The sequence below is a fragment of the Arvicanthis niloticus genome, chromosome 5, assembly GCF_011762505.2.
Source record: "Arvicanthis niloticus isolate mArvNil1 chromosome 5, mArvNil1.pat.X, whole genome shotgun sequence".
Lineage (NCBI taxonomy): Eukaryota > Metazoa > Chordata > Mammalia > Rodentia > Muridae > Arvicanthis > Arvicanthis niloticus.
This window is the reverse complement of record NC_047662.1, coordinates 37,092,522-37,163,528: the sequence shown is the minus strand read 5'-3', so window position 1 is coordinate 37,163,528 and position 71,007 is coordinate 37,092,522. Positions and strand designations below refer to the sequence as shown.

General features: G+C 46.5%; 2 protein-coding genes across 5 annotated transcripts; both read right to left on the bottom strand.

Moving 5' to 3' along the window:
• Positions 1 to 14,552: 14,552 nt before the first annotated feature.
• On the bottom strand, positions 14,553 to 35,083 carry Faah (fatty acid amide hydrolase). The gene is made up of 15 exons (XM_034503616.2): positions 34,583 to 35,083; positions 25,797 to 25,910; positions 22,906 to 23,040; positions 22,585 to 22,718; positions 22,279 to 22,485; positions 22,017 to 22,057; positions 21,661 to 21,785; positions 20,464 to 20,589; positions 19,162 to 19,259; positions 17,822 to 17,921; positions 17,549 to 17,589; positions 16,772 to 16,811; positions 16,230 to 16,338; positions 15,597 to 15,742; positions 14,553 to 15,387 (listed from the first exon to the last, which is right to left on the bottom strand). Exons 1-15 carry the CDS (start codon positions 34,775 to 34,777, stop codon positions 15,259 to 15,261), a joined length of 1,740 nt encoding a protein of 579 aa, XP_034359507.1. The 5' UTR covers positions 34,778 to 35,083; the 3' UTR covers positions 14,553 to 15,258.
• A 15,711-nt stretch (positions 35,084 to 50,794) lies between these two features.
• Nsun4 (NOP2/Sun RNA methyltransferase 4) lies at positions 50,795 to 70,743 on the bottom strand. Of its 4 annotated transcripts, XM_076934403.1 has the most exons (7): positions 70,599 to 70,743; positions 69,663 to 69,804; positions 64,475 to 64,809; positions 59,244 to 59,398; positions 56,061 to 56,221; positions 53,515 to 53,639; positions 50,795 to 52,096 (listed from the first exon to the last, which is right to left on the bottom strand). In XM_076934403.1, the coding sequence occupies exons 2-7, from the start codon at positions 69,753 to 69,755 to the stop codon at positions 51,820 to 51,822; spliced, it is 1,146 nt and encodes a 381-aa protein (XP_076790518.1). In that variant the 5' UTR covers positions 69,756 to 69,804; positions 70,599 to 70,743; the 3' UTR covers positions 50,795 to 51,819. The 4 variants fall into 4 exon arrangements, with proteins under 4 accessions (XP_076790518.1, XP_034357560.2, XP_034357562.1 ...); XM_034501669.2 differs by lacking the exon at positions 70,599 to 70,743 and having other exon boundaries at positions 69,663 to 70,083; XM_034501671.2 differs by lacking the exons at positions 69,663 to 69,804; positions 70,599 to 70,743 and adding an exon at positions 66,622 to 69,476 and having other exon boundaries at positions 51,477 to 52,096.
• Positions 70,744 to 71,007: the final 264 nt, after the last annotated feature.

The following is a 71,007-nucleotide window of genomic DNA, read 5'->3' as shown; positions in this document are numbered from 1 at the left end:
GCTGTCACTATTGTGAAGGGAGGGAGGGTGAGGGATGGGTGGGCCAGAGACTCTGGGGAGAGCTAGGAGAATGTGTTCTTAAGGTCAGGGGAGAAGTGCGGTTTGGGTTTGGAGTTAGGTTTCATCCTGCAAAGAGCAGTGTCTTTGAGATCAGCACCTGTGTGGGAGACTCAGGAATGTCCCAGGCACTGCCCTATCTGTCCCAGCCTGTTTCAAGTTGTCTATGCAGAAGACACCACTTGAGGTGGGGGAAGCAGAGAGCTTGTAAGAGTAAACGGATATGCTAAAGGAAACAAGCCAAACACAAACTTCTCATACTTTCTATTTCATTTATATGAAACTCTAGAAACTTCTGTCCATGGTGACAGGATAAGTGGCCGCCAAGAGCAGAAGCAGAGTGAACTGCAAAGAGGCATGATGGAAATTGGGAGGGGGCACGCTATGGTTCAGCTGTGAGCTGCCCTCCATAAGTTCCTGTATTTGTCCACTTCATTCCCAGCTGGTGGCGCTGTTCGGGAAGGCCCGCCGTTAGTGGGTGGAGCCTTGATGGAGGAAGTGGATTGTTGATGGGGAGCAGGTTTTATACCCTGGCCTCCTTCACTGATCTCCCTGCTTCTGGACTACTAATCAACACGAATAGGCTGCTACCACGCCCTCCTACCATGATAGAACGTGTACCTTCAAAACTGCAAGCTAAGATATCCCTTCTTTCCTGAAGTTGCTTTGGCCAGGTGTTTTGTCACAGCAAGAAGAGAAATGATGCCGGGCGGTGGTGGCGCATGCCTGTAACCCCAGCACTTGGGAGGCAAAGGCAGGTGGATTTCTGAGTTCGAGGCCAGCCTAGTCTACAAAGTGAGTTCCAGGACAGCCAGGACTACACAGAGAAACCCTGTCTCGAAAAACCAAAAATAAAAAAAAATAAAAATAAAAGAGAGAGAAATGACTAATATATGATAGAAATAAATATTCTATAAATTCTAAAGTTTATCTTATATGTTTATTATGGAAGCAATTATCCAGTCAAAATTAATCAAGTTATATTCAAATGGTGAACTTTATTATTTGTAAATTGTCGTTTCCTTAAAAATAATTTTTAAAGTAAGTAGAAGCTAGAAATGACTGCTATAGGAACCGGAGGGCTCCCCACCACCACCCCAAGCCACAGGCTTCTTTCCTTAACCTGAGAAACATCTCATTAGTGCTCAGACGCTTGTGTCTCAATTCAAGCTGCACCTAACTCATGCCAGAGCTAGCCCAGTCAGTGGCAAAGCCAAGCCCAACACAGACCCTCCCAGCCTCACTTCTCACCTGATTCCAGCCCCGTCCCAACTCCAACCTTACTCCCAGCATTCAGAATTCTGTTTCGGCCCTTAACCATAATCCCAATTCAAACAAGCCAGCTCCAGCCAAAATGTAACATTAGCTTCGAGCCCAAGCTTTCCCTCTACCTAACTCCATTGTATTCTGTAGTCCCAGCCATAAACCACCTCAATATTAGTTAAATCTGTAACCTTAATCCTGGTGTCAGGCATGATCTCAAAACCTAGTTAAGCTAGGTACAGTCGCATGTACCTAGCTACTTCTGAACCTGAGGTAAGAGTATCACTTCAGCCCTGGACTTTGAGGCCAGCTTGAGACCCTTACTAAGATGAAAACAACCTAATTGCAAAGTCTAAACTTCTCCCTGAGTGGGTACCAACTCTAACCATGTGATCCTTAATTCCTATCCACCAAGGACAACTCTGTGAGCAGGAGACTTGCTCATTGTGCTCTACAAATCTACAAATCTGGAGACCTAGAGAGGAAATGACCTTAATAAGAGAACCCAACTTTAGAAATCCAGGGAGATCACAAGGCTGCCTGAGACGGGGATGCAGGAAAGACAGTACTGCTTAGCTCATTAACCTGGAGACCCTGCAAGCCCAACTGGTTTGTGGTGCATGTGACGGTCAACTGTGTTTGTCAACTTGACAGAATCTAGACACCAAAACAAAGAGCTTCCGGATGTGCCGATGAGGGATCATCTCTGTTAGGCTGATTGAGGTGGGAAGACCCATGTAACTGGGGGCCACCATTCCTTGGGTTGGGATACTTGACTGAATAAATAGGAGAAACTGAGCAGAGCCACAGCATTTATGACTCTGTGTCTTCACTGTGGATGGCAATGTGACCAGCTGCCTCAAGCTGCTGCAACCGTGACTCCCCCATCATGGTGGACTGAATTCTCAAGCTGTGAGCCAAAATAAATGCTAGCACAAGATCAAATAGCAGGTGTGCCCCTGTAACCTTAGCATTCAGGAGGCTGAAGCAGGATGGTTGCTGTGAATCTAAGACTAGCCTGAGCTGGTCAAGTACCAGGCTAGCCAAGACTACATTGTATAGTCAGTGTGTGATGAAGCAGCAATTCTCAAAGGGAACAAATCATGTAATGGGGGCTGGGGAGTGGGAGGGAAATGGGGATGGAGCTGGGTGCGGGAGCACAGCTCCTTACAACCATTTTATCCAGACCACAGAAACCAAGCTAAGGAGTTATGGGAGTCCTGCATCTTCTCTGCTCAGGAGGGAGATTTGCTACTTTCTTTACAGGTAGGCTCAGTCTCCCCACCTCTGCTTTATCCGGCTTCTCCTGGTAATTTAGGTGGACACAGTGATCCCAGCAGCACAACTCTGCTATAGTAGCCTTTCTTCCAAAGAAGCCCAACCTAGCACCTTCTCTCCAATCTGTTCTCTCCCCCCACCTCCAGGGCTGGGCAAGCCTATCCAGTGTTCTGCATCCTAGAAGCAGCCTGGTGGAGAGCCAATGGGCCCTGGGTGTGCTAGTAAATGGCTGTGTAAAGCTATCTGATTCCTAGTGACCAATGTGAAAGGAGAAACCTGAACTGAGAATGGGACTGAGGTTCCCTGGTCCTCAAGAGCAGCCGCCTACGGTAATGCCTCCCAGGGTCAAGTCACAGAAGCTGGTGTAGCTATGGTCCAAGGGGTTGGGGCTCCACCCTGAGCTGGCAGCAGAACTTGGCCATATTGCTTATTTAATACTGATTTGAGAGGAATGAAGGATGAACATTATGGGAGTCCTAGAGTCCTGCATCATGATTTAAGAGAGCAGCTGACAATCTGGACAATCTGGCAGGATCAGAGTCTCTGAAGAAAGACTTTGAGAGGCCATTGCATGAAGCTCTAATGGTGAAAGCTAAGTTGCAATTGGATATGTAAGACATTGGAGATACCTGGACCAGGAACCATGTATCAAAGATAACTACAGGCATAAAACAAGAATCTGTGTGTACAGCAGACAGCTGACCTGGAGGACAGGGATTTCTCCTTCCTGCCTAGGCGAGGGTCCTGCCTGACTCACCTCCTCTAAATAGCAACACAGGATGCTCTTTGGATTCGACTCTCTGGTCTATCAGCTTCTGGGCCAGCATTTCCTGGAGCAGATCCTGAAGATTTGAAGTGGGGTGAGCAGATAGCAAGGACCTACTGTTTCAGGCCCTCTGAACACTCTATACACCACACAACATGATTGGACAGAGCTGTACTCATGCCTGCATGCTTAGTACATGTTCCTATGCTTGTCTACAACACCAAAAACATACCTAGTCTGTCTCCAAGGCAACATGAAAGCCCCCCAGGCTTCTCTAATCATTAGAGTTTAGAGGATCCTTCTCAGTCCCTTGGAATGTTGGCATTCCTCAGAGTGTGGTCTTCTCTCTTCCACCAGCCCACACTTACTAGAGAACATAAGCAGTCGTTCCTGTTCCTCTAACCCTGGCCTCCGACTCTAGACTTCCTCACCCAACCATCTACTCAAAGATGGCCCAAGGTGTATTATATTTCTAATAAGCTTGTTCTTCAAACTTCCAACTGATGTCATGTCACCAAAGCGACAGCCTTAGAACCGTCCTGGACCTTTCCCTCATATCCAAGTTCTGATAATAGCATCATAATGATAATCACATGTAAGGTGATTATAACATGTATCACAACGCCCAGTGTGTGCTAGTCTCTGCCCCTAATATTTCACCTATAATAGATCACAATCCTCCTTGCAGTAGCCCTGCTGGTATGGAACATTGTTTTCTCATTTTGCAGTGAAGGCACTTGAGACACATGACAGAAGATCCAAAACCAGGCAGCCCAGTTCCAAGGATCTTAGTCTTGCCTTATATATTCTTTCTCATTGCTGCAGCAAACTCTCTGAAGAAGCCATCTAAGATTCCTCACATGGCCTCCATAGGCTCAAGGGCGTTTCATGTGTTTTCTAACTTCCAAAGTCCCAGTACAGCTATAGGATTCCAATATTGCTTAAAAATCCAAAGTCCCTTATGAAACTCAAGGCAAACTATTAATTGCAAGGCCTCTCAAGATCAAAAACCAAGTTACATACTTCAAGTATACAATGACACTTGTTGGGTTTCAAACCCAGGACAAGGTATATTTTATATCCCAAAGCTGACCTGGCCTCCATGTTCTCCCAGCATCCCTCAGTCCCTACCTGGCATACCCCACTCCCAACTCTGAACTTTCCAGCACAGGGGTGGGGCTGACCTTCCCCCAAAGGCTCTTTCTTATATAATCTAGACAGTCCCACTCTTTATTTTTCTCTCTTTCTCTCTTTTTTCTCTCTCTCCCTGTGCTTGCTCTCTCTTTCTCTCCCTCTCTTTCTCCCTCCCTCTCTTCTCCCCTCCCCCCTCTCATGCTTGCTCTCTTTCTCTCCCTCTCCCTATTTCTCTCTCTCTCTCTCTCTCTCTCTCTCTCTCTCTTTCTCTCTCTCTCTCTCTCTGTATGTGTGTGTGTGTGTGTATGTGTGTGTGTGTGTGTGTGTGTGTGTGCTTGCTCTTTCTCTCTTTCTCCTTCCTCTCCCTTCTCTCCCTCCCATTAGTCAACTTCCCTGACCTCAGTCCTTGGGGCCAGTGAACTTGCCAGAAAGAAGCTTCCCAATAAACCTGCACTTACATACTCTAATCTGACTTGAATTGACTCATTTCACGAGTGGAGAAGTTAACTTATCAGCACTAAGTAAACATTACCATCCCAAAGGAGAGGAACAGGAAGATAGTAAAGTAAGGCTGTCCCAAAACAAGATCAAAATGCAACCAGGCAAACTCCAAACCCTGCATTCCATGTCCAGAATCGGGGGCTCATGACAGCATCATCTGGGCTCCAAAAGGTTTAAAGAACCCCTCCCTGACAGCTGGGCTGCTTGTGACACACATGGCCTCTTTCTTGGGTTGGCTCCATTCATTGCCTGTGACTTCCCTCAGCAGATGTTCCATGCTTTCAACATTTACAAGCCTGGGGTCTGCACTGAGGTTTCAGCTTCGTGCTCACTGGGGATCTTCACAGAGGGAACTGGACTGTTACACATTGCCTACCCTTAGCACCTTTCTGGAAGCTTGACGCAAGCCTCCATAACCTCATAACTCTTCAATTTTGTATGCTTGCAAAATCAGCAGTATGTGGACATCGGCACAAAGTTCTGTTGCCTGCCCGTGATTACACTCTGGTTCGTTGGATAGCGATCGCTAATCGCTGTGACAAGAGCCTACAGCTGAACCAGAGAAAATGCTTTCCTTAGGTTGTGAATTTTAAGCAAGGGAGTCACTTTCAGGCACTGTCTTCCCAAAGGGATGGCCTCCAGTTTTCTACCCCTGAGCCTTCCATGGGTGGGGTCTTACCCTAAAGGCACAATCCCTATTGTCCCAGTGCAAAGTATACAGTTTCTCCTTTACCGTACTAATTTCTTTAACAACTAAAGTGACTTTGCCAAAACTTTGCTCACAACTTTAACTATGTGAATATTCCATTGCTTACCAAATGGTACATTTTAGGGTCTTCGTTTTCTTTATAAACCTGTCTAGAAGTAATTAATAAAAACCATACCATAACCTGGATTCTAGGCTGTCTTAACACTTCCCACTAAACAATTTAGTCCATTACTTTTGAATTCCTTCTCATGAAAAATGTTTATTGCTTTTATTTATTTCTGTGCATGGGAGTACGAATGCCACTAACACTTGTGGGAGTCAGAGGACATCTTGTTAGAGTCAGTTGTTTCCTTCTATCATATGGGTTCAAAGTATCAAATTCAGTTTGACAGGCTTGAGGGCAAGTGTCTTTACCTGCTCCACCATCTTGCTGTCGATCATAGATTTTCAGATCACAGGCAGAAGGTAGACAAGTACCTTGCCAGAACATAAGATGAATGGCTTCTAGTCCAATTCTTTTTTTTTTTTTAATTTATTTATTTATTTTGTGTAAGTACACTGTAGCTGTCTTCAGACACCCATATGAGGGCATCAGATCTCATTATGGATGGTTGTGAGCCACCATGTGGTTGCTGGGATTTGAACTCATGACCTCTGGAAGAGCAGTCAGTGCTCTTAACCACTGAGCCATCTCACCAGCCCTCTAGTCCAATTCTTAATAAAAATCTTTGTTCCCCCTAAGACCCCATAAGCATATTCTTTATTTTCCATATTCAGAAGCATGGTCTTCTACACTCCCACTAGGACTGTCCCACCAGACCACACACTAGGTTTATAGCATTCTCAGGCTTTCCTAGCCTACAACCTCAAATTTTTCCACACTCTACAGACCAGACTCAAAGGCTTATGAACCAAATGGTCACAGCACAACCCCACTTCGCAGCACCAATTTTCTTTGTGAATTTTCTTGTGTCTGTGAAAAAAAAAAAACCACCTGATAAAATATTTAAGGTAAAAAGCAAGGGTGGAAGGATTTACTTGGGTCTTGGCTTGACAGGGTCTGGTCCATCATGGCAAGAAGACATGGTAGCAGGAGCAGCGTGGGGCAGCAGGAGTGTGGAGTGGCTGGTTGTGAAAGACCCCCGAGAGGGGAGACCCACACTCTAGTCTCGGAATATCACAGCCACCCAATAACTCGCAAGACACCATTCTCAATGCAAACAGCAAGAGGCCCTATTTCGGGAATCAGCCGGCTGAGGTCAAGACTCATAGCAAGGAGTGTCAACGTCGAGACCAGGGGGAGAAGGGTATTTAAAGGAAAAAAACACAAACCAGGGGGAGTGAGGGGGAATACCAGTGGAAAGCACCAGCCCATTACTCAGTCAGTCATGTGGGGACACCCTGTACATGTTTTTCTCAGGAATTTAATCTTGCTCGACTATCTACTTTGTGGTTAGCCAGTTCTTAGAACCTAGAGCTCGTGAACCAGCTGACCTGCATTCTTGGTTCCGCCTTTTTATGGTCAGCTAAGTTCCTGGAACATAGCTGGCCTGGCTCCACTTTATCTGCTAGGGGTCTTAGGTTCCATTCTATTGGCTAGGGGTCTCAAAAAGTTTCTATTCCTTTCAAACACATTTCCAAAGTTGCCCTCTGACTTCTACATACATCCTGTGGCACACAGTTGCCCACATACACATACATTTACATACATAATAAAGTGAAATTGCAAAAGGAACAAATCTATATAACTCTAGATTCACATTTAGTTCTTACAGTTGCACTGCACCAGCAGTCAGAAAACAGGGTGAAAAATTCAGGCCAGAACCGGGAATGGGCTATCCCAGATGGGCTGTCCTCCATTCAGCAATTCCAATAGCAAAATCCTACCTCCTAAAAGTTCTACAACCTTCCAAAAGGGCACCACTAGCTGGAGACCACGTGTTCAAATAGATGAGCATAGCACCTTGTGCATTCCCCATGAAGGCTCTGCCTCCTTCCTACTCCCTCCCTCCGTTTTCCTTGCTCTTGTCTACCATGCCCATCTCTGGTTCTATTAGCCTGCTCAATGGCTGTGCCAACAGCTAAAATGCCATAGTACTTCTGACTCATTTGGCTCTTCCTGGGCCTCACCACCACCATTCCCATCCTGGACCCTCCCCTAGGACTACACTCTCTCTTCCTTGGGCCGATCTCCTGCTTCAGCCCCTACAGAGTGCTGGGATTGCAGGTGTACACCTCAATACCCTGTTTCTGGTTTCTAAAGGCCTGAGCTCTGTAAGCCACTTGGTCTTGGAGTTTGGAGCTATAATCCTCTGGTTCTATCTTGGGCATTGTAGTGGTTTGAAGGAAGGAGTGGCACTATTAGGAGGTGTGGCCTTGCAGGAGTGGGTGTGGCTTGTTAGAGGAAGTGTATCACTAAGGGTGGGCTATGAGATTTCAGAAGCTCAAGCTAGACCCAGTGTCATTCTCTCTTCCTACTGCTTACTGATTCAGATGTAGAACTTTCAGCTCCTTCTCCAGCACCATGTCTGCCTATGTGCTGTCATGCTTCCCACTGTGATAACAAACTAAACCTCTGAATTTGTAAGCTAGCCCCAACTGTTTTCTTTTATAAGAGTAGCTGTGGTCATCACAGTGTTTCTTCACAGCAATGGAACCCTAAGACAGGCATTTACTGAAGGAGCTTCTCTTTGCCTTCTCACAGGATCTATCTGGACAAAACAAAACAAAAGGATTGCTAAAAGGTTGATTGGTAACAAAGGGGTTAATTCTTTTGTCCAAAAAGAATCATGAAGATGTAGAAGCTTGGGGTTTAACCCAGGCCATTTGTCGCCTAATGGCTACCACTACAGCTCTTGAGGGAGGCCTTTTTGATGAAGCCCTTATTAGGTATCGGGCTCAAGTTCTCCTCCCTGGCCATCTGTCTCAAGGACTTCCTCCTCTAAACAGCTCTCTGTTCACCTTCCAAATTGCTCAGCTTGCCATGCCTCTGCTTAGAGATCCACAACCTGTGTTCCCCAAGAATCTCACTAGACCCAGATAAGAATCTCTGTGGGCTGGGCTACCATTCAGCTAGAATATACCTCTTCAGCTGTGCCAATGGCTAAAATATGACTTCTCATAGTTCATCAGGTAAAGAGCTAAACCCAGCAGGAATGTTCTAGAAACTCTCTCTAGGCACAACTCTTGAATCCTTAAGGAACTATCAAAGGCTAGTCTGTACCTATTCCCAGCTTGCTCCCCAGGCTAGGAAGCCCTGGCAAACCCTGACAGAAACTGTCCCAGTACTCCCTGGTCCACAGGTTCACCACCAACACCAGTGCCTTTGTCACTCATGCCCCACTCCCTGTTCCCACAGAAGTACCTGGACAGGAGGCACATCCATAGCCAAGTATCTAGCGTGTTGGCCTGGACCCCTATACAAGGCTCCCCTATAGTTATTGTGTGGTAGCTTCTGAGACTTTGGCTCTAGGAGAACAATGGTAAGGTAGGGAAAGCAGGTCAGGGAGTGCATGGGGCTACTACAGGAACCTGATGAAACTGCCCTTCCGATAGCAGGGTAGACACTCCATAAATGGGCAATCAATAAAATCTTGCCAATAAGTCTCCTTAAAAAAAGCTTACAAAACCCATCCCAGAGTTAGGTATGCCAGCATACACCTATGATCTTAGCACTTGGGATGTAAAGGAAGATTTGGAATTCAAGGTTGTCTTTGGCTACTTAGAGAGTTCGAGTACAGCCTGAGCTACATGAAAGTCTATCTCAAAACAAAATGAGAACAACAAAAACCTTCACCACTAAAATCCACCACTCATGAACATTAGCTTTCTGTTTAAAATAAAAATTAAAACTCTTCAGGACTTGCGTACACTGTTAACATCTGTTAATTTTATAAATACTGTAATGATGGGCTCCAGGGTTAAGAGCACTCGTTGCTCTTACAGAGGACACAGTCTGATTCTCAGCACCAGCACGGTAGATCGTAATGACTCATTACTCCATGTGGAGGTTTGAATGTGGTTGGCCCAGCCCAGGGAGTAGCACTATTAGGAGGTGTAGCCTTGTTGGAGTATGTGTCACTGTGGGGGTGAACTTTGAGAGAGCCTCCTCTAGCTGCCTTGAAGTCAGTTTTCTCCTGTTTGCCTTTGGAACAAGATGTAGAACTTTCAGTTCCTCCAGCATGCCTGCCTGGATGCTGCCAGCTGCCAGCCTTGATGATTCTGGACTAAATCTCTAAACCTGTAAGGCAGCCCCAATTAAATGTCCTTTATAGGAGTTGCCTTGGTCATGGTGTCTCTTTACAGCAATGGAAACCCTAACTAAGACACTCCAATTTCAGGAGAGCTGATGTCCTCTTCTGACCTCTGTAGGCACTAGGTATGCAAGTGGTGCACAGGCATGCATGCAAACAAAACACTTACACACATAAGATACATTTTAAAACACTGTAGTGAACACTCCCCCACTAGAGAGACAGTCAATAAAGGCACAGAGGAATTTTTTGTTTTGTTTTGTTTTTCGAGACAGGGTTTCTCTGTGTAGCCCAGGCTGTCCTGGAACTCACTCTGTAGACCTTCTGAGTTCAAGGATGGCCTTGAACTCAGAAATCCACCTGCCTCTGCCTCCCAAGTGCTGGGATTAAAGGCGTGCACCACCACTCACCGGCTGGAATTCTTTAAAATATTAGTGTCTAACTTGGAATTTCAGTACAGGGAAATGGAGACACAGAGGCCACATTGCCACTTTATATAACCTCTCAGGGAGTCAACACCATTTATTATAACACACTATCAAAACTGCTCAGACTTAGCTGACATCACAGATGCCTGACTGTGCAAATGCTAAGCTATATGGGGAGAGCCAGAAACCTATCAGCATAATAGCTATTGGTTGAGCAAAAAACAGAGGGAGGAATCATCCCAAAGGAAAGATCATGGGTCTCAAAGAGAAAGACTCAAGCTAGACATGACGGTGTGTCCCCAGCTAGGGATTTGAGAAGGCAAAGGGATTGGTTGAACCAAGACCAAAAGAGTTTGAGACCAGCCTGGGGGAGAGAGCAGGTTTTCTACTGCACACACCACTGGCCAGAATGACTATGGGATTCTCTTCTCTCATCCCCCATTTTGCCACAGAAGTGCTGGGATTACAGAATGTGCTATGGTACTCAGCTTTACAACTGATTCCAACTCAGGTTCTTACACTATGTATACAAGTATACATAGTATTCATACTTATACTTGTATGGCAGGTGTTTTTACCTGCTTTCATCTTTATAATGAATATGGAGGCCAGAACAAAGAAAGACCCAGAGAAATCTCCTGGGCAGATTGACCAGAGTCCTGAGAAATTTTGCAACACTGAGCTGAATTGAGGTTGTTTGAGGCTTTGACTTTCCTCCTTTCCTGGGACATCAAGCTGCATATTTGAGGTCTTAAGGGCACTCCCATTGGAGGATGATCAGACTGGGAGCCATTAGGGCAGACCTTTGTGGCTTTGCTGTAGAAAGAACAAGGTGCTGAGGGCCAAGAAGCTTGCAGGTATGAGCCTAGAGATAGAATACCTCTTCCAAACCCCTCCTCTCCTCCAGCCAACCAGACACACATCCCAGTGGTTAACCAGCTGTTAGCGGCACACTCCCATGCCTATATGCACACCAACCAGGTATCAAATCCCACATGGAATCAGCTTTTCCCAATTATCAGACATTTTATACATTTGGCAAACATTCAGATTAACCTCAGTTATACATGTCAAGATATACACATTTCAAGAAGTAACACAACAAACTGCTGTGTCAGAGACTTTTCCTGGGCAGACACAACTCATACATATCTACTCACCCCAAGAGAGAGCTCACAGTAGACTAAAATAACAATTTCACTGAAGTCCAACTTTGTGGACCAGTGAGTTTTTTATCAGGGTTACTACAGGAGTGTGGGTGAAGGGTTACAGGAACAGGAATGATGCAAAAGCAGCTGTGTCACTGAGAAGCCCACCCAACACAGGTGATGGGTGACTCACAAAAGCTGCAACCCTGGAGCTCTGTACAACCTGCAGGAAGCTTTACAAGTCTGAGAGGACTCTCGTCAGTCCTCTCCTGAGCAGCTGTTTACTGCTTCAATAACTCTGGAGAAGGGGGCCTCACAAATCTCTCAAGTCATAGCTTGTCTAGACTCCACAGAGTCTGTTTACCTCCCAAGTTTCCATGAGCCCCTCTGCTCCCTTCCACGGGGAATGTTTCAATCAGAGGAAACTGCTGTATAGTACACTCAGGTGCACGTACCACTGCACACACAGGTGCAAGTGCACGCAGCCATTCACACGCACGCATGCATGCGCGCGCGCGCGCACGCACACACACACACACACACACACACACACACACACACGCTCTACCATAGCACAGGGAAGCTCCAGCAGAAGGCACAGGCGGCATTCACAGTAATGGTTCCTAGGCCTCCGCTGTCCACAGATGGGGCATCAGCAGTCCAGGAGTCCTCTCCATCATGTGGATTCGCCACAGCAGCCCCATTAGCCAGACTTCCTGCTCATCAGTCTGGGAGGGATTGCTGCTCTCTGGGGGTGGATTGATTTATCCAACTAATTAGTCCCAATTAATATTAATACACATTCTCAGCAACTGCGGCAGCTCAGGCAGAGAAGCTGCCCATTGGGGCCATCAATCACCAAGAGGGGACAGCAGAGGACACTCTGGATCTTCAGTACACGGGACTCCATACCTCTGACACTATCTTCAACCCCTATCCCCATTGGTTTCGGAGAGGGAGTGTGCTACTCAAACTGAGGACTCCAAACTGGGGAGCCCAAAGCCCAGAAAGGGCCATCACATGCTCTAGGCCACACAGCAGATCCAACGCTATGTCTCATTGCTCCTTTTCTGTGCCTTCTCTCCTCCACCCTAGGAAGGATTATGATATGATGCACCCAGAGCCTATTTTCATCTGTCAATCAATCCCGGCCAGCCAGCTGCAACAGCTGTCCAGTTGCTTCCAAGTCTCTACAGGATGCTCAGCAGACATTTTCAGAATGAAACTGGGTGAATGTGGACAGGAGAGTATGTGGACTAGGTTCTTGTCTGAGTGGAGATGAAGGACAAAATCATAGGAGATGGACAGACTCCTCAGGTCTATCCCACAACTGCCCTGGGAAAATGACCCAAGAAAGTAAGGACTGAGGCAGTCAGCTAGGATCTAGGGATCCAGCCTCCCTATTTGCTGGGTCTCACAGTAAAGAAAGGGTCTGTGGGAAGAGAGGGGAAGCTGTAAGAGCCTGGAGCAGGACATAGGGGACTCGAATTAGGAACCCTGATGTTTCAATATAGTCTGTTTCAGGAGGTAGCACAGTCATCCATAAGCTAGTCAGTGTGACTATGACCAAGAAAATCGTCACTACCCTCAACACCTGGAAGTCTGGAGACACAGGAGTCAAGTTTGTGGCTAACACTGTTGGATCTGAGCCTCAAGTCACTTGGAAGCTCAAATTTGGGACTACCAAATCACCTTCAAGGCAGCTCCAGAGCTTGTCCTGGTCCATCCTTCTACCTCTTAGTATCTTAAGCTGTTCCATTTCAAACAGTCTGGTGATGCTCTTGGGCCCCTCTGGAAGGCCATGTGACAGCTGCACCATACCCTGGGCACCTGGACCTTGCTCTCTCACCCTTCCTCGGGCTGTAAGCCCCCATTACCACGCCAACCTTTTTATTTATTCACTCTTATCAGCAGAAATTATTTTATTTATGGGCTTATTTGCATGCCTCCCTCTAGAAAATGAGTTCCCTAGAAGCAAGGACCTCGGCAGCCTTTTGTAAAGTGTCTGGCAAACAGCAGGCACTCAATTCAGTGGTGGCAGGTAGAGTTCTCCATTCTCCCCCCCCCCCCTTCACCTGTCTTTAACCCATTACACTAGCAGCGCTTAAGTCATCTCCACCCTTCTTGAAATACCTGTTCCTTGGCTCCCACTGACTATGTGCTTTCCAACTTACATGTCACTTCACACTCCCTGACATAGCTACTCTTGCACACATTACCTGCAAGCCAGGTAACCTACTTGATGTCATCATACCCAGGGACTTCTGCTTTATAGCATTTGGGACACGTGGTGTAATTACACAGTTGCTGGTAGAATGAAAAACCACACAAGCAGGGGCCGTTTCTGTTTGATCACCCTGAGTATACTGTGGGAGGAATTCAATGTGCTTATGGGCTGGATGGAAGAAAAGGCAGAGGGGCTGGGGGTTGCGGGAAGTTGATGCATGCAGTTTTCGAGGCCAGGAGAAAACTCTAGGTTGATCACAGACAAGGAGATATTTGTCCTTGTGGTCATGAATCAAAGCAAAGAAAGTGGGTTAGACAAAGGTAGCAGGTCAGAAAAAGCTGGGAAATTCCCTATCATGGATGACATAAGAAAATAATCAGAAGGTGCCAAAATGGATTCACTAGGAATAGATCTGCCACCCCTCCAACAAGCCTGCATTGGCTATCCATCAAGTGTCAGGTACCATGCTGGGTGCCAGGCATACAATAAAAAATCTTACAGAGCCCAGACTACAAGTGGTCTCACTCACTTAAGGTATCCTAAGTCACCACTATGATCTACATGGAGGAGACGTTGGAAGCCAATACTGGCAAGCAAACAAAACATAGACCAGAGACATATTTGGCTGGGAAGCTCAAATTGATGACACTGCTGTCTCTAAGTGTTCCCTGGCATGTATCCAGGGTGACATACTCCCTCCTCCATCCAGTGTTCTGATTTGTGGATAGATAAGTAGAAAATGGGTTACAGAGATGACCCTAAAAGATATCTGTCTCATCAGGCCAGGCTGTAGTGGCACATGCCTTTAATCCCAGCACCCAGGCAGGTGGCTTTGAGAGCTGAAAGCCAGCCTGATCCGCAGAATGAGGTCCTGGACAGCCAGGGCTACTCAGAGAAACCTTGTCTCCACAACAAATAGAGAAGTGAAAAGGGCATGTCAGCAGAGTGTCAGCAGAGTCAGCAGAGAAGTGGACTGAGGAGGGGTGGTCTGGGGCAGTGTTCATCAAAGCTGGGGCCATTTGGAACAAGAAAGGGAGGGCAGGAGGCAAGTACCAAGGACATGTCCCTGTGTCTACCTTTTGGTGATGGCCTAGGGAGGTTTTGGAGCAGGGGAGTGACATGATTACAGCCAGCTCTGAAGTGTCAGCACAGCTCTCTCGGCAGGCTCTGCTTCCCAGGGCCCTAATAGAAATACCAGAAAATACAGAAACACATTGTTTTTTTGACTGTTGGTGATCCTCGGCCATGTCATTCCTGCTGGCTGTCATATAAAGTAGGGGTCAGGATGGAAGGTAGACCAGAAAGGGAAGCAAGGCCCAGACTTGGTGGTGGAAGGTGTGTCCTGTGCTTCTACAGGAGTCCAGGGAAGAGCAGGTGGACACTTCTTCCCTGTGCTGGGCGTTTCCTCATGGGTGGTAGTATCCTGAATAGATGGGGCTGTAGTGCAGAGCACACAGGCCTTCAGTTCTCTAGAGCTGGGCAGATGAATGACCCTCAAGATGGCCGCTTTTCAGGTGTCATCAACCGTTCCACCTCCCGCATGAACCGAAGACACAGTTCTTCCTGCCAGGGCAGAGCCACGCACTGCACAGCCACAGGCAGGCCGACACTCTTCTTCATGGCCTGCATGGGTGGGATACCAACGTCAGGATGGGTGACATGAAGTGAGACCACACCACAGGGCCAAGGCACATGCGCTCCGCTGGGGAAGGCAAGGAGCAGGCATGGGGTTTGTGTTAACAAAGGCTGGCAAAGCCTGTAAGAGTTAGGACTCTGTCCACTACAGCAGCTGGGTCTGGGGAGCAGAGAGCTAGGGGATAGGCAGGCTTTACCTTCTTCAGAATAATGTCCCAGATATCCCCAAAGTAGCCTCTGTAGTGTTCCATCTGGGCATCGTCCTCAGCAGTCACAGTGGTGACAGGCACCACCCCCGCAGGGAAGTCCAGGCAGTTGTAGAGAACAGTGTAGCTGATAGCCCCTGGAAAAAAACACACTGGCTGTGGCAAGCCCTGCTAAGTCATCCTTATCTCACACATAAAATGGCACCCTGCTCCCACAGCTGGAACAAGTCCCTCTCCCAGGCCTGAGGTCTGTGGTAAAGCACAGAAGACAGCAAGGCTCACTGTTGCTCATTCTGTGCCTTTATCCATGCAGTTTCCCTGACCTGGAATGTTGGTCCTGTTTTCTTGAATTACACCTAGATTCAAATACCATCTCCTCAAACTGCAGACTCTGCAAGGGGACCTCCTACGTACACAGTGCTCAGGTAGAGAACGCATTCTCTCCTCATGTCTTCCACCTCTTTAGCCAACAGTTAGTGAGGCCCAAGAGAGCAAGATGCTCCTCCATGGATGTTGTGTTCCCTCAGAACTTCTCCTCTTCTACCCATAGCTCCATAAGGCACAGGGTTGAACTCAGAAGGGGACGGGGAATGAGGGTATTAGAAGAGAGGCAGTAGGCCTCACCTGTGGCTCTGCCTGGTGTGTTCAAATCCAGAGCAGGACCCAGCATGGGGGTCAGCAGCACATCCAAGTTCGATGCTTTCCACTGGGCAATCACGGACTGGCGATACATCTGAAGGGACACGAGCACACTGGGGGAGGTGCTCCGACAGAGCCCAGGCACCCCATGGTGACCAATGGATACTGAGGTAGCTCTGGCCCTAACACTTGCTATTGCATCTGAGCTGAGCCAACAGATGAAAAGAGCTGCCTCTTGAGGATACTGCTTCCACCACAGACAAAGTATTTTCTGCAAAGCAGAGCCACTTACTAGCATGGACATAGATAGTCCTAGAGGAACCAAGAGGGACTTAGGACAGGAGCCTAGTCTGACCCAGACTCTAAGGACAGACACCAGACAAATGAACATCACAGAAGGGCCCAAGCCACAGTCACTGGGGAGGGAGGAGAAGACAGTCACTCCAGGGCCCCAGTGGGAGTAGCGAAGAGAAGATTGCTGGTAGACACCCTGCTCCCTCCCCTGTGCCCCAGGGCTCAGACCTTACCTCAATCTCATGCTGCAGTTCCCACAGCTTTTCAGCCGACCTGGGCAGACAGAGGAAGATCATCACCAGCACAGCCAGTTATCAGCATCAGCAACACCATACACCCTACTCTTCGAGATCTCACTTCGAGATCTCACTCAACCCCAGGGGAGCTCTGAGGGAGGGAATCAAGGCCCTGCTGTCCAGATGGGAAAATCCAGGATTTCAAGGGACTCAGGCTGGATCAGTTAGTGACTTCATAGCTAAACCAGCACTAGACCAGGCCTGATTCTTCATGATTCTTGAGGTACAAGACAGGATAGGGCAGGCTGTCAAAAGTCCTTAATATCTGGAGGTAAGAGGACTATGTCCACAGACATCATGCTGAGAATGGTATGGGTCTTGTCCTGCTCTTGAAGACCAGCCACAAAGGGTCAGGTAGGACCAGGTCCAGACCAGCTCAGTTCAGTTTCCTAATAGCTTTTTGCATTTCCTTGGTACCCACAATCCCCACGCCACCGCAGTTTAGGCTACCTCCTTTCTGGCCCTTTCCCCATGCTTCCCTCTATGGTGCCAGTCCTGCTCTGAACTCCGGCCCTCATCCTCAGGTGATCCAGATAAAGCTTAACACAGCTTCAGAGTCCCGCGTGACGGTCATGAGTCAACCTCCCTGCCTGGAACACCTCAACCTTAGCATCTATTTCTCCCAGAGATTTTTCTGTCAAAACCACTTGAACTCAGACTAGACCAGCTGAGGAAATGCAGGGGCAGACATTAGGATACAGGAAAAGTTCTCACCGAGGACACATACTGTTGAGAAAGGTTGCCAGCCGAGGAAACTGCACCAGAACAGACACAGAGTCAGTGACTGGTGACCTATGCCACTTCCTCCATGCCCTCCCACCTCCCAGGCCCAGGAGGTTTTGACAAACAGGTTTGTTAAAAAGTGGAAAGTAGAATAGTCAGGGCAGAAGAAATGGGGAGACCAAGGGAGAGAGGGAGGGCCAGAGACCATGAGGTAGCATAAATGGGGGCCCAGAGCCTGTGTCCTTGCGTGCCTGCTACTCTCACCAGAGGCTTCAGCAGGAAACTCAACAGTCTTTTAAACCACCTGGGCAGCTTCAGAACTAAGATCAGGTCCCCCAGGCAGGGATCCACAAAGTCACCTTTGCTGGAAGACAAAAGGGGTAGTTAAGATGGGGTAGTTAAGATAGGGTAGCCCTGTCACTCAGTGGTACTGTCCACCGTACCCAACTCCAGGAGTGCTGATATCTAGGTCCCTCCTTGGCCTCTTTCCAAAGCACACCACAGTTTCTCCTGCTCACTGGGGTGCCTGGACTCTGCCCCCCAGTAGAGACTAGATAGAGGAACTATCTCCCTCAGCATTTTCTATTTAGCACTGATGCCAGCCAACATCTCTGAATGGGGCTGGAGATAGGCTCCCCAAAAACCTATAGTGAGACCAAAGAGCAGGTTCATTGCCTGAGCCAGCCCAGCTATGTCTCCAGAGGTACTGTCTCAGGCCGCTCCTCTGTAAACAGCTGGGAGGTACTAGCTGCTCTCTACCAAGCCTCTTTTTTAAAAAAAAATTATTTATTATTTATCTATATATCTATTTATTTATTATTTATTTACTTGAGGGTTTTTTTTTTTTTGTGATAGGGTTTCTCTGTCTAGCCCTGGCAATCCTAGACTCGCTTAGTAGACCAGGCTGCCCTCAAACTCACAGAGATTTGCCTGCCTCTGCCTCCCAAGTATTGGGCAAGCCTCTTAAATAAATTTGTTCCACACACTCACTCAGAAAAAAGGAAAACTGAAGCCTGAAAAGAAAGACTTGGCTCAGGAAAGGCTGTTGTCCAGACCCAACACCCTTCCCTAACAAACCACAGGGAAGCCTCTGCACGCCTGCACACCTGCACACCACAGGGCTCTTAGCTCAGAGGGGGTTATGGATTTACCATCCAGCCTCCCCTTGCATCTTATGTCACCTTTTCAAAGTCTCTGTGGTGTGGTATCTCCAGGTTCAACTTGCATAGCTAAAAGGACAGCAAGGTCCCCACCCAAATCTTCTATGTGTGCAGCTAGGCCTGTCCTGGGGATGGGCACAGGGCCTAGCTGCTCTCCCTGGGGCTGTACGTTTTTAATTTTTAATTTTATTATTTTATGTGTATAGGTGTTTGTCTGCACGTATTTCCGTGCTTCACGTGTGTGCCTGGTGCCTGGTGGAGATGAGGAAGGGCATCAGATCCCCTGGAACTGGGTTAACAGTCAGTTGTGAGCTACCATGTGGGTGCTGAGAATCAAACCTGGATCATCTGAAGAGCATCCAGTGCTTGTGACCACTGAGCACGGCCCCCGCCCCCTGCATTGTTCCAATTCCACCCTAGATCCTGAAGCCCAACAGCACTCACAAGTTTTGGAGAAAAGTGCGGCCACCATCACTGAACAGCCCGCCTGCCGACAGGACCTCCAGGGCGTAGGGGATGTTGTTTGGTAGGAAGGGAACCAGCTGTAGAGATTGAAGGGGGGAGCCCACAGATATTACAGCTGTAGAGATTGAAGGGGGGAGCCCACAGATATTACAGCTGCAGAGACTGAAGGGGGAGCCCACAGATATTACAGCTACAGAGATTGAAGGGGGGAGCCCACAGATATTACAGCTGCAGAGATTGAAGGGGGAGCCCACAGATATTACAGCTGCAGAGACTGTAGGGGGAGCCCACAGATATTACAGCTGCAGAGATTGAAGGGGGAGCCCACAGATATTACAGCTGTAGAGATTGAAGGGGGGAGCCCACAGATATTACAGCTGCAGAGACTGAAGGGGGAGCCCACAGATATTACAGCTACAGAGATTGAAGGGGGAGCCCACAGATATTACAGCTGCAGAGATTGAAGGGGGAGCCCACAGATATTACAGCTGCAGAGACTGTAGGGGGAGCCCACAGATATTACAGCTGCAGAGACTGAAGGGGGAGCCCACAGATATTACAGCTACAGAGATTGAAGGGGGGAGCCCACAGATATTACAGCTGCAGAGATTGAAGGGGGAGCCCACAGATATTACAGCTGCAGAGACTGTAGGGGGAGCCCACAGATATTACAGCTGCAGAGACTGAAGGGGGAGCCCACAGATATTACAGCTGCAGAGATTGAAGGGGGAGCCCACAGATATTACAGCTGCAGAGATTGAAGGGGGGAGCCCACAGATATTACAGCTGCAGAGAATGAAGGGGGAGCCCACAGATATTACAGCTGCAGAGACTGAAGGGGGAGCCCACAGATATTACAGCTGCAGAGATTGAAGGGGGAGCCCACAGATGTTACGAGGCCTTCGGTCCCCATAACTCACATGCTGCCGCAGCAGCCCTGAGGATGCTCGGTGCCATATGATCACAAAGCTACAAAGTCAGTTTTATTGACCTATGACCTCATGAAAAGTCTGGATCCACACATGAAATTGTCTCAGAATGAACAAACCAAGCCCACTGGCCTGTCAAGTCCCCAGGAATCTCCAGAAAGCTGTCTGTCACTGAGGCATGCACTCACACATCGTCCACCAACTCTTCACGCCAGTACTCCCACCTCAGCCATCTTTCGACTGATCTCACATAGCCAAAATTCTCAGCCCAACTGACTAAGTAACAAAGAATGAAGGGACCCAGGAGGGACTGGCCATGAAAGACTCTCCTGAAGAAGAGGAGATGCCATACCGTGTGGCCAGCAGCCTCGAGACTCTGCTTGGTCTCTACCACAGCCCTCCTCATGGCCGGGCTGGGCATGGTGTAGTTGTCCGTTTCATAGTATCCCACACGCAGGGGTCTAGAACTTCTGTAGACCTAGAAGCAAACACAGGAAGCCGGGTTGGGGCAGGAATGAGGGGATTCCCAGTAGTCATAAGAGGAAACAGGGGCTATCCAATGACAGAAGTCCAACCATGCATTCTGTCTTGGAAGTGGAGGTTCTGCTGCTTGCCCCCACTCCTGTGAGAAACTCTTCCGGACCTCTTCACCTCTCTCCCCTCTCAGAAGGGGACCGGGCTACCACTGTTTGAACCCGTTTGCTACGGAGAAAAGCCTACTCCACACAGACCTTCCCAACCACCCTAACTCCTAAAAATAACTATGCCACTCTACTACACGGGGACCCTTCAAGGCAGCCTCACTGAGAAAAGCAAGAGGCCTGCACGGGAGAAGGAAATGCAGGAATTCTGGAGAGTGGAGCTTGTCACCCATAGTTGACACGAATGATACACTGTTTATCTGTGTGCATTCTGGGACTACTCCCAAAAGCTTTGTACATAGATACAGATAACCTCTGTGATTTCCTGATTCCATGATTCTGTATCAGCTCACCAGTGGGAAGCAGTCAAGCACATGAGGACACCAGCTCACCAGGGAGCCAGCTCACCAGACTCTGAACCCCTCACCTTAAACTCCTCCTCTTTCTGTATTTCCATCCCAGACGATGACATCATGGTCCTGACCTAATCCTAGCCCAACTCCTGGTTGAAAGATCCAGGTACTAGGGAGGCTTCAGGGAGTAAGCAGTTCAGTTCTGTCTGATCAATGGCCTATCTTGGTCATACTTAGGCAGCCAGCACTCCACACTCTCCTCACCTGAATCAGCCCACTTGCCAGGTAGCCTGTTTTCTGGGGAGATGGGCAGAAATAAATGCTGCTTCCTAAAGACAAACTCAACACAGGACCACAATTTCTTTCCTAGGAGTTACCGAGGTTTAAGTTGTCTGTAACTAGTGGTCCTCTGCAGCATAGGGGAAAAGCCTAAGGGGTTTCAAATGCAGGCACTGGTGCCACCTGGTGGCCAGAGGTGTAGTAGCAGCTGCCATCCTGCCCACGCCACCAGGGTGCTAGAGTTCCCTCCCCTTGCCCATTCCCATCCCCACTCACCTCCTCTCTGAAGGGCAATGGAGGGATGGTAGCATCCAAGCGGAACAAGTCCTCACACAGTAGGGCTTTCAGGCATAATGCCAGGCTCTCCACATCCCGGGCCATGGGGCCAACAGAAAGCTGCACTGTAGGGAAGGGAAGGAAGCGGTGTCACTTGGCCACCCCAATGAGTTCTAGGTCTGAGTAAGGACTGGTCTATGGCTCCAGAGTGAGCAAGAAAGGGCAGTAAGGATTGACACCTACAGTGGCTTGGCAATCAGCGAACACCCACGGGAAAAACAGGGACAAAGGCAACTCAAGACGTCCACCCACACACACACCCTCCAGGGCACCGAGAGTATCATAGACCTACTCACCTGCTGTCTGTCCATAGACACAGCCCTTCAGGCCGCTCTTGCTGGTCAGAAACACAAGACATTGGAAACAAGCGCTGGCTACCCTATACTCACGAGCCCAGCCATGCCTCTAACCTCTCAGCACTGGAAGCAAAACCATGCACAGCTGGTAGTAACTAATGCCCGCCCCCCACACCCTCACCCAAGGCTGGTTAGTGAATCCCTCCTGCAGCCAAGGTCATGCTTTCCTTAGGAGTCCAAGACCTCCCTGTCCCCAGCATACCTGAGGCGGTTCCCAGTAGGCTTGAGGCCACAGATGCCGCAGAAGGAAGAAGGGAACCGGATGCTGCCACCAATGTCAGTGCCTAAACCCAGAGGGGAACCTCCAGATCCAATGAGAGCCCCCTCGCCCCCTGAGGAACCTCCTGGGCTCTTGGAGGACTTCCATGGGTTCATGGTCTGGCCAAAGAGGGGGTTACTGCAGTCAAAGCTGGAGGAAGCAGGAAAAGGTCAGCCCAGGTCACGTCAACAACTGTCCTTTGTCTACTCCCACCTCACTGGTTAGACCAAGCCCTCCCGAGGGAGCAACCTTAGCATGGACTGGGGGACGTTGGTATGCACAAAGGGCACGGCTCCCTGCAGCTTGAGCACCTGCACCAGCACACAGTCAGACTCCGATGGCATCCCCTCATTCAAACTCAAGCCCAGTGTGGAGTCGTGGCCCTTGGGGAAAGAAGACACCAACAATGCCACAGGACCTTTCAGCAGCCCAGGGACACATCCACCACCACCACACTGGCCAGACAGAAGCCCCAAGGACTCTGGACCACAAACGTCCTTTAAGGCCCCCAGAGCTGGGTGCAGGCAGACACAGAGGCAGTGTGGAAGGCTGAGACCAAACAGGGTGTACCTTGTAGCTGAAGCATTCCTTGAGGCTCACGGGGACGCCATAGAGCAGGCCCTGCCGTGGGGCCTGGGACAGCTGAGTCTCACAGTCAGTCAGATAGGAGGTCACACAGTTGGTCCCTTTGTTCACTTCCCAGGCCTAGGGAAAGGGAAATGGACACAAGGAAGCCAGCTTCCTCTCTTTTTCAAATGCCTCCTTCTACACTTCCTATAAGGGGAAGGGTAACCAGAAACATGGCTCAGAGGCCTCACCAGCTTCACCCAGGCTCTCTTCGAGACTCAGGGCCAGGCAGGCCAGGCAAGGCTGTCCTCAGAAGTGCTCAGCAGAGGGTAGCTAGGAAGATGACCACTGGCCACTGCCCCCATACTTCCAAGCCATATCTCTGGCCAGGGAGATAGACAGGAGGCCTCCATTTCCACTCCAGGTCATGTTGGGAGTCAGCTGCTGCATAATGAGGCTAGACCAGACTCTGACACTCCTTTCTCTGTCCAGTGCCAGGCTCACCCCTGGCCAAGCCAAGCCTCCCATTTCCTTGGGACTCTTGAGTCACACAGATGACTGACCTCAATAGAGAAATAAGGGTTGTTGTTGTTGTTTTATTTAAAAAAAAAAAAAAAAAAGAGCCAAGAATATGTTTGATAGACCCAAGTATGGTGAAGTGGAAGGGGGTGTCTCTGCAGGCCCATGCTGAGGTATCCCTTCCCCCTGAGGTACCAGCCTATAGTGTACCTATATAGTGTAGAATATAGTATATTCAGGGTAACATAATAGGATATAGTGTAGAAAAGAATGTATTTAGAGCATGCAAGGGGAATTGGGAAGGAGAGAGAGAGAAAGAGAGCAAGCCAGGAACACATGGGATTGCAGGAGGGAGGGGAGAGAGGGAGAAAGGGGTTAGGTAGGGAAGGGGCAGAGAGAGTAAGAGAGCAAGGAGGGGGCAGACAGCACCTTTTATAGTAAGCCAGACATACCTGGCTCTTGTCAGGTAACTGTGGGGCAGAGCCTAGAAGGAATGGACCCCAAGAATTCATAAAATGATAGTAGACATCTAGAACTTCCAGCCACGGGCCCAGGGCCCCAGAAGCAGAGGAGGGGACACCCAGGTTCAGCCTAAGGATACCCCCCTGATCCTGGGAGACAACTGGAGAAAAGAGTAGATTGTGTGGCCACATTCAAAACTGCAGACATCAGTCACCAAGCTACCCAGGGCCACAAGGGAGGGACCCATGTGCAATTAAAATGCTGTTGTGAACTGGAAGTGCAGGGGCCTTTTCAGGGCCTCAGTGGAGTCCCTGTGTTTCTGTGATGGCACTGGTTGCTTATCCCTTCTAACAGTATCATAACACACCTCCCTCTGGCACTGACACTTACTTGGGGTCACCGTCACACTCAGAATGTGCCAGAATGCACAGACTGTCTTTCTTACTCCTTTTTCTTACATATATTCCCTGAGCACTTCTTTTTTTTTAATCTTTTTTTGTATGATTTATTTATTTTATGTATGTGAGTACACTGTCACTGTCTTCAGACACACCAGAGAGGGCATCAGATCCCATTACAGATGGTTGTGAGCCACCATGTGGTTGCTGGGAATTGAACTCAGGACCTCTGCAAGAGCAGCCAGTGCTCTTACCCTCTGAGCCATCTCTCCAGCCCCCTGAGCACTTCTTATGTGAAAGACAATGTGTTTGGCATGAAGGCTTAAAAGGGAAACAATTTCCATCAGGGCTGGAGAGATAGCTTTGTGACTTAGAGTTCTTTCTAAGAACTGTTCTTCCAGAGGACCCTAGTTTGGTTTCCAGTATCCACGTCAGGCGGCTCACAGCCACCTGTAACTCAGGCTCCACAGGACCCAGTGCTCTCTTTTGGACTCCAAGAGCATCCACACGCATGTCTGTACCCACTCACACAAACACACATCCACACGCACACCTGTACCCACTCACACAAACACACATCCACACGCACACCTGTACCCACTCACACAAACATGCATCCACACGCACGCCTGTACCCACTCACATAAACACGCATCCACACGCACGCCTGTACCCACTCACACAAACACGCATCCACACGCACGCCTGTACCCACTCACACAAACACGCATCCACACGCACGCCTGTACCCACTCACACAAACACGCATCCACACGCACGCCTGTACCCACTCACACAGACAAACACGCATCCACACGCACGCCTGTACCCACTCACACAGACAAACACACAGATTTTTAAAATTTTAAAGAATTAAAGAACAATCCCTATCCATGAGACCCAGGAGAACCTGCAGATGGACAGAGTTGAGCCTTGCCAGTGAGTAGAGAGGGAAGACAAGGGGACGGGGGGGGGGGGGGTGAGGAAGGGGGCAAACCTAGCTGGGGCAGACACAGGAGAGGTTTTGCTGGTCAGCGTGGAGAAAGATAATCCTGGGACAAGGCACCAGCACAAAGCAAGGCAGACCCTGAGTTCAAACTTCTCCCATCTCCCAAGGTCTTGGATGGCTGGGGATGAAGATAGGACCTGAAGGGCACCTGCCAGGATGCTGGCTGCTTACAGAGGAACAGAGCAGTGAAGACCAGGATGGATAAAGGTGGGTGGAGAACAGGGAGAGACAGAAGGAAACAAAACAGACTTGGTGACCAGAGGTGGAGGCGGGAGAGGGAAATCTGGGCTGAAAGCCATGTTTCTAGCTAAGACAACATGCTCAGTGTCGTCCCCCCCCCCCCCCCCCCCCACACACACACACACACACGCAGGCTCCTTCCCTCCCTGGTAGTCTCTGGCACTGAAGTTCTACCATGACCCAGAGCAGGGCAACTCCAGGCCAGGTTTTTCCCTCAGCCTGGGTGTGGGGGGGGGGGGGGAGCTTAGGACAAGCCTAGAGCTTACCTTTCCCAGGTAGGTAAAGAGCACAGCCTCTGGGGTCAGCTCCCCATTCTGTAACTTCTGTACCAGTTGAAGCAAGGGCAGGGCCAGCAAAGCCTCTGAGTCCAGGTCAGGGTTCTGTGGGTAATACATTACATCAATCTTGCACGTGCATCTTTCGTTTTTCTTCCCCTCCCCATTAATTTATTTATTCACTTCACATAGGATCTAAGATCTAACTCCCTCTCCTCCCAATCCCCCCACCTCGTGCAGCCCCTCCTCCCTTTCCCCATCCCCTTGTGAGTCTGCCATTCAGGCCTCACAGTAAACAGGCAGATGCTAGCTGTCACCTGCTAAGGTCCCTGACAGAAGGTACTACCTGCAGCTCTGACACCAGAAACCAGATCCTACCCTAGGTAGGCTTTTGACATGCCAGGCTAGTGCAAATGTAGCCTCTGGACAACTGCTGAAGACGAACATGGTGAGGGGTGGGCGTTGGTTGCACCCAGCACCCCTGCCTCCAGCCTGCCAGGCACAGTGCTGAATCGGGTTTGTTGCTTTGGGTCCCCGCCCCCACTCACATGGTTATTTTTCATTTTCTTCTATTTCTGACAGTTACATAATGCATTGGGATCATATCCCCACCCCCCATTACCTTCTCTCATTTCCGATCTCCCTCCCCCTTGCCCCACCGCACTCCCATGCACACACACACCCCCCTATTGACCTCCTTCTTCCTAACTATCCCTGCTCCCACTTTCTTCATGGTATTTTCTTGGTTGGTTGGTTGGTTGGTTGGTTTTCTGTTTGTGTAATGGTGGTGGAGGCAGTGTGTATGTCCAAGTCATGTACAGCTGCTGTGTGCTCACCACTGTAGCAGCCATGACAGACCTAGCCAGAAGACTGCACAGTGCTCCTCCCCACTGTGTGCTCACCACTGTAGCAGCCATGACAGACCTAGCCAGAAGACTGCACAGTGTTCCTCCCCACTTGGGTTTATTTTATTTGTTTGCTTGAGACAGGTTCTTGCTATGTAGACCAGGCTAGCTTCAAGTTCACAAATCTGCCTGCCTCTCCCAAGTGCTAGGAATAAACCTGGCTGTATTTGTTTTTTAGAGAAGGTCTTCCTTATGACCAGGCTAGCCTTGAGCTTTCAAGATCTTCCTGCCCCACCCCTCAAAGGAGATAGAATTACTGGCTTAAACACCAAGTCTATGACCTTCTATGTCTTAATTAACTTTTTTGGGGGGGGCGGAGGGGTGTTCAAGACAAGGTTTCTCTGGGTAGCCCTGGCTGTCCTGGAACTCTCTCTATAGACCTGGCTGGCCCATCTGCCTCTGCCTCCTGAGTCACCACTAAGGGTGTGTGCCATCACCACCAGGCATCTTGATTGACTCTTACCAACATTTCCATTGCACAGATCTATAGAGGCTGAAACTAAAATAAAAGAAGTGCTGTGTTTAGGACCAGAAAGGTACAGAGTGGGGCTGAAGGGATGGCTCAGTGGCGAAGAACATTCACGCTTGCAAAGGACCTGGGGTTGGTCTACATGATGGCTCACGAGCATCTATAAGTCCAGCTCTAGGAGATCTGATGCCTTCTGTTGACCTCTGCAGGCACCAGGCATGTATGCGGTGCTCATATACATATGCAAGCAAAACACTCATAGACATGAAATAAATCCTTTTTAAAAGAAAGGTAGACAGTGATGTCCTACCCACCTAGCACATGACACCCACTGCATACAAGCCCTGGCAGGGAAGTGCAACCACAAGAAAGGCCCCAGTAAGATTTGAGGTGCCCAAAGGGAGATAATGGGCACACCCATTTCTAGACAGGTTATGAAGAGCCTGCTCGGTAACTGTACCACAGCAGTAAACAAAAAGCTATGCCCACATGAGCTTATGTGAGGCAGGGACAGAGCTGAGAAGTAATAAGTACCTGTGCTGATGTGCTGATTAGGGTTTTTTTTTTTTTTTTGAGACAGGGTTTCTCTGTGTAGCCCTGGCTGTCCTGGAACTCACTCTGTAGACCAGGCTGGCCTCAAACTCAGAAATCTGCCTGCCTCTGCCTCCCAAGTGCTGGGATTAAAGGTGTGTGACACCACTGCCCGGCTTTCTCTTTCTTTCTTTCTTTCTTTCTTTCTTTCTTTCTTTCTTTCTTTCTTTCTTTCTTTCTTTTTTTCTTTTCCAGCTTGACACAAGCTAGTCATCTAAGAAAACAGAACCTCAGCTGAGGAATTACCTCTTCCATCAGACTAGCATGTCTGTGGGGCACTGTCTTAATTAATGACTGTAGGCAGTGCCAACCCTGGACAGGTGGTTCTTAGTGCTGTAAGAAAGCCAGCTGAGCAAGCCACGGAAAGCAAACTAGTCAACTGTGTTCCCCACGATCTCTGCTTCAGTTCTTGCCTGGAGTTCCCGCTTTGCCTTCCCCCAGTGATGGACTGACTATAACCTATAAGCTGAAATAAACCCAACTTACTTCAGGTCATGCTGTTTACCACAGCATCAGGAAACACAAACTGTTACACAATCAAATACAAATTTTATATAGTGACGGACTGGTAAAAACAGGGTTTGGTGGGGGGTGGAAGAACTTCTAAGAAAGGAAGTTCTAAGCCACACCCATGTGCCAGGTCCCTGAGGCCAGCTCTACCCGCAAACATCCTCCTGGGTCCTCCTCAAGGGTATTAGACCAATTAGTGAATACTGAATCACTATTCAGCCGACCCCTCCTGCTTCTGCCATCTCCAGATCCACCCAGTACTTAAGCACATCTTCCTCCAGGGTTTGCTGAGGTCTTCAAAGGTATCAGACCACAAGCCACTGCCTTCCGTTTCTCCTGGGTAGAGATACCCCTCCCTTCATTACTCATTCTTTTGATCATTTGGCAAACAAGTGCAAAGTACTGTAAGACAAGGCAAGGTCCCTGCATTCAGAGAGTAAACAAGCCACAGGTAGACAGCTTGTGGAAATGAGAGGGTGCCATGGATGGGTGGGCAGGTCTCCCTGAAGAGGTGACATTTTAGCTACGATCTCAAGGGTGACAAGGGGAGAGACACAGGCTCCCCTGGCACCCATACTCCCTCTCAGCAGCCCGAGAAGGCTTGCTCCCTAGCTACCTCTCCCTTCAGGTGCTCCACCTCCCTCCCACTTCTTCCTGATCCTCCACCAAGCTCCACACAAGGGAATTCACAGATGTTCACTCCTGTCCTTCTGCAATCAGCATCTCCCACACTTTCAATATGGTTCCACCTCAGGATGTCCCAGGACTCTCAGCCAGGCAAGTGCACATCCATGTTAACATGACCAGTGAAAAAGTACTCATCCTCGCTCTTTTCTCCTCTCCATTGCAACCAACCAGTCGTCAACCCCTTCAAGCAACTCTGGAAATTGCCCATCCTCCTGCCCTCTGCCAAGACCCTCAGCCAGTGTCATCCTTTCCTCCCCACGCTGGCCTCGTGATCCATCCTTCCCAATAGATCTATACAAGAGCAAAGTCCAAAGATTTTCCACAAAGTATCTCGGGGCTGGAGTATCTTAGCCTCTTGCTGAGGACCTGGGTTTGACTTCCAGTATCCAGAGCCTGTATCTCCAGATACTCTGGCCTCCGTGGGCGACTACATTCATGTGCATATGCCCCACACAGATACATATGCATAACTAAAAATAATAAGAAAACAATGATGGGAGGTGGAGACAGGGAGAGCCCTGGACCTTGCTGGCCAGCTAGAGCTAGTCTTGCAGAATTGGTGATTTCCAGGTCCAAGGAGAGACTGTCTCAAAAAGCAAGGTGGACAGTGATAGAGGAAACATCTGATATGTGGCCTCCACATACAGGAACACATGGACACACAACTACACATGGAAACACAAACACGTGCACACCACACAGACACACCAAAGTATATCAGAAGTGAACATCTGCCCACTCTGCCGGGACCCAGTTCTGAAAAGAAAACCAAAGTTGACCATTTCTGATGAACAAAACAAAATAATATGTAAAGTCACGCGATTGCATTTGTGAAAACCCACAACATTGCTGTGCATGCTCATGTTCTCTCACAAAGCAATCACACTGCACAGAGCACTGCCTCTTGCCTCTCCTTTCCCACAATGAGCATAAACTGTACTTCGTATTTTCTCCAGACGTGGAAGCTTATGCTTGTAATCCCAGCACTTGGGAGGTGGAGGAAGGAGGATTGCCATGGATCTGATGCCAGCCTGGGCTACATAGTGAGCTGTTGCAAACACACACACACAAACACACACACACAAATTTTTACTACAAAAATAAAATAAAATAAAATAAGAGTCTAAGAATACAGCTGCTCTGTTTCCTGCTGTTCACAAAGGACTGGCCTTGATCCCGAGCGTCACATAATACCAGGCATGGTAGATGGCAGTGGTGGCACATGCCTTTAATCCCAGCACTCGGTGAGGCAGAGGCAGAGGGATCTCTGAGTTTAAGGCCAGCCTGGTCTAAGTGCCAGGACCATCAGGGCTACATGGAGAAACACTGTCTCAAATAAACAAACACCAGACATGGTTGAGGGCAAAGGATCAGAAATTTAAGGTCATTCTTAATATATATATATGTGTGTGTGTGTTCAAACTCAGCCTGGAAAACATTGTTTTGTTTTAAAAATGCCTGAAGCCGGGCAGTGGTGGCGCACTCCTTTAATCCCAGCACTTGGGAGGCAGAGGCAGGCGGATTTCTGAGTTCGAGGCCAGCCTGGTCTACAGAGCGAGTTCCAGGATAGCCAAGGCTATAGCATATATACAGAGAAACCCTGTCTCGAAAAAATAAAGCCTGAAAATAGACCAAAGAAAGTCAAAATCAGCACAGTAGGGCAATTACTCCTGGCAGCTTGCCTGCCACTCCTCCCTTCACACCTCAAAGTCATCAACACCCCCTCTGGTGGTCTGGATAGGAAGTCTGTGGTCACAGATTTGAATGTTTGGTCACAGGGGAGTGGCACTCTTAGATGGTGTGGCCCTGTCAAGGTAGGTGTGGCTTTGTTGGAGGAAGTATGTCACTGAGGGGTGGGCTTTGAGGTTTCAGGTGCTCAGGCTAGGCCCAGTGTCTCCCTCTTCCTGATGCCTGCCCATCCAGATGTAGAACTCTCAGCTACTTCTCCAGCAACTTGTCTGCCATGACATGACGATGATAATGGTCTAACCCTCTGAATCTGTAAGTCAACCCCAATTAAATTCTTTCCTTTATAAGAGTTGCCAGTGGTGGTGGCACACGCCTTTAGTCCCAGTACTCAGGAGGCAGAAGCAGGCAAATCTTTGAGTTCTAAGCCAGCCCAGAGTGAGCTCCAGGACAGCTAGGGCTACACAGAGAAACACTGTCTCTAAGACAAAACACAATAATAAAACAGTTGCCACAGTGCATAGCACGGTCTCTTCGCAGCAACAGTAACCCTAAGACAACATTCCCACACAAGCTTCCCCTCTTCCCAATGCCTTCCCTGTTGACAACAGTAACCCTAAGACAACATTCTCACACATACTTCCCTTCTTCCCAATGCCTTCCCTGTTGACAGCAGGTGACACGCTTACTAACAGCTGTTTTTAAATCTTCAGTTAGCATCAGGCAATTGAGACATCATCCCTCTCCCAGTAATGGTGAAGATATTCTCAATGGTGGAACCATACTTTCAATTCAGCAATAGGATCATTTCAAAGAAGCATGCCAGGAAGGCTTGGAAAAGGCCAGGAGACAGAGCCACAGTAGATCTGGTGAAGGGAGAGTCATTTGTAAGATCAGTGAACTTTCCCAAGAGAATGCAGGAGACAGACCAGCAAAACCACATGTTCAAAGGCCCTGGGGCAGGAATCATGTTTTATGACATCTCTTCCAGCTAATAGCCTATTTCTTTTGGTTCTTGTCTACAGCATAGAAACAATGGGGGAGAGGGGTTGGAGAGATGGCTCAGAAGTTCGTAGTACTGTCTGCTCTTCCAGAGGACCTGGGTTCAGTTCCCACAATCCCACACGGTATCTTACAACCTTCTATAACTGCATTTTCGGGGGATTTGATGCCCCTCTGGCCTCTGTAGGCACCAGGCATGCACATGGTACACAAACATGCATGTAGGCAAAGCATTCATACAAATAAGAAAAAATTAAAAAGTAGTATTTTTTAAAAAGCTCACTCAGGGGGCATCTGGGGAAAGTATGGGAAAGGTTGTTGCTGATAAGCTTCCAGTGTTTGACAGTGACCAGAAATACACCTCTCCCTAGAGCTGCTCCAGAGTCTGGAAAAGTGAACCATTGTGTGAACCACTGTGACTCAGAGACACCCATGTCCTACTGCCATCCAGCTTGTGCCTATCTTGGCACAGTTAACTTGTATAGTATCTATCAGAAGAACCAGACTGCTTGTCCTCCCAGCACACTGGGTCCCATCTCCCCAGGTGCCCCTTGCTATTCAGGGATGGGCTGAGAAAGCACTAGAAGAGAGACTTCAGAGGCAGCCTCGGGTGCCACCTCTCTCTTCCTCAAGGAAACCAGAGCCTGGCAGGAGAGTTCTGTGGAGTGAAGAAGGGAAGGGGCTGAATCCAAGGCTGGGCTGATTTTACAACAAAATCCTACCTCTTCAGCACCCCCATAAGGTCTACAAGAACCCTTAGTCAGGTATGGCAGGCCAAACCTTAAGTCCCAGGTATCAATGGCTGAAATGGGAGGGCCTCTTGAGTGGGTCTCTAACTCAGTCTGGACAACAAGGTGGTGGGATACCTGAACAATAATATGAATATGAACATGTTTTCTATTTGCTAAAAAGCACAGAGAAAAATGAGTGTAGTCTTGTCAGCACATGGGAAGCTGAGGCAGGAGAACCAGGAGTTCAAATGCATCCTGTGCTATATTTTGAGTTCATAGCCAGGCTGAGAAGCATGGCACCCTGTCTAAGACACAAAGTAAACAAAAAAGCAAAACCACCACAGAGACTTCTTTGGCTTCTAGCCCCTGAAACTCCAAAGGTAGTTTCCCTTCTTGAAAAAGCTAAATTTGGTGTCTCAGGCTAGATCTTGGCTCTAGGAAGTTACGCAAACAGCATTTTGTATTTTCGAGCCAAAACTTCTGCCCTAAAACATCCTCTGAAAAAAGATTCTTGCCAGGTGGTGGTGGTGGCGGAACACACCTTTAATTCAAGCACTTGAGAGGCAGAGGCAAGTGGATCTCTGTGAATTCAAGGCCAGCCTCGTCTACAGAGCAAGTTCTAGAACAACCAAGGCTAAACAGAGAAACCATGTCTCGAAAAAAGACAAAAGAAAAAAAAAAAAAGAAACAAAGAGAAGGAGCGAAAATTCTTTGGTTCTTTAAGAGACTGAAGGGCAATTATTTTAGAAGAAATTGGGGAGGTGAAATGCAGGAAAACCCAGCCTTCTCCCAGCCTTCTCTCAGCCTCCCAGCCCTCCCAACCTCCCAGCCAAATGGATTCCTTTTGGATAGAAGTATTCCTTCCAGTAGGCAGGAACTGTGGGCAGATTCCCTCGCCTGCTACCCAAGCTGTGCTAAAAGCTGGCTGCACAGAAGGACATGGAGGAGCAGCCAAGGCTCCCCAGGCCTAGCCCAGGATCAGCATGAAGATCCTGAGATCTCTGGTGCTACCATAGAATAACCAAAGAACCTGAGCTCAGGTAGAGGAGGTGGCCAGTGTGGGATCAGAACCTCCCAACCTAGGAGGAGCCAACTCCAAACATCGCCTGGGTAGGCTGGAACCAGATAGACTTTTATTTCAATAGAGACATAAGATGCACACTGGACTTTGTGATGGGAGGGAGTAATTCAGAGTATTAACAGCCAGCCAAAGTTCTGTGGGCATTCGGGACCACACCTGGGTATCCAGAGACCAGTCCTTCTAATTGCTCTCCACTGCTATGAACTAGAGTTCCATAGCGCACTTGGTAGCAGTTCTTGCTCAAAACTTACTCAACTGAGGCAACTGAAGACCTGCCAAATGCAGTTTTCACCTGCATTCCTCCCTGATACTGACCCAGAAACACCTAAATGACTCCTGCTGTCCTCTGGGATTATTTTTAATAATATTTTTATCTGGGATCTCTCGATACCTGTCAGATCCCACAGTTACCCACAGCAACTCTTCTATCCTTCAGCACATAGGCATATCTAGAGTTCAGCATTTGGGATTCTAACTGGGGTCAGTGTTTCATACCACAGGAGGAAAAGCCCCTCCTTCCCACAGACTCTTTTCTCACATCCTCCAAACATACACACTGAAACGTCCAAAGGGGCAATGGGGAGAAGCGAAGCCTGTTGACTGGGCCACCCAGAGGGTTTGAGAGGTGTTTAATAGGCGGGCGGCCAAACCCTGAAAGACAGGGGCTTGGCCACTAACTCCCTTGTGCACATCCGTATGTACAAATGAACAAACATGAACTTTAAGCCCTGGACGATCGACGTTACATCTTGGGTCATCACTCTATGATTCCAAAGTCCTAATGAATTCTATTGATTCTCGTGCTAACGGTTTTTTTCCCCCAGCGTTTTCATAGTCAGTTATCGAGATTCTTTGGCGCGGGACAAAGCTCCTCTTTGACCCAGTACAGCGCCCAGCCTCTACCACCTGTCCTTTTCTTTGCCGTTTCCCCTTGCGCTGCACCTGGCGCAGAAAGAGTACGGAATGCATTAGCTTCAGGAGGGGGGTTCTGTTCCGGGGCTCACGTCTGCGCTGCCTGCCAGCCCGCCCTCTGGCGTCCGAGCAGTTGAAGGCGCTGCCTTGCCCACGCCGTGCTCCCCACGCCAGCCCACCCCAGGCCCCGCGCCCGCCTTCACCTGCAGCCGGAAGCGCTGCACCGCCTTGTCCATGGTCTCCAGGCCAGCTCGCTGCTTCTGCCGCGCCCTGGTCACCGCGCCCCGGGCCGTCTGGCGCCTGGTCCATCGCAAGACCACCGCTGCCGACAGCAAGCTGCAGGCTAGGCAAACCCCGGAGAGTCCAGACAGCGCGGTCCACACTTCGCTCAGCACCATGATCTCCAGCAGCCGACTGCCACCCGAGAGGACTCGGCACGCGCAAGCCAACAGCTCCGCTGCAAAACCCGGCCTGGATCGCCCGCGATTCCGCTTGAGGGAGGGGCAGGCGCAGCCGCGGGCCCGCGGGGAGCGCGCGCGCCGTTGCCCGGCAGCGAGAGCCAAGCTAGCAGCTCCAACGGTCAAGGTCAAGCCTGGCCCCCTGCTGGCCTGGTTCCCGGCGTGCCAGCGTTTTAAGGCAGCTGAGCTCCACGTGGGCGCCCTCGAAATCACCAAGCTGGTTTCCTTTGACCCGGCCCTTGGCCACGTCTCCGCCCTGTACAACCCACAGCTTCAACTCTCTCCCGGAAAACCCGGCTAAGCCAGGGTCCCCAGAACAGACCGGGTGCATTGGACCTTAGCAACGTCTCAACATCATTTTTCCTGAGGAGCCGAGAGTTATCGGGGTTGTGCATGCAGAGCTAGATGTCCATCTCACCTGGGCTCTGGACTGCAGGAAGTTCTGAGGTGTCCACCAGGTGGCCTCTCTTTTTCTACCCACTCTCCAGACGTTGATTCTTTTTACTCTGGGCGCTCTACCCACGTCTTCCTCATTCACTTCACACAGACTATCCCCTTGCTCATCCTCTCCAGGGCCACACCCAGGAAACAACAACTTCGTCTGAAACAGAGTCCTCTCTGTCGATCTGGTGTCCATTCCTGGGGGCCGTAAATCAGGGCTATGCACACCCTAATTGTGGCTAGATTGCTGCCGCAGAATTTTGTGTGACTCATCTCATTTATCTATCTAGAAATCCTGAGAGAAAGGCATTTCTATTTGCACTTTACTAGTGAGATAACTTGAGGACAAGAAGGGTTAAATGACTTTTTTGAGTCACACTAGTGGCTGCGGTGAAGATTCAGACTCCAGTCTTATTCAAAGCAGGTGCTTTAACCAGTAAGGCTGTGTTGACCCTGCTGCCTCCAGAAGTGAGGCACTGTGGGGTAGGCTGTCCCAGAACTCTGAATGGAAACTCCGACTCCCTGGGTTTCTTTACCTTTGAATCTGATAGGAGTGGTAATTATGCATACCTTAGAGTGTCAGGAGCCTGTGGTGTCAGGAGCCTGTGAGGTTCTGTCATTAAAGTCAATCTCCTCCTCCTCCTCCTCCTCCTCCTCCTCTTCCTCCTCTTCCTCCTCCTCTTCCTCCTCCTCCTCCTCCTCCTCCTCCTCCTCCTCCTCCTCCTCTTCCTCCTCCTCTTCTTCCTCTGTCCCCCCCCCCCCCAAACTCACAGAGATACACCTGTCTCTGCCTCTCCCCTAAGTGCTGGGATTAAAGTTATGAGCAACCACACACCACACTGGCCTTTCTTTTCATTGTAAAGGAAAACTACATTATTACTTTTTACTTCTTGTTTTCAGAGTAATTTAGCTGGGTGTGCCTGCAATGCCCCTAGGGATACAGATTGGGAGAGTGGTCATTTCTTAGCCCTAGTGGCCCAGTTTGTTGTCCTTCTGCCTGCTGCCTTGAGGACTCTATTTACAAAGCACCCCTTTGTGTTTGCTGTAATGATGGCTTCTCTAAGCAGTGAATTCCCTGGGAACATATTAAATTGGATTTACTTTACAAAAGAGGTGGGAGTGGAAGTAAGAGTGGATTTAGAGAACTGGACAGCAAGCTCTAGGCTGGTTAAGCCTCGTGTAGAGGATCTGGTAGGTGGCCTGTGAGAGAGGAGTCCCCCTGATACATTTCACTTTCTCAGATTCTGTGACTTGGTCTTCCACTGACCTCTGCTACTAAATGACAGTCCGTTGTGAGTCAGGGAAACAGAAATAAATCTAGACCTGATGACAGCCTTGGAAAGCAGGACATGGTGGTGCAGCCTTATAACACCGACACTTAGGCTAGAGGGTTTCAAACTCAAGGTCAGCCTGACACCTAAACATAGCATGACCCTGTCTCCAAAACCCCAAAACAAAACCAAACAAAACACCACCCAATTAAAAGATTACGCTGCATAAATCCAAAGAGTCCTGGATTCTGGCCCTTGGGTTGGAAAGCCAGGAATTCTGCATATAGCACTCTAGAGTTAGACTGCCTATTATCCCTCCTTGCATGATTTTTCTGAGCCTCAGTTTCCTTAATTGTAAAATAAAGATAATACCTCTCAACTCTCTAGCACTTGTATAAGAAATTAGTGGATGTAACAGAGCCATTGTAGTCCAGCATGTGGCCACTCATGCATGTTAGCCAAAATTAGTATTGTTGTTAGAAAAATAAAGTCCTACTGAGAGGAATTTTCTGGTCTGAGAGGCTCACGCTCAGGAAGCAGACTGCCTGGATTCAAACCCTAAATCTACTATTTACCATGACTCAAATCACATTAGCCTCTTCTGCCTCTTTCCTTCACTGTGAAATAGGGATAATACATAATCACAGAGTTCTGTGAACAGTAAACAAGTTAGCTCACGGAAGGAGATTGCCTTAGCATTTCACCAGCGATAAGGGTCTGATAAATGCTATCTCTCTCCTTTCTGATTGTGATGCAACTGTTTGGGGGAAGGCAGTGTGGAGGAGGTGTGCTCCATCAAGCTGGAGGATGAAGCCTGGAAGAGCAGGTTCATTCAACACTTACTGGGGAGAGGATTCTGAGGCTCTGTACCTTGAAAGGCAGCTGTGAGGTGAGGCAACAGCACAGCACTGTGGGATCCAGAACTGCAAGTCCCTCGCACCCCCTTCATTTTTTCATGTAACACCACAATGGAACCTGGTGGCTTCTCTGAACAAGATCAGAGTCCTTCCCTAATTAACTGATGACCTTGAGACAAGTCATGTGTGTCTCAAACATCAACTGAGGACACAGGTTAATACTTCCCTAAGCTCCCTTGGAGGCGGGGAGAGGCAAGTCTGTCTGCCCAGGGATAAGAGAGCCCTTCAAAAAAGTCAGCTGTGCATATTCCAGAGGGTTTTGAAATTTGTCTTTGTTCTGAGAGTTGGGGGAGGGTTTGGGGGTTTTGGTTTGTTGTGTTTCATTTTGTTTTGTTTTATTTTTTTGGTTTTTCAAGACGGTTTCTCTGTATAGCTCTGGCTGTCCTGGAACTCACTTTGTAGACCAGGCTGGCCTCGAACTCTGAAATCCACCTGCCTCTACCTCCCAAGTGCTGGGATTAAAGGCGTGCGCCACCACAATGGGCACATGTGTGTTAATTGTTCTTCTCCCTTTCATTTCTGTGAACTTCTCCAGGGGTCACAGAGGAAAACAAAGACAGACACACACACACATACACACATACATACACAGACTCAGACATAGATACAGGCACAAGGAGACAGCAGGTCTTGCTGCAAAGGATAGCTCTGGGTTCTTTTAATATATATTTATATTAATATATGTTGTATATATTATAAAGATACATAAATCATTTCCCTCTTCCCTTTTCCCTTCCAAATCCCATGTATTCTCCCTTTGTTCTCTTTCAAATTTATAACCTTTTTTGTTATATACACATATGTATGTATATATATTCTTGAAATACATGAATATAACCTGCTCCATCCAAATTGTGTTATATGTTTGTTTTCAGGGCTAACCATTTGGTATTGGATAACCAACTAGTGTGCTCTTCCCTGGGAAAGACTTTCTTGCTCTCTCAGCATTTTAGTTGCCTATAGTTCTTTTTCTAGAGTTGCGGCCTTCTTAGCATAAGGTGTCATCCTATGGCTGTGGCTTTAATGTGTGTTACTCCAAGCTGGTATGTTGAGACCTAATTAACAAGGTATTAGAAGGTGGGGCTTTTCAGGGAAGTGTTAGCTCAGGAATAATCTCATGAAGAATATATTTTTAAAGACTTGTTTTTATGGTTTTTATTTGTGTGTCTGTGTGGGTTAACTCTGTCTCTCTGTGTGTGTGTGTGTGTGTGTGTGTGTGTGTGTGTGTGTGTGTGTGTGCCTGTAGAAGCCAGAGAGATTGCAAGATCTCTTGTAGCTGGAGTTCCAAAAACCTGTGAGCCACCCCGATGTGGGGGTACTGAGAATGAAACTCAGGTCCCTGTGAGGGCAGTATGCACTTTAATATTGATGAGCCGTGTGTCCAGCCCCAACTATATTAATAACCTTATAAAAGAAATGCTGGGATAAAGAGAATGAGGTAATAAAGAGGTCTAGGGATGGGGCATGGCTCTAACAGAGTGCCTATCGTGCATAACAGAGGAGAGCTGCCTGCTGCCTTCAACATAGTGCTCTTCATTTGTCTCTTCTGCCATTTGAGGAAGCAGCAACAAGATGCCACCCACAGGTCAGAACAAATCCCTGCTGAACACCAAATCTATGCCTTGATCTATACTTCCCACGTTCTTAAGAACTGTAAGGAAAGTTTTTTTCTTTGTAAATTACCCAACCTTAGGCATCTTGTTAGAGTAGCACAAACACTAAGACTGGAACTTCCAGCCCCATATGTAAAGAGTCCCATGCAGAAGCACTGTCAGCGAGGCTGCTTCCAAGTCACAAGGCACTGTCAGGTCTTTAGACTCAGTCTGGGGCCTCCCAGCACCCTTCTGAGTTTGGAGTTTGATTTCTGTGCTGTAGTGATTGTGAAATGGCTCCAATAAAGCTGGGAGCAGTGGCTATAATCCCAGCACTTGGGAGGTGGAGGTAGGAGGCCCAAAAGCACAAAATCATCCTGAACTACAATGTGATGAGCTATATTATATAGCCAGGGCTGATCTTGAACTAGTGAGCCCTCTGCCCATGCCTCCTAAATGGTAAGAGTACCCCAGCATTACCAGAGAACAAGCCCAATCTAGTCTGCTGGAGTTTAGGAGAACTAGTGAGAGCCCAGTTCTACCTGCTCAGGTCCTTACATAGCACAGATTAGCCAGGCAATCGGAGCTACAGACAGAGGGTGAATCTCACCAAACTCAAATGAGCTAGCAGAACCACCAGCTAACTAACCCACAGACACAATACAACCAACAATCTTCTTACAAAACACTAGCTTAATTTATTCTTTTATTTTTAGTTTATTCTTACAAAACAATACTTATAGTGATCTATACCTGTCCTCCCAGCAATGCTTACAAAGCAGAAACTAGAGTGCCATGAGTTCAAGAACAGCTTGGGCTACACAATAGGACTCTATCATGGAAGGAAAGGGGAGGGAGGAGGCGGACTACTAAATGCCACTGCTCAGATGAGTGACTGAGGAGCAGACTCACCAGGAGCATGACTGAAAACTGCCTACCCTGTGGGAAGCCTCAATCCTCCTGTCTCCATGTCTGCCACAGACACAGACTACAACTGTTATTAAAAGCTAGCCATAAGACTGGAAATCTACCAGCCATGCCCCGCCCTAATCTGTTTTCCTTGTCCTGTTTTTTTAAGCTGTGCTACCTTTGCATGTACAGAAAATAGTTTTTGCTCTCTCTCTCTCTTTCTCTCTCTCTCTCTCTCTCTCTCAAGGGTCTCACTCTGAACCAAATGACTCAATGTGTAGCCCAGGCTGGCCTTAGACTTTCAAGCAATTCTCCTGCCTTAGCCTCCCAAGTGGTTGAACTATGGGCAAGCCACCATGCCCACCTTACTTAAAATGTTCCATCTGAGGCCAGGTAGTGGCACCTGCTTTTAATCCCAGCACTCAGAAGGGAGGAGAAGGATTAGCTTGGTCTACACCAAGAGTTTCAGGATAGGAAGGACTACATACAGAGAGAACCTGTCTTGAACAAGCAAACCAAGGTGTTTAATTAATTAAAGTTCTGTAACTTAATTGAAATTATGAGATCAGTCTCTTAAACATTTGATACTTGGTTTCCTCAACTGTAAAAGTGAACTATTTGGCCATAAGAACTAAATAAGCCAATGTTTAAAGTCCTTAGACTACTACTTGACATTTGTCATTAAAGAACACAGAATAGTGTGTGTAAAAATGAGCCACAGTTCCCAGCACTTGGGAGGCAGAGGCAGGCAGATTTCTGAGTTCGAGGCCAGCCTGGTCTACAGAGTGAGTTCCAGGACAGCCAGGGAACCAGGGCTATACAGAGAAACCCTGTCTCAAAAAACAAAACCAAAACAAACCAAAACAAAACAAAACAAACAAAAAAAAAAAAGAGCCACAGCAATGGCAGTGAACTGGAGACATACTTTGATCTTGAAGTATTGTTTTCACTGTGAGCTGGAGACATTACTGTGATGAGCCAGCTCACATGCTTTCCCAACCAAGAAGGAGTGGGAGATAGCTTGTAGGTGTCAAAGCAGTTTTCGAAACCAAGACATGTGAAAAAACACATACTTTCATTCTTTAAAAGTGCTACTAGAATATTATTACTTGCTCACGTTGTATTCCAGAGAACATACTCATGGTAGATTGTGTGTAGATCAGTGATATATGGAGAACTTACCTGGAAAAATAGTTTTCACAAATCAGGCCTGGCACGGTGGCTTATGCCTGTAATCCTGCACTCAGCTGAAATAGGGAAGAGGGAGAGAGGGAAGAGGAGAGAAGAGAAGGACAGAGACACAGAAACTCTGAATGAGAATGTGCCTCACTGGCTTATATATTTGAATACTTGGTCCCCAATTGGTGGAACTGTTTAGGGTTAGGGATGGTGGCCTTGCTGGAGGAGGTGTGTCACTGGGAGCAGGCTTTGAAGTTTCAAAAGACTCTCATCATCCTGTTAGCTCACTCTGCCTTGTGCTTGTCAATCAGGTTGTGAGCACTGGGCGCCTGTTCTAAGTGCCTTTAGCCATGCCTTTGCTCTGGCTTCACAGCCTCTAACGTCTGTAAGGCCAATGAAACATGTTAAACATGGTAGTTTAACAGAGCAATAGAAAAGTGACAACATGGGGGCGGAAAGATGGCTCAGCAGTTAAGAGCACTGACTACTCTTCTAGAGAACCCAGGTTCAAATCCCAGCACCCACATGGCAGCTCACAACTGCCTGTAACTCCAAAATCTGACACCCTCACACAGACATACATGCATTATAGGCAAAATGCTGATGCACAAAAAGGTTTTATAGATTTACAAAATATAAAAACTCAACTTTTTAGATGTTTTGGAGTTTGTTTTGTTGTTACATATACTTGTGTGTGTCATGTGCCACATGCATGTAGAGGTCAGAGGAACAACGATGTGGAATTCTCTCCTTCTAGGGCCAGGAATCAAATAAATCATCAGGCTTAGCAGTAAACACCATGACCTAATAAGCCATCTCACCAGTCCACTTTGAGTTTTTGTTTTTGTTTTTTTTTTTTTTAAAGACATTGGGAAAGATGACTTTCAGTCAAACATTTTCTTTTGAAATTGTTGAGAGAGATGTCCAGAGGTGGAAGCTACCCATTGATCTGATCAAGGGTTCCCAATGAAGTTAGAGGACTGAAGGAGCTGAAAGGGTTGGTGGCCCCAGGAGGAGAGCAACAGTTCCAGCCAAACAGCTCCCCAGGGTCTAAACCACCAGCCTGGGAGCACAAAGGGAGGCACCCATGACTTCAGCTGTATACTTAGGGGAGGATGGCCTTGTCGGGCATGGGTGGGAGAGGAAATCCCTGGTCCCATGAAGGCTGAACACCAGGCAGGGAGGAATTCGGGGGGGGGGGGGGTAGGTGGGGCACACCCTTGTGGAGGCAGGAGGGGGGATGGGATAGGGGGTTCCTGGGTGGTGGGGGGAATGGGGTGAGGGGATAAAATCTAAAATGCATTTTAAAGAAATATATATGTAAAAATGATAAAACAAAAAAAATTATCTTGATACTAAAATTTTTTTTTGAGAATTGCATATTGCAGAATACACAGCCTTGGTGTATCTACTCATCAAGCAAGCTGAGCAGACCTGCTCAAACCTCTGATGTCCTGGATTCCATCTGGATGCAGTGAAGACACAGCATCAGAGGCTTATCAATTTACTCTTCCCCCCACCCCTCTTCTAATATCTCAACACCCTTAATCAGCTTGAAGAAGTTAATGAAGAGTCAGTGTCTCTATCCCCTGGGCTTGGGGACTAAGGTGGTTAATATTGGGCTGTCTTTCTAGGGAAAAGTGGTTTTGTTGGAACAGGGAGGATTAGCCAGGATTTATTTCATAGCCATAACCTATTGGTAGAAATCTGTATAATTATTATCAAGATGAAGTTATAATTTCTTAAATGGTACAAACTTACTTTGATTTCAAATTTAAGGTTTTCATTGGTACGAGCATATTGACATAAAAGTGAGATGAATATTGTTACTCTCATAGGCATTGTGCCTGTATAACACATTTAGGAATACAAGGCTTAGACCCAGTCCTTCTTTAACTTTTTTAACTGATTTGGGACAGTTAGCCTGTGAGTTAAGGGACTATAGCAAATTCATGGCTCTGAGTTTATTGTTAGGGTGTTTTCTATATTTTATTTATAAATAGCTGAGAGGAGTGAACAGACAGCAGTCCAGATTACCTTACATGGATAGTTGTTTTTCAAAACGTCAGAAGTCCACAGAATTGACGTTACAAACATTTCTGTATTAATGTTCATTTTGATTAGAGACCTGTTTGCTCCTGACAGCTTCCTGTCTTGGATTCTAAGAAGAAATTGAGCATCTTTGGAGTTACTCCAGTTGTGGTGAGATAGCCACTAGGGAAGAAGTGCCTCTTTCCAACTACAGACAAATTACTGTCCAGAAAAGGACATACTTGAAGAATAGTCGACTTATTATATCTGCCTAGACAGAGTAATCAGCCCTTAATAATTCTGCATCACTAAGGTCTGTCAGATGATCCTAGGCCAGAAGACTGAAGATCAGATGCTCCAACATTCTGTAGTATAGGGACTGTCCAGGTGTTCAGCGGTCTCTATAAATTGGCTAAGTTTTAGAAGCTATGCTTTGTGCTTCCCATAATTTCAGTTAACTCAGTCATTCTGGATTTCTGACGGGGTTGAAAACTTAGAGTCTCATAGCCAATCCTGGCTATTTACTTTGAGAGAAAAGATTTGAGTGGATGACATTCATTCTAAAGCCAAGAAAAATGCCAGGTTCCGAACTAAGTGTTTTAGTTAGAAGAGATGACAGAGGTTCTGGTTAGTCAACAAAATGATGGACTGGGTATTAGGACTATCTTGTACCTCACTGGTACAAATTGGCATAATTATGCTCTAATTGTATTTTGAGAGAAAAGTTTTATTTTAACAGGGAGGGTGATATGTAGGAGGAGCTAAGGTGGGAGGAGTACTGAGAGGAAGAGAAGGAGTAAGGAGAGGAAGAGAAGGAGAGAAGCTAGGTGATGAGAGAGAGAAAGAGAAAGAGAGGGGAGGGGACATGGAGGCAGATGTTCACGTGTCTCCAGCAGTCAAAGATTTTTTTTTTTTTTTTTTTTTTTTTTTTTTTGGTTTTTCGAAACAGGGTTTCTCTGTGTAGCCCTGGCTGTCCTGAAGCTCACTCTGTAGACCAGGCTAGCCTCTCGAACTCAGAAATCTGCCTGCCTCTGCCTCCCAAGTGCTGGGGTTACAGGCGTGCGCCACCACCGCCCGGCCAAAGATAGTTGATATATCTAGGTTGGGTATTAGGTTACACTTCTGATTGAGCATTACCAAACTTACAAAGCCTTTGACTAACATTTTTTTAAAAATTGTATAAAAGGAAAAAGGAAAAGGGGGCATGGGATAGTGGTTTTCTAGGGAGGGGGAATGGGGAAAGGGGATGGCATCTGAAATGTAAATAAAATATCCAATAAAAAAAAGGAAAAAAAAAAGAAATTGTCGAGAGGGATTTCAAAGACAATCTTGGTTTCCTAAATACAGCCCCATGGATATAACTACTGTTTGAATTCTCTTATCTTTGAATAAATTTTTTTTTGTAAATTGATGTATAAATGAATAAACTGAGTTTAAAGAAGCATGTCCTTTCATTTTACTTTTAAGGTACATTTTTTAAAAGAAATGAAGGAGGAAAAAGGGAGGGAGGGAAGAAAGGGGGTGATAAGGAGAAACAGAGCAAAGGAAGGAAGGGGTTAGTGATCCTTACAGGACACTTAAAATGCTGACTAGATTTTCTCCAATTACCAAGGTTCTCTCAGAGAACTCAGGCCCTGCTCTCCCACAGGTTCCAGTCACCTTCAGTGTGACTCAGTGTTCCAAGAAGCTCTTACCCTCTAGCCCTGGGACCTGCCTTCTTCTTTCCGATTTGGTAGCCCCCAGTGACTGGACTGTTCTTACACCATCAGCCTGGATTCTCTGTGGCCATACCTTTGACTTGCTGGATTTTGTCATAGCTGCAATAAATACTTGGAACACCTGTCACAACAAAAACATCTAAGGGAGACAGGTTACCTGCTCCGGAAGATACTTTCATATCTGGTTCTAACTTGAAGCAGCATATGTCTGTATGTGATGCTTCTGACAGACCAGTGAGCACCAAGATGAGGGTGGAGCCTGAAAATCCTCAGCCTGACTCCCTCAGTATTTGAGGTTCCACTATTATATTGCGCAGACTCTTCCCTTGGCCTATTTCCTCAACACTTCTGTTTGTTTGTTTGTTTGTTTGTTTGTCTGTTTTTCCCTGTAACCAAAACCCTACTCTACAATACATACTGCCTAGCAAACTCACTCTTCTCCAAGACCCAGTTCATCCAGGTGTGGCAGCCCCTGCTGGCAATCTGTGAGGGCAGCCTCTGGGGAAACCTTTTCTGAAAAGCCTTTACTGAAAATCAGTAAAGGACACAAATGTCCAGATTAAAGTTCCCTGGATCCAGATGGCAACATGCACACTTACTGTCTCCATTAAAAAAGCAAAAATAATTTTTAAGGCAGAGTTGTTGGTAAAACAAAAACATTTAGCTACAAGCAGATAGAAGGCCATATGTAACAGAAAGAAAAGACAAACAAGCTGGGCAGTGGTGGTGCATGTCTTTAATCCCAGTATTTGGGAGGCAGAGGCAGGCAAATTTCTGAGTTCAAGGCCAGCCTGGTCAACAGAGTGAGTTCCAGGACAGCCAGGGCTATACAGAGAAACCCTGTCTCAAAAAAAGCAAAAACAAAACAAAACAAAACGAAAAAAGAAAAAGACAAACAGGAAAAGAAAATCAGCATAAAACAGCAGAAGGAACCAAGGTGATTGCCCAGGAGAAGCCCTAAGCAAGAATGAGCTGGGAGGTGATGGCACACACCTTTAACCACAGCACTCAGGAGGCAAGAGGCAAGGTTCTCTGAGTTTGAGATCCGAGTGCCCTACATAGTAAGTAGAACAAGGTTACATAGAAGAGACCCTGCCTCAAAAAAACACAAAACAGACAGAAAATAATAGGCTATTTGAAGTTACAACAATAACCATTAATTAGTAGTTAAAACAGAAATCCAAATTAAATGAGAACTGTAAAGGCATAGTTAGGATTTCATAGTTCAAGCAACTATAGTGTGTGCATGAATTCCTCTGTAATGTACTAGGTTTACTTCCAGTCGTGGTTGAAGTTTCTCTTCCTCCTGGATGATTTCTCAAAATTTCCTGGTCTGCCTTGAGGCCAGTCACTCCTCCTTTTTCCCAAAACTTACAGTGCCTTACTTGCTGGGATGCAACTGAGTATTCATCAGTCTGGACTTTTCCAGGACCTATGGCTATGTCAGCATATTATAGCTGGGCACTGCCCAATGGATTGTGTAAATGAACTGTGCAGTTATAGACTGTGTAGCTTCAAAAACTCCTTTGGTTCATATCCCAGTGGCTTCTCGAGTTTATTTTGATAGTGGTAGCAGCAGTGACGGTGTGTGCCTTTAATCCCAGAAAGGCAGAGGCAAGCAGATCTCTGAGTTTGAAGCCAGCCTTGTCTATAAACTGAGTTCCAGGACAGCCAGAGGTACACAGAGTAACCCTGTCTCTAAGTTGGGGGTGGGGATGAAGCAGGGGGAAGAAAGAAAACAAAAACCCTGCATCAATTAATATTGGGCCAATGGAGTTTTTAAAATTATGTGTATGGGTGTTTTGCCTGTGTACATGTGTGCCTGGTGCCTCAGGAGATCCCCTGGAACTGAAATTACTCAGTTAGGAACCATCATCTGGGTGCTCAAAATGGAATCTTGGTCCTCTAGAAAAAACAGCCAGTGTTCTTAACCACTGAGCCATCTCAACCACAGTAGCAATATCTTTAACAATCACCTGAGTGTGATTCTATTCTCAACACTTTGAAGAACACTAGGGTCTTTGTATTTTATCAATATTTCCTGTCAGTCAGTTGGCTTAAATTAGCTGACGTGAAAAAGACCAGCATGAGGGTGACCTTATCAGATTCTCAGCTACCTGCTCAGTTCTGCCTTTCTCCATTTGGCTCAGCTTCACCTTCAGCCATCCCAAGACACCTGCCAGGCAGCGGTGCTTCATGACTTCTCATCTAGCCAGATAGAAACACTGCTTCCACAGAATTGAAGACCTAGAAAATGGGGCTGGTGAGATGGCTCAGTGGTTAAGAGCACTGACTGTTCTTCTGGAGGTCCTGAGCTCCAATTCCAGCAACCACATGGTGGCTCACAACCATCTGTAATGAGAGCTGATGCCCTCTTATAGGGTGTCTGAAGACAGCTATAGTGTCCTTACATACAATAAATAAAAATAAACCTTTGGGCCAGACCAAGCAGGGGCTAGAGGGAGGGGGGGGTAAGAAGACCTAGAAAGAAACCCAGGCAGCTAAGGCCACTAATAACTTATTTTGAGATAGGGTCTCACTGTGTAGTCCTGGCTGTCCTGAAACTTGATATGTAGACCAGGTTGTACTCAAACTCACAGAGATCCACTTGTCTATGCCCAATGAATGATGGGATGAAAGGCATGAGCCACCATCTCTGACAGCTTCCTAATTTTTGATAGATTGTCAAAAGTACACATTGCATCAAAAACAGCATCCTCAACAAATGATGCTGAGAAAAATGGATATCCATATACAGGAGGATGAAACTAGATCTCTTGCTCACTCGGAACACAAATCAATTCAGAATGGATCAAAGACCCTGATATAGCAACTGAAAATGTGAGGGGGAAAGATGAAGAGTCAGACTCGGAAAGGCAAACACGGCAAGCACATCTGTAACCTCAGTACCAGGGAGGCAGAGGCAGAGGCACAGGCACAGAGAGGCAAAGGCTCTAGGGCATCCTCAGCTACATAGCAAGTTAAAAGGCAGCCTGGGCTGGAACAAATACTGCTGCTTTTCCAGGCTCAGGTACTATTCTCAGAGCTTACATGGCTGCTTACAACTGCCTGTAACTGTAGTTCTAGGGGATCGGACGGCCTCAGGGCGGCACAGGCAATCACCCGCTACTTGAGAGATGACCTATATGCAAGTTCCTCACATAGACCACACTCCAAGGGTTTTGCTGTTGTCTGTTGTTTTGAAGTTTTTGTTTTGAGAAAGTCTCACTTTATGAACTCATTGTATAGACCATGCTGGCCTTGAATTGTCTGTGACCACTCTGCCTCTGCCTCGGAAGACTGTAGACTGCAGAGTGGTCACCACCTGGCTGCTTATTTTTGTTTTTGCACACTGGAGACTAAATTCAGGACCATATACATCCCAGATAAGTGCTTTACCACAGAGCCACATCCCTCATCCTGTATTCATTCATTGTTTTTTCTTTTTAAAAAAAAAACTTAGTTTTATGACATTTAACAAATATAACCACTGCTATAATTAATTCTTGTAATTTCTTTGAACAAAACATTAAATAAGCATGTTAATACTTCCACTCACATCACGTAACTGTTATTAGCATATTTATTGGTCTTTCAAGACAAGGTTTCACCGGGCAGTGGTGGCGCACTCCTTTAATCCCAGCACTTGGGAGGCAGAGGCAGGCGGATTTCTGAGTTTGAGGCCAGCCTGGTCTACAGAGTGAGTTCCAGGACAGCCAGGGCTACACAGAGAAACCCTGTTTGAAAAAAAAAAAAAAGAAGATGAAGAAGAAGACAAGGTTTCTCTGTGTAGCCCTGGTAAGTGCTCTAGCCCTGTATTTGTTTGTTTATTCGTTTGTTTTTCAAGACAGGGCTTCTCTGTGTAGCCCTGGCTGTCCTGGAACTCAACTCTGCAGACTAGGCTGACCTCGAACTCAAGAGATTCGCCTGCCTCTACCTGGGATTGAAAGAGTACTGAGATTGAAGGCGTCTGTCTGGCCCCACCACCTGGGTCTAGCCCTGCTATTTTGGTTTGATTTGGGTTTTGGTTCTTTGAGACAGGGTCTCATGCAGCCCAGGCAGGATTGGAATTTACTGAGTTGCTAAGGATGACCTTGAACTCCTGATATCCCTGCCTCTACCTACCAAGTACTACACTTACAGGCATGTACCATACATCATCAAGGATTTTTGCTATGGTTGAACCCCAGCTTTGGGAAAGTTCAGATCAGAAGTTCCCAGGAAGGTTTTATGATACCCTGATGGAAATAATTAAGCTGAAAGCACCTAACCAGTTAGACCAGTTGCAAACCCACAGTAATGATCTTGGGGTCACCACAGGATCTTTAGACTTTAATCCTCTTATCTTATTCAAAGTGACATACCAAAAGTCCAGTGGTCCAGATAAAGGTAAAACTCTCATCTAGTTATAAATCAACTCCATCTTCCAACCATAGTGATAGAAAGCAGATCAGCTATTACCTGAGACTAGAAACAAAAGTAGTGATTGAAAACAAAGACCAGAAGGTAACTTTTAAGGATAGAATTATTTTCAGTATCTCTTGGTGGTTATGGCTATATTATTAAATACAAAACTCATTATGCAGCACATTGATGAACTGCAAGGTAAAATAAGATCATACATCATACATTCCATTGTGTGAATATCCAGTTTATTCATCCAATTTCTTGCACAGTGACCTGTGGACTGTGTGTGGGCTTTGCTTGTAAGCAGGACTGCTATGAACATCCTTCAGAGGTGCGCTGGCATGCATGGATGAATTTCTCTGGAATTTACCCTTAGCACTGTAGTAACTGAGTTACAAGGCAGGGTATGTTCAATTACAGAAGACAAACCATTTTCTGAAGTTGTTGTGATAGTTGGTCTAAGTTGTCAATATGACTAGATTAAGAGATACCTCAGACTAGTGAAACACATCTTGTATGTTTCAAGAGGACTGGCACATGGGACAGTGACTAGTGAAGAAAAGATCCATCTTGAATATGAGTAGAACCCTCAAAAGGGCAAACTGTCCAGATGATGAAGGTAAGGAGGGGAAGGCAACTCTCCAACCAGCAAGTCTCTTTCTGCTCCAAGTGATACCATCTATTGCCATTGTTGCCCACCAAGCATCAGACCAATTCTTCATTTCTTAATACCGATTCAATAGCAGCAACTTTCCAAGAAGCTTCCAAACTTCAGTGTTGGACTGAAACTTCTCAGGCATTCTTAGTTTTCTGCCTCTTCAGTATGCAAATGGCTGTTGGTGGGCTATTCAGGCTCTTTCCAATCCAATGAACCCCCCCTTATAACCCATACACATATGTGTATGTATACTTGTGTGTGTGTGTGCATACATACACATGCTATTGGTTCTATTCATTTAGAAAACCCTGCTTAATACAGTAGTTTTGTTTCTCTTACCTAATCTGTCAGTCAATTAGACCATGATCCAAGGGCCAGCAGGCCCTCTCCTCAATGATTACTACTTAGCATCAGGTGGATATACAAGAGACAGAAACCCAGGAACCAAAGGTCTCCCAGCTTCAGAAATACTAAGTACAGAGTAAACAGCAGTCAGGGAGTGTACGCCATGAATGGAGGCTGGTGAGGGTCTTACTCAGATGTCAGCCAAGTTCCCTGCACTTCTATCTTACTAGCTTCATGACTTAAAGTCTGGAAGGCCTTCCAGGGTCCTCAGTTATAATACAAATCTCAAGAAAGGAGACGTCTTAATCTTTGCTAACATCCTTCTCAATGGATACTTCTAATACTAAAAAAAAAAAAAAAAAAAAAAAAAAAAAGAAGAAGATTAACAGGGAAGGCATGAAAGACAAAAAGAACGGTAATAAAGGAAGAATAAAGAAGGTTGGAAAAGCCAAGAAACATTCAAGTTACTCACAAGGTACACACACAGAGTTGACCATAAGCAATGTTTACTATTTCCTGGCACTAAAAATTGCTTTGTTTTGACAAGTCTTACAAAACAATCAGCATGCAACACCTCATGTAGCATCACCCCAAAACACTGGGTGTGAGGTAAAGCCCTGCTATGTGGAAGAACTCTGAAGGATTTGGAGATGGGTCAAAGCAGGCACCAGAACAGGGCCACAAACTAGAAATAAAAACAAGACATTTGGGAAAAAAATGTCAGGAAATTTCTAGGTACTTGGAGAGTGAAAAGAAGTAGGTTGCCATTCTGAAATGAGGAATCCCAACTGTTTCCCATAGTCCCAACCATCTCTCTAACAGCTCCATAGCTGTTCATACAGGAATTCACGGAATACTTGCTGTTATATGAAGGAAAAAGCAATCTGTACCAGGAGCAGCTTTTGCAGCTGCATCTGAAGGAGAGCCAGAAGCATCCGCTTAGGAAAGCTTCCTCACTGTAAGAGGATCATCAGCCACAGGCTCAACAGCTTCAGTTACTTATTCCTTAACTTAGACCATGTGCCATATGGAGACACCTGGGGAGGCTGGTGGGCCTGTTGGCTGATTAAACGGCCCTCACCAGTGTGGGAGGACTGGAGGCCTGGGTTGGGCAATTTGGAGAGAGTGCTTGGCAGCTTCAGCTGACACATAAACAAAATAGAACTTAGACTGATGTGATGGCCCCAACTGCAGCCTCACCCTTAGGGCACTTCAGCAACTTTATTGGCTAAATGTTTCTTCCCAAGTTTACAGCTTAAACTATGGGCTTATTTACAGACTCTGTCTTAATCCCTAATGGAGCAGGGGCCTTAGAGGCTAAGAGATACAAGTGACAGTATGAGTTAGGAACCTGCTCATAATCCATAACTGGGCAGCAGTCCCTACTTCCTGCTCTATACAACCATCTTTAAATGTAATGGCTGGAGACCGGCCTTGGGATACATCTGCCACTAGCCTCAGTTTCAATGCTTCCAACAGAGTCATCACCTTCCTACTTCAGGGACAGGATGACACTATGGCAGCCTATGTAATTTGCAGAAGTACATAGGTCCAAAATTGGCCATGAGGTTTGGTATTACCAGCTCCCCAACCTGGCAGGACGGGAAGAAACAGAATGTGTCCATGAAAAGCTTTCGGAAGTGAGACAGGTCTTCCACTTGAACCTTGATGTTGTATTGATTGGCCAGAAGTTCAATGGCACCTTGCACCACATACTCATTCTGTAAGTGTGACAGAGAGCAAGTGGAATAGACAACATGACCTCCTGGTTTGGTGGCAAGGAGTCCAGCCCTGAAACCAAGAAAAAAAGCAGTAACTAGTATACTTCTCGGAAGTTGAGAGCCGTGCAGGCTAGGAACACAGGTAGGGTGGTCTACTACCCAGTGGAGTAGCAGAAGGCCTTCGTCTGGGAGCCTTGTTGTATGTTTGCTTGGTTCTTGCTTTTGTCTTTACTTTATGAGGTATGACCCTGTTATATAGCACAGAGTAGCCTCCAAGTTGCCATCCTCCTGCTTCAGCCTTCCAAGTGCTGGGATTATAAGCACATACCACCACACCTACCTCTACAAACCCTCCTTCAAAGAATCCTTTGATGGGGCTGGAGAGATGGCTCAGCAGTTAAGATCACATACTCCTCCTGTGGGGGACCCAAGTTCAGTACCCAGCACCCATGTCCTATAACTCCAAGTCCAGGGGGCTTCAAAATCTTTGACCTCCATGGGCACCTATACAAGTGTGCACATACCTACATGAAGACACACATGCATACACATAATTATAACTAATAAAAAGAAAGAATGACCCTTTGAAACCTGATTCTAGTTATGAACTAAATCCTAATGATGGCTATCAATTGAATTCTCTCTTCAGTTTTACAGACCCCAGCCCCTAAGCCCTCTCCCTTTTCTCTCCTCTTTCTTTCTTCCTTTTCTCTTTCTCTTTCCTCTTTTTCTATTCCTTTCCCCTCCCCCCCCTCCCCCGCTCCCAAGGCCTCACTATATATCCCTGGCTGACCTGAAACCACAAGGTAGTCCAAGCTGGCCTCAAAATCAGAGATCCTCCTGCGTCTGCCTCCCAAACTCTGAGATTAAAAGCATGCACCATGCCTGGCTTCTTTTTAAAATAAATAAATGTAACAGTTTTTTATTTAAGAAAATACTTATTACTTATTTTATGTGTATGTGTGTGCCTGAATGTATGAATATGTACCATATGTGTACAGGAGCCCATGGAGGTCAGAAGAGGCATCAGATCCCCTGGTAGTGGAGTTACAGATGGTTATGAGAAGCCATGTGAGTGCTGGGAACCAAACCTGGTCCTCTGCAAGAGCAAATAGTGCTCTTAACTGCTGAGCCATCTCTGTAGTCTCCTTTTTTTCTCTAAGATAGAATTTCACTATGTTGGCCAGGTTAGCACCTAGGATAATCCAGACTCCTAGGCTCAAGCTATTCTCCTGCCTCGGCTTCTCAAATATCTAAGGATAGCTGGCAGAATCTGCTTTTCAAAATATGCAAGTCACTGGCACTAGGGGTGAAATGATGAAGTAGAGTAGTTATTATTCTAGAAAGAACCAACTCATAAAGCCTACTGCCTTCAGGCAAATCTCCAGCCAAGATTTTTATACATGATGGTCTTGGCTTCCAGTCCCCCAATCAAGATCTCAGGTGACTAGACCCTAATGTCTGAGACTCTGTAACTATGTCACTCACGCAAGAAGCTGCACCTGCAGCATAGGCAACATCTGTCGCTCCTTCTTCCTTGACCGCTGAAAGATGTTGTTCTCTTCCTCATGAAGGGAGTGGCGGTCAGTGGTACATGGCACGTCTACTAACACCTGCCCAGAATGTTAAAAGGTAAAGCATTAAAGCCCCTTCTCTGTTCTTCTGACTCAGGTCAGAGCAGTTTAGGCCCCCAGATGACAAATTCACTGGAGATGCTCCTTCTACCCATCCCTCCATTGAAGAGTACCTGACAAGGATTCTCATTTTAACCTGTGAAATAGTGAGTGATTAAAATAGTATATTTAGAAATATTCATGGTTGATCAAAAAGCCCAGGCAGAGGCAAGAGCACTGCTACAAATTTGAAGGTAACCTCATCTCTGGTTTTCCAGGCCGGCCATGGGCACAGAGTAGGACCCTGTCTCAAAAATTAAAATTAAATTAAATTAAAATATATGCATGGTAGTACACACTTAGCATTCCAGTACTTGAGAGGTGGAGGCAGGAGAATCAGGAATCATAGCCAGCCTCAGTTTACAGAGTTCGTCTGAGGCCAGCCTAGGTTTCATAAGACCCTGTTTCAAAACAAAAGCTGCATATAAATAATTGTAATTGCATAACTGATATCAACCTAGGGGGAAAAAATCTTAGTACTTCAAGGCTCTGCCCTTGGCTATTTGATTTTATTTCTTCAACAAATAAATTAATGAAGATATCTTCATGGACCAAAGCTATTTCAAATGCCTCAAGCGCTGTCAAGTAAACTGGGAGGGAATTCATTCTCTACTGCTCCACAAGGCATAGCTAAAATCAGTGAACAGAAAATGATGAGGAATCCAACAACAATAGCAGTGTTGGATACTTGCTATAGTCTGAAACTGTGCAAAGGCATTCTTAATTAACCACCTATGGGACCGGTACTACAATGTACCACACTGAAGAAGCTAAACACAATTCAAAGTTTAAGTAACTTACAAAAATCTTCCAGCTGGCAAGTCATGAAGCCAGGACTCCAGTCCAAGGAGCCTGAATCTAAAATACTAGCTCTCACTCACATGCCATGCAATCTACACATTTTTTTTTTTTTAATTTTGGTTTTCCAAGAGAAGGTTTCTCTGTGGCTATCTTAGAATTTACTCTGTACACCAGACTGACCTCAAACTCAGAGATCTGCCTCCCTTGCCTCTCGAGTGCTGGGATTAAAAGTTTGTTCCACCACTGCCTAGCTATATACTTTGTCCATTTCATACACATGTACAATATATCATAAATCATGTTTTAAATCATGATCATAAATCATGTTTTAAATAAGTGATTTTTATGGTATGCTAATTAAAAGAAAATAACTAGGGGCTGGAGAGCTTGCTTAGTGGTTAAGAGCACTTGTTGCTTTTGTAGAGAACCCAGGTTCAATTCCCAGCATCTGCATAGTGGGTTACAATTGCTTGTAATTCCAGTTCCAGAGAACCTGGCTCCCTCTTCTGACCTAAGGGCACCAGGCATACATGTGGTACACACATACATGAAGGCTAATGTACAATCATACACATAAAAATAAATAAATCCAAAAAAAAATTTTTTAAAGGAAATAAATAACTTAAAAATATTAAGAGTTTCAACAACATACACAACAGGGAAATGTGAGCGGTACTCCAAGTTTTTAATCAAACTGACCAACAGGGCTGGAGAAATGTCTCAGCAGTTAAGAGCATTGGCTGCTCTTCCAGAGGTTTTGAGTTCAGTTCCCAGCAACCAGCAACCACATGGTAGCCGTCTGTAATGAAATCTGACGCCCTCTTCTGGTATGTCTGAAGACAGCTACAGAGCACTCACACATATATATAATAAATAAATAAATCTTTTTTAAAAAACAAGACAGAAGCAACACTAACAGACAGAGAAAATAAGCTCGTTGACAGAGAAAGCAGGACTGGTCAAACGTAGAAAACATTTCTCAAACTCTATCAAAATCTTAACTGATAGAAACCATTAACCAGCAATTTTACTTCAAATGCATAAAACTATGGACTACACCTGAGGATATTTTAATTAATTAAACTCACAAATCTATATTTTCATATACAAATTACACAAAGACTATAAAAAATAAAAATAGTTATCTGCAAGAAGAGGAAGAAGATGGCTGTGTACAGGTCTAAAAAGAAAGTTCTTTTCCACTGGGTATTCTTTTACACCTCCTGAATTTTGCACCATGTGCTATTTTAATATTCAGAAATAAAACTTCTCATTCATACTCATCACTGCAAGGGATTGCAAGAAAGCAAACTTCAGAAATAAAATATGTCTAATAACTTTTCCACACTCAGTTAGGTTCAAATTCTTTTTGCTGCCAACTATCTCTAATGAAAACAGTAGCAAGTCATCTAAGCCAAACTGAGAACTCTGCAAATGGCTTTCTCCAAATCACTCATGGAGAACTGTCTAGGTCCAAAAATAGCCACAAACACTTAAAACCCAGGGGCCAGATCTTACCCCAGGATCGGAGACCAGAACACAGAGTCAGAGGTCACTTACCCTGTCATAGGTGTCCCCCTCCAGTTCTCCCCACTTCCTGCCATCCCATGAGGTAACTCGAACTTGGTTCCCTTCCCTAATATCTTGAGGCACATAGCTGTGAAGGACCTTCTGTAGTCTGCCTGTCCGGGAAGTGGAGAGGTCGTTGGCAGCTAGATTACCTGTGGAAATAAAGAGTCTTCAGAGGCTCTGACTCAACATCATATCATACCAATAAAAGGTGTTAATGGAAAATGAAGCCAATTCTTAGATATACCCAGTCAACAAAGACCCCAGGGGTGGGGACACTTATATATGTGGCACCAAATCAGTCACTCTGGAGCAGAGGTCACAAAGACAAATATCTACGGAAAGGAAAAGTAAATAGAGTCTAAAGGTGCAGAGTATTTACTGTAGTTACTGCAAGTTTGGGGAATTTCCATATAGGTCAGCAAGTTAAATTATGCATTTTTGGCATAATTTGCAGGAACCAAACACAGGGGCAAAACCACCTGACAAACAGGATGTCTTAGGTTGTCTTTATGCATCTTGACCATACTGTGGTAGCCTGACTGACTGTTGCTAGGGTTGGGGGGGGGGGTTGCCATAGGATGTTTGCTCAAGTAGACTTGTGATTTTCCTCCTGGAATTGTAGTTTAGCCCCTGGAACTTCAAAAATGGAGTTGGTTGGGTATTACAATGTTGTGACAGGGTCATATTTTATAGGCTAGACTAGCTGTGAACTTGAGCCTGTGTGCATGCCTGAGGAGGCCAGAAGAGGGCATCAGACCCCATGTTGTTGAAGTTACAGGCCATTACAAACTGCCTGGTATGGGTGCTGGAAACCAAGAGTTCATAACTGATAAGCCACCTCTCCAGTCCCCACCCCCTCTCTGACAGACAGGAGTTTAAGAAATATCTGGTTGGTTTAGTTCTGCTATATGAAATATGTTCCTGTAAGACTGATGTTAAGATAGGCTTGGAGGCACATGCCTGTAATGCCAGCACCTGGGAAGCTGAGGGAGGAGGATCAAGAACCTGAAGACAGGGCTAAGAAAACGGGACTCTATCTTTAAACAAAAACAAACAAACAAAAAAAGTAAGCCAAGTGGTGGTGGTACATGCCTTTAATTCCAGTGCTTTCCAGGAGGCAGAAGTAGGTGGATCTCTGTGAGTTCAAGGCCAACCTGGCCTTCAGAGTAAGTTCCAGGACAGCCAGGGCTACACAGAGAAATCCTGTCTTGGGGGGAAATAAACAAAACAAAACAACAACAACAACAAAATGCAAAAACAACATGATGATATTGATTTTGATGATAAAGGACAGGTGGCACCGAGCCTCACAGGCAAGGAGAAGAAACAGCACTGAAGAGCTGAAGGCTGCTACTAAGAAGAGGTTTAGTGTCCCCATAAGAAATGTCCCAATAATGAGGGCACTTAACATTTTTTTAAAAATCAGACACTCTGTTCTAAAGGAATATTGAGGAGGAAATAAGCTGAGAAAGAAAAGGTAGCGTCCAGTGCCACTTCTGTGTCTAACGTTTGTAAGACTTACCAAAGTAAATCAGAAGTTCCATGCTTGCCCTGACACCCCGTGACCCAATCTATGTTCTGGGGCCAAGAAACCAGTCACTTGAGTATCTGGGATGAAGAAGTGATGCTGCTCATTTAGTACCTTGGGAACATTTCTCCCTTTGTCAGTTTCTCTCTTCTCCCTTCTAATGGAGTCTCTCACAGCGCAGCACAGAACCCAGGATGGGCTCTTTCATGTTCATAACTCCCTTGTTAAAACTTGTGCCAACATCTTTTCTCTTTTCTTTTTCAGCTTTCAGAAGGCTGAAAACAATTTACTCATGGGCCTACCAAGAGGCCAGGGGCTAACTCAAACTGTACAAACCAGCTTCGGAGTAACAAGAATAGAAGGTCAACACCTGACAGAAAGGTGCAGGCAGCCGGGCGGTGGTGGCGCACGCCTTTAATCCCAGCGCTTGAGAGGCAGAGGCAGGCGGATTTCTGAGTTCGAGGCCAGCCTGGTCTACAGAGTGAGTTACAGGACAGCCAGGGCTACACAGAGAAACCCTGTCTCGAAAAAGAAAAAAAAAAAAAAAAAAAAAGGTGCAGGCATGTGGTGGGGAGAAGTCTGGTAAGTGCTAGATCAAATGTGAAAATCACATGTGCCTATTTCTCAGGACTCAAGGAAAAGGTAACTTCTATTTTTTTTTTTCCAAAAAGACCTATCTGTTGCTCTCTTCAGACACACCAGAAGAGGGTATCGATCCTATTACAGATGGTTGTGAGCCACCATGTGGTTGGTGGGAAGTGAACTCAGGACGTGGGAAGAGCAGTCAGTGCTCTTAACAAGTTCTACTTTAAAAAAGGATACTGGCCAAAGGCTGGATAAAGTGAACATCTATAAATACCAGGGTTACCCATGATACCAAACACATGAAGAAGCTTCAGCCAAGGAACTCGGAATTTTTATTTTTGTTTTTTCAAGACAAAAATATGTTTTTTATTTTGTTTTTTTCAAGGGTTTCTCTGTATAGCTCTGGCTGTCACTATAAACCAGGCTGATCTCAAACTCAAGTAGATCCACCTGCCTCTGCATCCCAAATGCTGGGACTAAAGGCATGGAATTCAGTCTTGAGGAGGGAGAAGACACATATCCTAAAGCTCTGAGGAAAGGCTAATAACGTTGATGTGCTAACAGGCGATGCTCGTGGCATGGTGCACAGGAAGGAATCATTCTGAACAAGGCAGTAGCAACTATGAGAAAACATATCCTGCAGGTAGCACACTTGAACTGAGGCTCAAAAGCTAAAAAGATTTAGATATCGCAGCCAGGGTGGGATGGAGGAATTCTAAAGAGAAAAAGTAACATAGAAGCAAAGGTAGCAGGTGTGCTGGATGCATCGACTGGTGGCACATAAAGTTAAAAATGAGTGGTTGGCAATACAAAGAAGTGAGACTTTACCTTAGAGACAAATTAGCAAATACAAGAGGGTGAGGATCATGTGTGGATTTATCAGAGCCCAGATTTAATCTGCCTGAAGCCTTCATCAGTCATTCTTCTTGACCGACTGACAATAAACTTAGTAAATATTATTACCCCCTGACCTTGGGACTAAACTTATGACATTCGGTGTGCCCTCCTAGGTGAAGTGCACATCCCTGCCTGCCCAAGATACCATGCCACTGACTTACGGCAACAGCCCGTCTGAAGTAATGCCAGCGTTTTTCCCCCAGGAGCGGCACACAGGTCAAGCACAATGTCTCCATGCTGCAGACCAAGAGCCAGGACAGGTAACAAGGAAGCAGCATCCATCAGATAGTAGTCCATGAGACCCAGGCTGCCAAGTCTAGAAGAGAGAAGACCATCACACCTACCAGGAGCCAAGGTGAACAAGTACAGGCCCTTTAGGGCCAGTGAGCTCTACTCAGTAAAATTATTTCTCAGACACTCATTCATCTATACAGTATCCACAGTACTCATTCATTCATCTATATGGTATCTACTACTCATTCATTAATCCATAAGTATCCACAGTATTCTTTTAAAAAACAAAATCAAGTTGTCATATATCCCAGGCTGAGCTCAAGCTTGCTATAAAGCTGAAAATGACATTGAAGTTTAGATCCTCCTGCTCCACTGACAAATTGTGGAATTACAGGTTTGTGCCACCACACTTGGCTTATGCAACGTGGGCTAAACTTAAGGTTCTGTGCATGCTAGGTAAACATTCTACCAATTAAGCTACATCCCCATTTCTGAGTGATCCTTTTGAAAACAAATCAATTTACTCCAAACTAGCCTTGCTAGCCACCTTGCTATCCCTTCACTGAGCCAAGCACATCCTTCAGGCCTTTCAATTCCTATGCCTTTTGTCGTAACACTTTTCTTTAAATATCCCTGATGTGCCTCCTTACTTCTATCAGGCACTGCCTCAAAGTGATCTCTTCAGAGCCACTGGCAGTCCCTGTCTAGTCTGTCTAAAATAACAGCCTCTCTGTTCTATCACCCTCTGTCTCCAGCTGGGCTATTTTTCTTCAAAGCACTTGTTCTTCACTGTAAGTGTGTGTGTGTGTGTGTGTGTGTGTGTGTGTGTGTGTGTGTGTGTGTGTGAATGTGTGTGTATGTGTTTCCTTTATTTTTTCATATTAGAATATAGCTCTGGGAGGGCAAAGAGTTTTGTTCCCCATACTATATTTCCCAAGACCTGAAACCCTGCCTGGCACATAGCAGGAACTCCATTTGATCAGGTTACACTTTAAGATACAAAGTACTTCACTGGTTCAGAAAGAATGGTCATCAACTATATGCACTGGGGCTACCTGAGTTGGGCCTGATGAAGAAAATCAGGCCTTCATTAGGTAAAAAATGGAAGAACATTCTAGGCAAAAGAGAAGAGAATGAGTAAGGTACAAAAGAATAAAAATTCAAAAGCTTCTTTAAGAATTAGTGAGATGGGGGCTGGAGAGAAGGCTCAGAGATTAAGAGCACTGGCTGATCTTCCAGAGGCCCTGACTTCAATTCCTAGCAACCCCATGGTGGCTCACAACCATCTGTAATGGGATTTGGTGCCCTCTTCTGGCCTGCAGGCATACAAACATTCAGGCAGAACACTGTATATATAATAAATCTTTAAAAAAAAAAAATTAGTAAGAAGAACTGGAGAGATGGCTCAGCAGTCAAGGACACCCAAGTTCAACACCTAACACCCACATGGAGGCTCACAACCATCTCCAGTTCTAGGGACTCCGACACCCTCTTCTGTCATGCACACATATGGGGCACATACTACACTCACATATAACAATAAAAAGTCACCTGGTGGTGGTGGTGCACACCTTTAATCCCAGCACTTGGGAAGTAGAGGCAGTCAGATCTCTAAGTTCTGTGGCCAGCCTGGTCTACAGATGAGTTCCAGGACACCCAGGGCTACACAAAGAAACCCTGGGGGAGGAGGGGGATGTGGAGAAAGAAGAAAAAAAATCAGAAACTGTGACTAACTCCCCCATTACACTAACTCCTCCTTATTTGGGGATAGGGAGGAGGCTCAGTGGTTGGGAATGTGCGATGCTTTTCTGGAGGACCCAAGTACAGTTCTTAGCACCATATCAGGTGGCTCACACCTGTGACTCTAAGGGACCTGATACCTCTGGCTTCTGCTGGCACCCACACATATGTGGCATCTACTCACACAGACACACACACATGCACATGATTAAAAATAAAATAAATCTTTAAACAAATAAATAAAGATATTTAAAAAGTAATACTGGGGGTGTACCTGCATTCTCAGTAGTACAATGCCTATCTAGTATGGATGAGGCCTTAGGTTTAATCCCTAGTTGCAATAAGGAAATAAAAAGCCTGAGACTGGGGTTGAAAGGCAAGACCAGCCAGGCGGTGATGGCGCACGCCTTTAATCCCAGCACTTGGGAGGCAGAGGCAGGTGGATTTCTGAGTTCGAGGCCAGCCTGGTCTACAGAGTGAGTTCCAGGACAGCTCGGGCTATACAGAGAAACCCTGTCTCGAAAAAACCAAAAACAAACAAACAAAAAACAACAACAACAACAAAAATGCAAGACCAACACAAAAGGCCTTACACTCTATATTAAGGATTTTGGACTATAACCTACAGGAAGCTATCAAAATCACCTGGGTAGCTAGCTTTGGCTTTGAGAGAGCTAGGTGAGGATGGGTGGTCAACTGCACCCAAACTGTCCCAGGACTTCCTGACTCCTAGGCCTGTCTGTCACTGAGGACAGTTGGTGGTGAGCAGCCATCCCCCTTCCTAAGATGGAGTTCAACATGGGCAGCCTTGGACCAGACTCAAGGATGCAGAAACACTAACAGGACAATGACCCTGGGAGAAGGGTATAAGACATGGCACAACACCACTGCTAGTCAGCCACAATCCTCAGGCCCCAAGTTATAACACCTTAATTCACAAAGAGGCTCAGGCTTCCATAGGACAGTTTAAAGAATGTCTCACAAAGAAATATTAACAAAAGTGTTGAGGGCCGGAATAATGACTCCAAGACTCAATTATATTTACAAACACCTTAGCCATACGCTTTGGCTGTTCTCTGACTGGCTCTTAAGTTAATCATCCTGTCATTCTATTCCAAGTGTTGCCATGTGTCTGTTAACTCTGCTCAGTTCTAACTAGTCTGTCCTCCTTTATGTCCTGGGGCAAATCTCCCATGCCTGGCTCTATCCCAGAATCCTTTGCCTATCGGATGGCCCACCTTCTATTCTACCCTTTCCTATAGACCATAGGTCTGTCCATTCAATACACAAGATAGTCTCTCTACAAAAGAAGACGGAGAAATGTGAGAAAGTCAAACCACACAGAACTGCAAACATATGAGCCAACAGCCTATAAAAGCCACCCTCATCCAGTCTCTTTCTATCTGTCCTTAAACTGTTTGGTTCAGTTTTGAGAATCTGCTAAAAGCCACAGTTGTTCTTAAAATTAAAAAAAAAAAAAAAAAAAGTACACAAAATGTCACAGACATTATCAGGCTATTCCTAAATTCACGAAGCTCCTTGAGCTGCTGAAAGTAAGACCCCTTTGATTTCACAGGAAGCCCAATGGGGGAAGGGGTTCCTAAGAGATTTTGGTGACAGGACATCATCTAGAAAGCATCTAGAAATCTGCCATATTGCTCATTTCTCTTCCTGAGAAGAAACCCCTGTAATGGGTGCCTCAAACAAGGAGACCACATGGTTTTTACTCCATGGCTCTGCCAATGCCAATGCCTCAGGACTAATTGCCAATCCTTACCCAATCTATCCAGATAGATTTAGTTACAGATAGTAACTAAAATGATCTTAAGTGAAACCAATGAAAATACTGAGGGTCTTTTTCTTCTTCTTTTTTAATTTTTTTGAGATCAGCTCTCACATGCAGCTAACTATCATCTTAAACTCCTGATTCTCTTGCCTCTACCTCCCAAGTGTTATGATCAGAGGTGTGTACCACTGTACCTTGCTGTGAGAGGGATCACTGATGAATGCTGTATGTATGCCAAATTTCACTTCCACCTTGCCACAATCATAGAAGACAGTTAAATCTACATCCCACAGCTGGACTTTATGGGTCTCAAACCCACCCCACTTGTAATTGTGTGACTTTCAGCAAATAACTTCTCTGTACCTAGGCTTTTTCATCTGAAATAAGGGTACTATAGTAGCCTAATAGTAGAAGGCTTGCCTAGCATGTCAAGCTCTGGGTACTCAGCAGAAGAAAATGTCTCTGCTATCATAGATAAGACTTTTCAGTTTTATGTTATTTTGGGTTAGTAATGATCTCAGGCTCTCAGGCTTCTTAACTTTGCCCTATAGCTCGATCTCGATATCTCTCTCTCTCTCTCTCTCTCTCTCTCTCTCTCTCTCTCTCTGTGTGTGTGTGTGTGTGTGTGTGTGTGTGTGTGTGTGTGTGTAGTCCATTCCAGCCTCAAGCCCACCATTCAAGTGCTAGTATCATAGGCTTGTACCACCATACCCAGCTTCCTATTCTCTCTCTCTCTTTTTTTTGTTTTTGTTTTTTGTTTTTTGTTTGTTTGTTTGTTTTGGTTTTTCGAGACAGGGTTTCTCTGTATAGCCCGGGCTGGCTGTCCTGGAACTCACTCTGTAGACCAGGCCTGCCTCTGCCTCCCAAGTGCAGGGTTTAAAGGTGTGCGCCACCACCGCCCGGCTTTTTTTGTTTTTCGAGACAGGGTTTTTCTGTGTAGTCCTGGCTGTCCTGGAACTAACTCTGTAAACCAGGCTGGCCTCGAACTCAGAAATCCGCCTGCCTCTGCCTCTCAAGTGCTGGGATTATAGGCGTGCGCCACCACCGCCCAGCCCAGCTTCCTATTCTCAAGGCATAAAGCACAATTTAGCACTTGACTGTACAGTCTTTTCCCACTAAACTTTGTACCCATAAGTACTGTCTCTGGAAGAGACAAAATTCTGTTTTCTTCAAGTTTGTCACTAACTTGCACTCCCAGGCAACTCCTATTTCCTATCAAAGTCTACTTCCTCTCCTCCTCCCTTCACAGGTGCCTGACAGGCAAAGGGGAAGGGGAGACATCTTCACTGGTAAGGATGTAGTGAGCTGCTCCTGTGAACGGTAGATGTTTTCTACAGAACGCAGAACAGGTTCCAAGTGCAGGTGCTGGGGTTCAAACTTCCTGGGACTAAACAGTCAAAAGCAAGTAACTTCCTTAACTTGTCTGTACCTCAAATATAAAAGAAAGCAGATATTATTTCCATCAGGGTATTGACAAAAGAGATAGTACATACACAGCACTTAGACAAACACCTAGTCTATAAACATACTAGAAACACCAACAGGTCTGATTTGTATTAGAGGGCAGGAGCTAAGCTCTTCAGATCCACTGGTAGCAGGCACTCAGGATGACCTCACAGTTCCAGCCCCTACCTGGCAGGAGGAAATCGGCTGACATCCCCTCTGGAAAAAGTGAAGCATCGGAGGTTTGGGCTACCGTCCAGGGATGTAGTTGGAGAGAGGCCACTGTCAGGCTCCAGGTTCTGGCGAGAGAAGGCTTCACTGACGAAGTCCTTGGCACTCAGCTGCTCCAGCTTAGCACTCACATCATCCCAAGCAGCAAAATTGTTGACCAATGCACCATACTTCTGCTCTGAGAGAAGACTAACACGGATTGATGGCCAAAGATCCCCAAACTGTACACTGTAGGTCATGTCGAAATTCTGCAGAGCAAGCCGACTGGCAGTGAATTGTGGTTCTGTGGTAGCCTAAGAGAGACAGAGCAGATGTATTAATTGCTCCAGTCTTGACTCTACCTCTCATCATCTGACTTTACTGAAGTTTCTGTCGCTGTGATGAAACGTCACGACCAAGGCAACTTGAGAAGGAGAGGGTTTACTTCAGCCTATACTTCCAGGAGGCACTCAATCACTGAGAGAAGCCGAGGCAGGAATTCAAATAGGCCAGGAACTGCAGGAGCTGACACAGAGCCCATAAAGGGCTGCTGCTTACTGGTTTGTTTACTCATGTCTTGCTCAGCCTGCTTTCCTATTGAACCCAGAACCACCAGCCCAAGGATGGCACCACCCACAATGGACTGGGCCCTCCCCCATCAATCACTAATTAAGAAATGCCTTACAGCTGGATCTTATGGAGGCAAATTATCAATTAAGAATCCCTCATTTCACATAACTCTATGTAACTTGTGTCAAGCTGACATAAAACTAACCAGCCTATCTACCAATGCCTCAGAACCCCAAGGCAAATTCAAATCCACTCAGTACTCTCCTCTATCTTTGCATCTTGCTTCTTCTGCCTACCAAAGGAGGAACTGGGAGAGAGTGAAGTTAGCCTTCATATCACAGATTGGAAGGGACACATACCTCTCATAGTAACTCTAGGAATCATCAAAAAAGAGAGTCAATGCTAGGCATAGTGGTATACACTTGTAATCCCAGTACTCAGCAGGAGGATCTAGAGTTCAAAGCTAACCTTGAGGCTACAAAAGCAAATTCAAAGCCAGAGTGAGTTACACGTAAGAAGTCTCTTATCGAGATGGCTGAATGGAGAAAGGTTTTTGCCACTAAGCTTGACTAGTTGTGTTTGATCTTTGAGACCCACATGGCAGAAGGAAAGAACTGATTCCCCTACTTATTGTCTTACCTCCCGAGGTGTACCATAGCCCATACGTGCACACATGCATATAACCATACCCACACCAATAAATAAATGTCATTTTTTAAAGTCTCCTATAATCCTGCCTCTCTGGAGGTAGAAAGGAGGGTCATTCTTGGCTACATAAGAGTTCAAAACAAGCTGGGCAGTGGTGGTGCACGCCTTTAATCCCAGCACTTGGGAGGCAGAGGCAGGCAGATTTCTGAGTTCGAGGCCAGCCTGGTCTACAGAGTGAGTTCTAGGACAGCCAGGGCTACACAGAGAAACCCTGCCATGAAAAACCAAGAATTCAAAACAAATTGGGATACATGAGACTCTATCTCAAACACAAACACACATACACCACCCCCCCCACACACAAAAAGACACATAGAAGAGTCTCAAAAAAAAACAGACGGGAGGGCTTGAGCTGAGATGTACCTCAATGTGTGTACTCTGAGACGTGTGTGTGTGTGTGTGTGTGTGTACCTGAGATGTGTGACAGTGCTTGCCTAGCACAAGCAATGGCCTAGATTTATACCTAGCACTGCAAAGGTGAAGGAGGGGCTTACGTAACCCAAGGGAGAACTCTTGGAAGAAACTGTGAAGGCCCTGGGGAAACTTGAGGCTTAAAGCTTTTTTTGAGAGATGGTTTCTCTGCATAGACCTAGCTGTCCTAGAACTTGATTTATAGACCAGGCTGGCCTCAAACTACAGAGATCCACCTGCCTCTATTTCCCGAGTACTGGGATTAAAGGCATGAACCACCATGCCTGACACTTTTATTCTTTACTTTTAATTATTCTTTTAATCCTGTTTTCAAAAACTTATTGTTTACTAGCTTATGAGAGAGGTCTATGGCAGCGGTGCTAATAGGATACAAATAATTCTACCTTTCACATCTGATAGAGCAATGAGTCACTCACCTAAGATAGTGCAGTGAACGGACAACATAATGCCCAGAATCAAAGAGCTGAGATGTGTTAGATTTCCCAAACCCCGGGAAGGCAGAATAAAGACAGTTCACAGAATCTTAAGGTAGGAATTAAAGCAGAAACTTCTAGGATGACTGCTTTGGCCTAGCAGTGAAGGACTTGAGTCAGATTAGAAAAAGAATTGAAGACTTCAGACAAGGAGTCCACAAATTGGTCCTCGTTGCAACAACTGAGACATGAGACACTACTGATGGCAGTCTTGTTAATGCAACTTCTGCCCTAGTCTGGGTTTCTGTTCTGGTCAGAACATGTGTTCTGGTCATTATTTCTTCTTACTGTGGGAACTCTTAATTTGTCCCAAACTTTTCCTATGCTGGGGACTCTTACTCTGGCTCTCAATTATACCATCTGGAGGACTCTTGCTTTGATTCCGACTTCTCTTATGGTGACTGGCACTCATGTGGGTACTCTCACTCTGGTCCTGAGTACTGCTTCGGGGAGGACTACTGCTCTGGCTCCGACTTCTGCTCTGAAAGGTACCCCTTCTTAGGGGATTCTTGTTTTGATTACCAACGGAGCTGCTCTTGTTCTGGCTCTGACTTCTGTTTTGGTGGTTACTCTGGCCGTCACTACTTTGATAGTCACTACAAACAATAGTTGAACTGGCAGAAGTGCTACAGGTGGAGGGTGTCTGAGATGGAGGCAAAGAACAGCTGTAGGGAATCTGGGAGGGATTGTTCAGTGGGCCTGAATTGGTCACAGCGTAGGTATGAACGCCACAGGGAATAGTAGTGGGGCAAAACCGAGCTCGAGGGACAACAGGTAAACATCGGGGGTCAAAGGGTGTTCTCAGAGGGATAAAAGAATAGATATGGGTGGAACAAGGAGGCACCACAGGCTTGCCATGGGGTAGTGGTGGACCCCTGGGAGCAGAGTAAGTGCCACAGGGAAGAACCACAGGCTGGTTATAAGGGAGATGTACAGACTGATTTAGGGGACTAGAGAGTGGGGATAAATGGGAGGTGGGGGGAACCACAGAATACATATGAGTATTACAGGGGGAAACTGGAGGTGGTCCGTGGGGACTGCTCTTAGGATATCTACTGGGCAAGGCAGGATTACAAGGCAAGGTATGGGGACAGGAAGTAGGAGCAACAGTTTTGAGGACAGGAGTCTCTGGGGGAAGTTCTTTTGGGCCGGAATTTGAAGTAGTTGTGATGGAGGGCTCCATCAGTGGACTAGAGAGGCCAACGGGCTGGGGAGGAGGCTGAGGACAGGTGTTGGTCTTATGAGACTTCGGATGATTAGGAGTATGGTGGGGTGTGTTGACTAGGGAGCGACACTTGTAGGGAGTGCGTCGTGATTCCGAGGATTTGGGGGACTTCATTTTAGAGGGAGCTGGGGTAGGGAGACAGGGTTCTTTATAACCTCTAGGTGACCGAGGTGGAGCTAAACACTGGTTGTCCAGGGGAGATGGGAAATACAGGGAAGGACACTGAGGAAGAGGTTCTGTGGGGCCAGAAATTACAGCACCTGGAGTTAGTAAGAGGTAAGAGTTCCCCCCAGGCTCCCACAGAAAGGACCCTATGCAGGGCTTCTGGAGAGCCTGAGGCAAGGATGAGCTAGGAGAACCAGCACCCGCAGGTGGTAGGTTGATAACACAGTAAGGACTCTTAGGGGCAGATATCTGGGAATCTGGGCATAAATGGGAATAATGAATACAACCCTCTTGGGGTGAGATGGGAGAGCCTGACACGCCTGCCTGAGAAGAAAGTGGAGGACCACAGCCATTTTTCCCAAGAGATACATCAAGCTGTGGTTTAAGTTCACAAGAGTCTGGACGGGTAGGGTGGTCATTGTAAGGGTTGCCAGAGGATGGAGAAGATGCTGAGGAAAGGGGAGGATCGTTGTAACTTCTTCCAGAGGACCAGGGAGACATCACGGACCCAGTTTCCAAAACTCGGTGAGAAATGGATGGAGAGGTTGGAGGTCTAGTTTCCACAGATCGGGGAGGAAGAGGAGGTGAAATTGTAACGCCAGTTCTCAGGGGCCGATGAGTAAGAAGAGGTGAAATTATGGGGCAATTTCTCTGGGACCCTGGCATAAGGGGAGTCGAAATCACAGGGCCTGTCTCCAAGGTTATATGAGTAAGTTGAGGGGAAGTTACTGGGCTGGCTCTAGGGGGCTGATGAATGAGAGGTGGGGAAGACACGTAACAAAGACGGGGACTTGGAGGACATGAACGCTGAGATTCTGGGGAACCAATAAAGTTGCAATAAGGGTTCCGCTGATGAGCAGCGGGTGACCCCTGAAGGCTGAGTCGGTCAAAACAAGGACTCGGAGGGGATGAACCACCTGGCTCTTGGCTGTACAGCCTTCCTATGAGTGGAGAAAAGGGTTCAAAAGAAGACCTCTCCGGTGGGGGTGGGGAGGAGAGTACTGGGGGCGGAGGGGGTGGGGTGGGGATCCGTCGAGGTAAGCAAGGAGAAGAAATGGTGAGGCAAGAGAAAGGTTCTCTAGAGTAAGGGGGGTTGGTGAATCTGTTGCCTGCATTTGGAGAAAGGCCAGCAGTACAGGAAAGGTGGTCGTTGAACTCTTTCCCGGACGCCACAGGCACCTCGACAGTAAGAACAGGGGTGAATCCTTTCCTGCAGGACGATGGAGACTCAGGAGGGAAGGAGTAGTTGTTAGGACAGTCTGCTTGAGGTGAAGTTGCAGGGGCTGAAATTTTAAGGAGAAAGGGAGGGGAAGAGGTCATGGGACTGGAGGGGAAGGGAAAGAGGGAGGAAGGAAAAGGAAAAAGAAGGGTGGGAAGGGCAAGATAAAGGTAAGCAAGAAAAAGTAACATAAGGCGACGTGACGTCAACCGAACGAAAGCTCAGGCGGTGACTTAATAGAGAGGGGCGGAGTCAGGGGCAGGCAGAGGTGTGACAAGAGCTCCAAGTAGCTTACGGTCCCTGGAGTGGATGTCCCGAATGGAACCGTGAGAAAACGCAAGAGCTGGATAAGTTTCCCTCTATGTCAGACCTTACCCATTTCTTCTTATATCGATGTCTCCGCGGGACCGGCGTGAAATCCACGAGCTTCAGCAGCTTCTGAACACCTCTTAATACGGGCGCAGCCATGTCAGCTAGCAACGCTGATAGAACTCCGACTGGAAACAGCACCTGCGCTCTAGCGGGTTCCGGGGATGATTGAGGGCGGCTTAGAACAGTGGCAAAGGGGGAGGGACTAGACTTGCCGCGCCTCCAGGGCTCCGCCTGCCTCCACACCCCGCCCACCAGAGAACACAGGGAGCACCCGAAGTGGTAGCTGTTCAAGAGCATCTAAAGAGGCTCCTAGAAGGTGCAGGAAAGGCCTTCTGGGCTCAAACTGCATGGAGAAAGATGCCGAGGTAGAACGAAGTTAGACCAGACTGTAGACAGAAGCGGAATTGCAAGGAAGCCATAGAAACTTCAGTTCAAAGATCTGCCTTTTAGACGGTCCTTTTCAAGACTCGGTACCTAATTTTGTGTTCTGAGTCTCTCAAATTGACTCCACCACTCAGGATCCAAGAAGAGAAAGGGGTGCTCACTATTTTCATAAATGATCGCCTAGCTGAGCAGAGTGGCATATGTCTTTATTCAAGCACTGGAAAAGCAGAAGCGGGTGGATCTCTGTGTGTTCCAGACCAAACCTGGTTTTCACAAACTACAGGAGAGACAGCAAGAGCCCCTAGTGAGAGAAACAGAGTTGATCTAGGTAGGAATAAGAAAAGGAAGATGAAAAAGATGATGGTTTGAATTAGTGTACTGGCAGTGAGAACAGAGAGGATTTCAATAATTGTTAGAATTGTAGGACGCATCGGCCTTATCTAAAGTAGCATAGGACAACACACTGTGTGATTTATCCTATGTGAGACTCTGGGTTCAATCCCCAACAATCCCTCCCAAGTTTTTGTATTTTTTTTTTTTTAATAAAATACTTACTGCTGGATATGGCTGGTGGGGAACACCTGTAATCCTGGCAGTTAGCAAGTGGAGTTAAGAGAGTTGGAGGCTCCTGTGAAGCCTGGGCCACAGGACACTTAGTCTCAGAAAAACCAAAGACAAATTAATATACATTATATCTCAAGTTTTAGCAGCTTTTCTGTAACCTTACTTTTACTTTTATTCTTATAATGTATCGCTCCCCAGCACATATTATAGTCTAAGTCATAATTTTTGAAATATTAAAATATGCCAAATAGATCTCTGGAACTTGTGGGCCAGCCAACTTTTTGGAATTAGTAAGCTCCAGATTCAGTGAGACCATCTAAAGATATGTGGTGTTGACCTGCAGTTGCCCCGTATACACTGTAAGCACATATGCATGAACATATACAAACATATGCCATAC

Bases quoted from the DNA above. Each gene is read 5' to 3' on its own strand.
- Faah (XM_034503616.2), bottom strand. From the start codon at position 34,777: ATGGTGCTGAGCGAAGTGTGGACCGCGCTGTCTGGACTCTCCGGGGTT. The intron at 23,041-25,796 runs GTAAGCTCTAGG...CCCTTTCCCTAG, and splicing joins TCTTTACCTACCTGGGAAAG to GCCTGGGAAGTGAACAAAGG. The intron at 15,388-15,596 runs GTAAAGCCTGCC...CCACCCATGCAG, and splicing joins GGGACATTATTCTGAAGAAG to GCCATGAAGAAGAGTGTCGG.
- Nsun4 (XM_034501669.2), bottom strand. From the start codon at position 69,956: ATGCTCTTGAACAGCTACCACTTCGGGTGCTCCCTGTGTTCTCTGGTG. The intron at 64,810-69,662 runs GTAAGGTCTGAC...TGTCTCTCTTAG, and splicing joins ATCGATATAAGAAGAAATGG to GCTACCACAGAACCACAATT. The intron at 59,399-64,474 runs GTAGGGGCTGGA...TCTCTCTTCTAG, and splicing joins AGCCGATTTCCTCCTGCCAG to ACTTGGCAGCCTGGGTCTCA.